General features: G+C 45.5%; 1 protein-coding gene and 1 pseudogene across 9 annotated transcripts; both read left to right on the top strand.

Moving 5' to 3' along the window:
• Positions 1-16,783: 16,783 nt before the first annotated feature.
• LOC117023232 (ferritin light chain-like) lies at positions 16,784-17,317 on the top strand (annotated as a pseudogene).
• Positions 17,318-19,460: 2,143 nt separating this feature from the next.
• On the top strand, positions 19,461-49,604 carry CELF6 (CUGBP Elav-like family member 6). 9 transcript variants are annotated; one of them, XM_033109356.1, is made up of 13 exons: positions 19,461-19,999; positions 23,688-23,770; positions 32,722-32,770; positions 44,418-44,546; positions 44,655-44,734; positions 44,907-45,050; positions 45,167-45,299; positions 45,383-45,532; positions 45,686-45,748; positions 46,010-46,090; positions 46,178-46,321; positions 46,952-47,107; positions 47,979-49,231. In XM_033109356.1, the coding sequence occupies exons 1-12, from the start codon at positions 19,738-19,740 to the stop codon at positions 47,077-47,079; spliced, it is 1,446 nt and encodes a 481-aa protein (XP_032965247.1). In that variant the 5' UTR covers positions 19,461-19,737; the 3' UTR covers positions 47,080-47,107; positions 47,979-49,231. The 9 variants fall into 9 exon arrangements, with proteins under 9 accessions (XP_032965247.1, XP_032965246.1, XP_032965253.1 ...); XM_033109358.1 differs by having other exon boundaries at positions 19,480-19,999; positions 45,386-45,532; positions 47,979-49,604; XM_033109357.1 differs by having other exon boundaries at positions 19,636-19,999; positions 46,013-46,090; positions 47,979-49,604.
• Positions 49,605-51,088: the final 1,484 nt, after the last annotated feature.

Genomic DNA, 51,088 nt, shown 5'->3' with positions numbered 1-51,088 from the left:
CTGCCCCCTGATGGTTTTGTGTTCAGAAGGAACAGTGCCGCCCAGAGGCTGGGGCAATAGCAGACAGCAACTGTTTCCCATGAGGGTTTCTCTGACCATTATTTAAGTTCTTTTACCTGGTTCTGGGGTGAAGGGACAGCGGAGAGCTTCCCAGACATTTCTTTCATAAAGTTTCCAGTATAGTGGGTACAGAACCTTGGGGAAGGCGGGCCGAGAAGGGGTCCTTAAACGTCATCCTTCAGTCCCTCGATCACGCTCCTTTGGGTACCTGGTTGAAGGTACACCAGCACTGCCTTCTTGCACTGTTTCTATAGAGACAGGGTGGGCTCCTTCTGCCTGTAGAATCCTCTTGGGATTTCACAATCCACAGGGTTTTCACAGCCCAGAGTAGCCAAGCCCAGGGCTCTACCACCTACACCCACCAGAGGAGCCCCCTCACCTCCATTACCCAGAGAAGCCTGTGGGGTGGTCCCAAGCAAGGACCCTGCAGAAATGCGGCTACACTTAGTTGATCATAACTATAACATTGCTATTGTTTGGGATAATGATAAATAAAATCCGTCACTAAGCTGTAAGTTTCAAGTCAATGAAGGAAGAGACCATGAAAACACTTGTGATAAAGCAGTAAAGTTCTATGATATTGTTGTCATAAACATTTTCTTTAATGCTATCATTTGTAAAATTGAAAAAAAAAAAAAATGTGGCCAGATCGAGACCTTCAGTGATGGGATGTGCTGTTCCCAACCTCCACTCTGCTCCTCTTAGCTCACTGGTCATCAGACCTCGAACTGCTGACCGCAGCGACCCCCCAGTCTGTTCCAATGCACAGAATCACTTCTTGCTCACGTGGGCTCCCGTCACCCCGCTGTAGATTTAGTGCCCCAGGGGCCCTTCGCCGTACTACCCTACTCTGGCCTGCCTGTGTTCTCTGGGCACCACCAGGGGGCAGGGGAGTGCCAGGCTGATTTCCTGGCTCCAGTCATCTTAGGGCACACAGTCCACCCCTGCTCTCCTCTGATTCTCCTAAAGATGCAAAACAGGCCTAAAGCAAAGGAGTGAATGGAGACTGGGAGGACATTCAGTACCACCACTACAACCCCCGCCACCCCCCCACCCCCACCTCCTTGGTAGGAGTCGAGGCCGCAGGCCAGGTATCCCCTCCCTTCTTGGAATCTGGTGTTTTCAGGTTCACCTCAACAGACTAGCACAGGAACGGATACAGAGGACTTCCCAGCACTAGAGATGGAGTCAGCAAGGGGATGATGAAAGCAGAATGATACCAGGAAAGGGTGGAAAAGGATTAGATGGGTATAGATTGAATTTAATTTATATAGCTGGCCATATCCATGACTGCTGGCAACATTAACACTCTAAAGTTTAGATTTTTATAGTTTTGTCAATGTTGTTTGTAAGAGTAATCCATACAGGCTATGACAATTGTGTATCATATACTTTTTTTCCACTAAGAAAGAAGATAAGTAGGAATTGGGTGCTTTGTCTATTAAAATCATTCTGTATTTTTTCTTTATAAACTCTGAAAGTTTGAAAATTAGTGTCCTGTTATACCAACTATTAATAAATATGTATAACATATAAATACATATTAACTAATTTCAGTGAAATGTTTACTTGTTGAATTTTTTCATTAGTATTCATTCTACATATAAATCTTCACATTCCTTACAATTAGTTTTTAAAATCCCTTTTGAAACAATCCATGTGTGTGTTTTCCTGAATTTTTCAATGAGATTTTAAAATTAAAATCTCCGTAAACCTTGCTTATTTTCACAGTAATTATTGTGCTCTAACCACATCCATGTTATATCTTCCCTTCCACAGTAAGTACTTTTATTTTGTAATGATTTCAAATATTTCAAACAAAAATGTAACCACCACCCAGCTTTATCATAGCTTAATAGTTGCATTTGCTTCAGGTGTTTTAGTTAAAACATATATGTCCCCATCCCAGTCCTAATCCCTTTCTCCCCCAAAATAACCATGTTCTAGAATTTATTTTAAATCTCATTTCCTCTTGAATATCTGACAGCTGTGATTTTTCTTCATTGTTAGTAAATTCTTTATGGCTCACTTTATAGCAAATTAGGGTGTTTTGGAAGACACTCAAAAAAGGGGAGTGTGTGTATGTGAGAGAGAGAGGAGACAGATCAGCTGGCAGGCAGACATGGGCTGGGAAATGGGGTGTGTCTGTGCTGTGCTGGTGTGCTACTGAATACAAGTAAGAGCATATTGGGGGTATCTGGATAATCTATACGAAATCATGAGAAAGTATTTGAACATAGAAATTCAGAGCAGGTGGTTTGTACAAAAAAGCCACTTGAAGAGGTTTGGGTGTGCCCGAAAGTTGGGTGGGGCTGGGTCTTAGAATCACCAGGGCATGGCCAATGAATGGTGTCAGCCAGCTTGATGGAGACTCAGATATGGTGGCTACCTACATCTGTACACTGGATGTGGGAGGGCTCAACAAAGAAACAATGGCTTCCGATAGCTCCTCAGTCTGGGAGAAAGCTGCCCCTTTAGCCTTTGTCCTAAGCCAGACAACTCAGTTCCCCCTGTATGTACCTGTCGCCTCTCCAGCTGCTGCCCCAGTGCTGGAGTTCAGAGCCAATGATTCCATTGGTAAGTCCATGCGGGTCCCTTTAAGAGGAGTTCTTGGGGCTCCAGCTGACCTCTGTCTCACTCAGCCATAATCTCTGCTGGTTTTCACAGCCAAAAATTATGGGGCCTTCTCTCCTTGGCTGAGAACCCTGGAACCCTGGGCTGAGGAACCTGGTGTGGAGCTGGGACCTCTTGCTCCTTTAGGGGGTGGGCAGACCTCTGCAGCCGAGATATCCCTCCAACGTTTAAGAGTCACAAATGAGATACAAGGGTGTGGGACTAAACTATTCTGTGTCTCTGCCCCTCCTACCTGTCTTGAGGTGGCTTCTTCTGTATGTCCTTAGTTGTAGGGCCTTGAATCAGCAAGGTTTCAAGTGGTTCTCAATGATGGTTGGTTTGTACTTTAGTTGTAATTTTGATGTGGTCGTGAGAGAAGGTGAGAACAGTGTTTACCTACTCTGCCATCTTGACCAGAACTCCTACGACTGACTTTTTTTTTTTTTAAGGAGGGCGCAGCTCACAGTGGCCATGTGGGGATTGAACTGGTAACCTTGGTGTTATTAGCACCAAGGTTATTAGCACTTGGTGCTATTAGCATGCTTTAACCAACAGAGCTAACCAGCCACCCCTCTACAACTGATTTTTTACAAAGGCAATTCAGTGGAGAAAGAATAGCCTTTCTCAACAAATGGTACTAGCATAAGCGCATATCAGTGTGCAAAAAAAGAATTTATTTTTAAATGAACTAAATTCATACCTGACACCATACAAGAAAATTAACTAAGTGCAAAACTTAACACTGTAAAACTTCTAGAAGAAAACATAGGGGAAAAATTTTGTGTTAGGCAGATTTCCTAGACCAAAAGCATAATCCATTAAATAACAAATTAATAAATCCATGTTCATAAAAATTAAATTAAAAATTGAAAACATAAGTCACAGCCTAGGAGAAAAATATTTGCAAAGCATAAATCTGACAAAAGACTTGTAACTGGAATATCTAAAGAACTCCCCAAATTTTAACAGTAAGAAAACAAACAATCCAAATTTTTTAATGTGGAAATGATTTCAATAGTTGGTAAATAAGAACATGAAAATATTCTCAACATCATTAATCATGAGGGAATTGGAAATTAAAACCATGATGAAATACCACTACACACCTATTAGAATGGCTAAAATTAAAAAGACTGACTATACGACGTGTAGACAAGAAGAATGTGGAGGAACTTGAACTCTTATACACTGCTAGTGAGAATGTAAAATATAACACCCTTTTGGAAAACAGTTTGAAAGTTTCTTTAGAAGCTAAACATACACCTATGACTTGATCCAGCCATTCCATTCTAGTATTGACCCAAGAGGAAAGGAAATATATGGCCATAAAAAGACTTGTACAGAGTGTTCATAGCAGCTTTATTGTAATAGCCAAAAACTGGAAATGACTCAAATGTCCATCAAAAGGTGAATAGATAAACAAATACTGGTATATAGTACATACAATGGAACACTACTCAGCAATGAAAAGGAAGCACACAACATGGATGAATCTAAAACTAATTTGCTCAGTGAAAAAAGCCAGAAAAAGGGTGGCCAGATGGCTCAGTTGGTTGGAGCGTGTCCTCTCCACCACAAAGTTGCTGGTTCTACTCCTGCAAGGGATGGTGGGCTGTGCCCCCTGCAACTAAGATTGAACACAGCACCTTGAGCTGAGCTGCAGCTGAGCTCCCGGATGGCTCAGTTGGTTGGAGCGGTTCGACTCCCGCCAGGGATGGTGGGCTGTGCCCCATGCAACCAGCAACGGCAACTGGACCTGGAGCTGAGCTGCGCCCTCCACAACTAAGATTGAAAAAAAAAAGGACAACAACTTGACTTGGAAAACTCCCGGAAGTACACACTGTTCCCCAGTAAAGTCCTGTTCCCCTTCCCCAATAAAAATTAAAAAAAAAAAAAAGTCAGAAAAAAAAGAGTACACACTGTATGATTCTGTTTATATAAAACGAAAGAAACTTCAAACTAATCTATAGTAGCAAAAAATATATCAGTGGTATTTTGGGGAGGAGGGAGGCAGGGAAGAGCAGGCGGGAGAAATGATTTAGGAGTACGATTAAACCTTTGAATGAAATGGATCTACTCATAAATGATTATGATGATTTCATGGGTTCATTATATGTCAAAATTTATCAAATTACTTGAAATATGTGCATTTTACTGTATTCAACCATACCTCAATAAAGCTGTTTTAAAAGAAGGTATTGCCCTTTAAACCCCAAAATACTAGCGCTTGGGGATGAATCATTAATGCCTATAAAACCAATATGCATTCAGTATCTGTCCAGGAGAAATAAAGGGAAGGCAGTGAGGGGTCCAGTATCCCTGAGAACAGGAGAATCCGGAAATCACTGACAGGAAGGAAATGGTAAGTGCAATCTGAGAATAGCACCAAAACTGGAAGTCATACAGACTTAATCTGCAAGTGAATGAAAAGGAACTGCAGTAAGTTTTGGAGATGTTCAAGTGGTCTGAGCCCTATAGTATGTTGATACTAACAAATCATACCCTTCCAGGACAAAGCCCAAACTGAAGAGAAACGATGGGAGTAGCATCCACATGAAGTTAAACAGGGACAGTAAGGACAAAAGAAAGAGAAGGCTTTGATAAAAGTGGGTGGGACAGTAGAGGATGCAGATCTCAGAAGTCAAAGGTCATATTTTTATCACTTCTTTTTAAATTAAAGTTTATTGGGGTGACAATGGTTAGTAAAATTACATAGATTTCAGGTGTACAATTCTGTAATACATCATCTATATATCACATTGTGTCTTCACCGCCCAGAGTCAGTTCTCTTTCTATCACCATGTATTTGATCTCTTTTACCCTCATCTACCAACCCTCCTTCCCCTTACCTCTATCATTTCTTTAAAGAAAAATAAAGAAAACTCTAAAGATTTGAAGCTAGAAAAGATATTTTTCCCATGGCTCCTTGTAAACAGAAAAACTAATTGCACTTAAACATGAGCAAATGAAACCTATCTCAGTTGAATCCCATACATGGTCATTATAAACAGGAAGGGAATAAGGACTACAGTAAAGTCCCAATTGGCAATGAAAGCATAATAGATTTACCCAGACATTTAAAAACAAAATGGAAAAAAAATTAGTATAAGAATTAGAAAAATTCAGAAATATAAGCATTGGAAAAAATTAAGATTCTAAAAAGTAAGGTTACAGGATTCAGAAAAGAGAATAAACTAAAAGTTATTTCTGAAATGAAAACTAAACTAGAAGGAACACAAGAAAAAATGACAATGGATAATATCTTCAGACAAAAGAAATTAAATGGAGGACTTTTTTAAAAGATAGTAGAAAGAGACAAAAAGATTTGAGAGAAATTGATAGTAAAGAAGATAGACAAAGAAGATCTAACTTATGCATGATATGATTTCCTATCATATGCATGATATAATTTACCGAAGAGGAAAACCAAAGCAATGGAAAAGAACATATACTAAAACTATATTTTAATAAATATTTTCTGAAAAACTATACGTTGAAGGGACACACATGTACCTGGAAGAACAAACCCAGATTGACCAACACCTGAAGAGACGATGACACCCATCTGCAGTGCCAGTGCTGGGGCCCTGTTCTATCAATTAGCCAAAGATGGTCTCTGTATGTTAGCCTTATGTTAGTCACTTCTTTGGATAGATGCACCCATTAGCTCAAAAGCCAGCTGGCAACATTTGTACACACTGAATTATTTTAAATATAGCCCTCATAAACAGATTTTTAGCCATTCACAACCTGCCTGCTTTGCATACCTTGTGAAACTGAACGCAACATCTGCAAGCCATGGATATGATAAATTCCAGAACTATAAAGACCCCAAGCCACTGCTGCCTTTCAGAGTTCTCTGACCCAAAGACTCCTAGCTGTGCTGCTGTGCAACATCGCCTACACATGTAAGCCCCCTCTTTGGTCTCTTCTCCCTAGGAATTCTCTTGCCCTCCTTCCCTTCTGAGTGGTGGCCCCTATGCAGTTGCCCTTAGAAGGTCTCCTTCTGTGAGAGACATCTCCCTCCCCCTTGCCCTGCAAACATGTCAAAACATCACCCAAATAAAATTCATTGTGTGCCACCAACAACTTGTGGTCATATCTTTTACATTGATCAACCCTGAAATCTTTCAAATTCACTACAGGCCAGTACTCCTGATTATTATGCTAGCTGGGTCCTACAGAAACCATACTGGGTTCCTCAGGGTTTGATTGGAGACATCACCAACAGGGTTACGAGTTCTCCCCCAGCTTCTCAGGCTCCCCTTGGACATAAACTGTCCTCACCATCGTGATACATTACCCAAGGGTGAGGTTGAGTATTACTATATTATGGCACACCGTTAATAGCACAATTACAGAAATAGATGAGGAAGTGAGGCACAAAATTCCTGGTTCAACTTGGGCCCTTGTTCCTGATCACATCCCTGTCTTTTTTTCAGGGGTTGATTCTGCCACTATTCAAAGTCACCAGGGGGACTGTCACATTGATCGATGAATAGTGAGCTCTTACTACTTTCTAGTCAACGTTGGTGGTTCATTCCTTTTTATGTCTGTCACAGGTGATAAGATAGGTCAAAGATATGTCTGCCAAGTAAAGAGAGAGTGTGGGTGGTTAAACAATACAAATTAAAATTAAATGCAAATAGCTTGAGACCTGATTGTGAGGATAATTTTATGTTGTAAGGATAAACTCTCAATTAAGATATAATCTATATAAATCTTAAAATTCAGCATAACTTATCCTCAAAACATGGAACACAAAAACTTGTAGAAAAGATAAATATATACATGTGTGGCAAAATGGAAACATATACAATTGTTAGAGTTGTTGGGAGAATGTAATCCACCTCTCTTACAATGCTACTTCATGTAAAAAAATGTGGGATATAGAGGATGTGCAAATTACAACCAAATCAATACATATCTGTAGAACTTTATACCCCAGAACCAGAGAATCAATGTTTTATCAAGTTGGCAAACTCAACACAGCTTCATTCTCATGTCCCAAATCATAGAAATATTATTACACATGCTCTGTAATTGGAATAGAGAAAAGAATTGGATAAAAATTATGAGTAATTTTCTAAATCAGAAATTAAATCAGACAGGATTAAAGATGAAGTCTTGATTCCCAAAACATTATTGAAATAAGTGAGAATGGCTTCAGTGTATCTTAAGGAGTACATATATAGGGTAAAATCAGCATAATATCAGATATACAAGTAAAATCAGAGTAATTGCTTCAGAGAAGCTCTCCCTACCTTTTGCCAAGAAGCAAGAATTATAGTAAAAGATGCAATAAAGATGAATGCAGAAATTAATGAAACAGAAAAAATGCAGTAGTTAACCAATAACACAAAAAGATGACTGTTTGGAAAATCCAAGCTGTTGTCAACCATGATCAAGAAAAGAGAAGAAAAAACTTCAAGAATGAAAAACAAGATATTGTAGTAAAAATAGAGATGAAAATTTGAGAAAAAAGTATCAGGTAAAATACTGTGTAAATACATTTAATGCTGCAACACAATTAGTTTTTTAAAGATATATACTAATTACCAAAATTGGCTCATGAATACATATGAGGATATATGTGTGGTACCAGATATTTGTGTGAAAGAGATGCACCAAATCTTCAAGGAAGGTTTCACGAACTTTTTAAAATATAAGTTTTATTTATTTCCCAGAACATGTTATATTACATTTTCCCAAAGCAATGTGGTACTACTAAATTTTGTAAAGCAATATCTTAAAATAATAATTCATAATAGAAAATAGCTAAGGAGAAAATTAGTAAGCTAATCTAAAGTGGTAGCTCTTAGAAAATTACCCAGAATGTATCGAAGAAAGTCAAGGTGATGGAAACTGAAAGAGGTAAAGAGATAGGGAGACAGAGTGAGACAACCTGATATCTAATCAGAGCTTCAGGCGTGACTAGAAAGAGTGGGATACTGCAAGTTTGGCTCCTTAGTAAGCTGTGTCTTAAATCAAGTTTAGCATGTAGGATGTTTATAAAGGAGTGCTTCTGGAATCAATCCCCGTAGAAGGGAATGAGAGGAAGTAAAAATAGATAGAGGGAAAAGACGAGCCAACAACAACTACAGCTGACCCCACAGGGAGCCCTGCTGGCTTTCAGAATTGTTCTGACTGGGGGTTGTGCGGGGCGGCCTGCAGGGTCTCTGCTCCCACTTCCCACATGAGAACGCAGGACATGATGAGGCCAAAAAAGAACACCCATAAAGCCATAGGTAGGGGAGTCATACTACTATATTCTCTCTGGCGGCTGGGTTAGAGAAACAGGAAGCGGGAGCCACACTGTTCGCAACCCTCACTGCACCGCTTGCTAGCTCAGCCACCATCTTCTTGCTAGCCCCCATTTTTTGTTAGCATAGCCACAGCAGTTATATTAGTGGCCAGTGGCTCACTGGTTACAGCTGACGGCCAACTAGCCACAGCTGATGGCCATCCAATCACAATTGATGGCCATTTACTATCTGAGCCAGCAAGTTTCTATGTGAGGCCGAGAGCCTGGAAACTGCACTCCTGGCTCTGTCCCCACACTGGGGCTGAGATAGACAGGTCTTTGTAATTGGATATTGATCAGTCATTGGATGTGACCCACCCTGGAAAGAGGCATGATCTTGAGGCAATTCCTGAAAGAGCTGACAGCTGAAGGCTTTCTGCCCCCGGCACTCCCAGTAACTATAACAACAGATCCTTCATCTAAGGGGAGAGAATGGGCCCTCAGCAGCACATCACACCACGTGGGAGAAAGACACTCACTGAGGAGATGATGACTGAGGATTCTCCAGAATTGAAGAAAAATAAGCAGATTTAGGAAGCACAAGAAATTTCAAGCAATTTAAATAAAAAGAATTATACTCTCAAACACAAGATTACAAAAAAAAGAAAGAAAGAGAAAAGAACAGCCATAGAGAAAAGAACAGCCATAGAGAAAAGCCAATTACCTGCAGAGAAATGACAAGTTGACTTCTCATAAGCAAAAACGGAAACAAAAGGATGGTGAAATAATATCTTCAGAAAGTTGAAAGAAAATAACTGTAATTAACTAAGCTAGCATTCAAGAAGTGGGCCAAAACTAAGAATTTCCAGATAAGCATAGCAGAGTTTACCACCAACAGACTCCTCACTAAAGGAACTTCTAAAGCAGTAATTCTTAATCTTGTTTGTAAGCCCACTGGAATCAACAAGGGGGCTGTGGGAACAGAGCCAGGAGTGCAGTTTCCAGGCTCTCGGCCTCACATGGAAAGGTGCTGGCTCAGGTAGTAAATGGCCATCAGTTGTGATTGGATGGCCATCCGCTGTGGCTCGTTGGCCGTCAGCTTTAACCAGTGAGCCATTGGCCACTAATATAACTGCCGTGGCTATGCTAGCAGAAATTGGGGGCTAGCAAGAAGATGGTGGCTGAGCCTGCAAGCAGTGCCGTGAGGCTTGCGAACAGTGTGGCTCCCGCTTCCTGTTTCTCTAACCCAGCCGCCAGCGAGAATATAGTACCTACCTATAGCTCCGTGGGTGTTCCTTTTTGGCCTCACTATGTCCTGCGTTCTTATGTGGGGAGCGGGAACAGAGACCCCGTAGGCCACCCCGCACGACAAATGGCACAGCGAGCAGGGTCTCCCGCATGACAGGGGCTTTAAAAACATACTTATGCTTAGGTCCTACCCCAGCGATTCCAATTCAGTTAATCTAGGCTAGTGTCTGTAACAAGGTACACCTTCTCCTCCCCAACACCAAGGTGGTGTCAGAGAAGGTCAAGTGGGAAGCTAAGACTTTCATTCCCACCCAGCATTAACAAGTTCCTTTTCTTTGGGTTCAATGGAAGCCACATGGGACTCCTCACCTTCCTTCCTGGAATTGTGTCAAAAGGACCTAGTTGGAAGTTCCCACTTCCATCCAATAGTAATGAAACCCCCTCCCCTCCCATTCAGGGTGGTTTCACCAGACCTAGCAGGAAATCTGAATTTCAACCACCACCTGTCAGTGACAAGGCAGTGTCCCTGTTTCTCAACTAGTGTGAGGTCAAGGGAGACCTGCTAAAATAGAAAATTTAAATATCCAGAGTCTTATAATAGGCACCAACACTGATATGACACTGATGTCAGGACTGTCAAAGATTGTAATGTAACCATCATAAAATGCTTCAACAAGCAATTACAAATACACCTGGAACAAATGGAAAAATAAAAAGTCTCAGCAAAGAAATAGAAGATATAAATAAAAACCAAATGAAAATTTTAGAAAATCACAACAACCAAAATGAAAAACACACCGAATGGGCTCAACATCAGAATGTAGATGACAGAGGAAAGAATCAGTAAATTTGAAGGTAGAATAGAATATGTCCAATCTGAACAACAGAGAGAAAAATAAACTTTAAAAATTTTAACAGAATCTCAGGGACCTATGGGATTATAGAAAAAAGATCTAACATTCCTGTCATCATAATCCTGGAGAAAAAGGAGAAAGAGGAATAGCTGAAAAAGTATTCAAAGAAGTAAGGGCTGAAAACCATCTAATTTAGCAAAAGATGTAAATCTACAGATTAAAGAAGCAGAGCAAACCCAAAGAGGATAAATCCAAAGAAATCCACATCAAAACACATCATAGTCAAACTTCTAAAAACTAAAGACAAAGATACAATTGTGAAAGCAGCGAGAAAGAGATGACACCTTACCTACAAAGGGAAAACAATTATCTCATCAGAAACTATGGAGGCCATAAAGAAGTGGCACATTTTCAAATGCTGAAATAAAAGAACCATCAAACCAGAATTCTATATCCAGCAAAATGGAGGGGAATGAAGGGGAAATTGACATTTTCAGTTGAAGGAAAACTTAGAGAATTTCTCACCAGCAGAACTACCTTAAAAGAATGGATAGGGAGGGAAAACCAACATGGCGCAGTAGGTAAACGCTATGTTTACCTTCTCTTACAACCACATCAAAATTACAACTAATCTACAAAATAATCATTGTTGAGAATCACCTAAAAGCAAGCTGAACTGAAGCTTTTCAACTAAGGACGTGCAGAAGAAGCCACCTCCAGACTGGTAGGAAAGTCACAGACACAACACGAGCTGGTCCCACACCCATGTGTGACCATTAAAGACCAGGAAGGCTATTTCATCTGTGGGGGTGTCCCCCCCATCCCTTAAGGAGCAAGAGATACCAGCCACACTCCAGCCTAGGGTTCCAGAGAGAAGTCCCCACAATTTTTGGTTGTGAAAAACAGTGGTGATTGTGACTGAGTGAGACAGTGCGGCTGCAGCCACAGGCGTTCCTCTTAAAGGGACTGCACAGGTACATACCAACCAGTGGAATCACTTGCTCTGAGCTCCAGAGCTGGGGCAGCAGCTGGAAAGGTGGAAGGGACAAATGGTGGGGAATTCAGTTGTCTGGTTTGGACAGGAGCTGGAGAGGCAGCTTTCTTCTGGACAGGAAAGCTGGCGGACGCCATTGTTTCTTTGTTGAGCCCACCCCCTTCCCAGTGTGCGAACACAAGGGGGAGCCATTTCTGAGTCTCCACCTTTCTTTCACCCCGCCCAACTTTCGGGCACACCTAGGCTGCTTCCAGGGCTTTTTCATGGAGATGACCTGCCTTGGCTCAAGCTGCAGACTTTCCTAGACTCTCAAACGTTAGCAGAACCCAGATAAGCAGCATCTGGCTTCAGCATGTCCTATACCTCTGGGTGAGCAGCCCTTAGCTGGCACTAGTGGCAGCTGGCCTTGGTTCATGGCTAGGCCTCTCAAGGCACTTCCAAGCACAACACAGGTGGCAGCCATCTGCAGATTTCTTTCTGGCTCCCACTAGGTGGCCCCGGGTGGGGCAGGTGCTGTGGTTGAACTTGATCTACAGCAGATTCCCTCCAAGGTGGTCCTGGGGCTGGTGCCCCCCAGTGGCCAGCTTCAAAACGAGTTGGAGCATCACCTAGCCGTCTCCAAGTCCGACACAGGCACCAAAGTCCTGCTGAGGCAGACCCTGCTCCATAGGATCAGCCTCTGCACAGCTCTTCCAACTGTAGTCAAAGCCAGCCCTCACAACCGGGAGCCCAAGGGTCAGTCCTTCATATTGATATGCAATTATCAACCAAGGCTCATCTATAAGAGGAGGGCACACACAACCCACACAAGGGATACACGTGAAGTGCGTGGCTCAGGTGACTGGAAAGACTGTGCCACTGAACCCCACAGCACACCTATTACATAAGGCCATTCTACTAAGACCAGAAGACATAGCAGCCCTACCTAATACACAGAAACCAACACAGGGAGACAGCCAAAATGTGGAGATAAAGAAACATGTCCCACAAATGGCAAATAGACATATGAAAAAATGCTCAAAATCACTAATCATCAGAGAAATGCAAATAAAAACCACAATGAGATATCACTTCACCCCAGTTAGAATGTCTATCATCAACAAGACAAATAGTAACAAGTGTTGGAGAGGCTGTGGAGAAAAAGGAACCCTCATGCACTGTTGGTGGGAACGCAGATTGGTGCAGCCGCTATGGAAAGCAGTGTGGAGGTTTCTCAAAAAATTACGAATAGAATTACCATATGACCCAGCAATCCCTCTCCTGGGTATCTACCAAAAAAATCTGAAAGCATTTATAAATAAAGACACGTGTGCTTCAATGTTCATTGCAGCTTCATTTACGGTGGCAAGACATGGAAACTACCAAAATGTGCTTTGATAGATGAATGGATAAAGAAGTTGTGGTATATATACACAATGGAATACTATTCAGTCGTAAGAAAAGATGAAATAGGACCATTTGTGACAACATGGATGGATCTTGAGATTATAATGCTAAGTGAAATAAGTCAGACAGAAAAAGCAGAGAACCATATGATTTCACTGATATGTGGTATATAAACCAAAAACAACAAAAGAACAAGACAAACAAATCAGAAACAAAAACTGATAGACACAGACAATAGTTTAGTGGTTACCAGAGGGTAAGGGGGAAGGGGGTAGTAGATGAGGGTAAAGGGGAACAAATATATGGTGATGGAAGGAGAACTGACTCTGGGTGGTGAACACACAATGGGATTTGTAGATGATGTAATACAGAATTGTACCCCTGAAATCTATGTAACTTTACTAACAATTGTCACCTCAATAAATTTTAATTAAAAAAAAAAGAAACATGTCCCAAATGAAAGAACAGAGCAAAGCGCCAGAAAAAGAACTAAGCAAAACGAAGATAAGCAAGTATCAGACACAGAGTTCCAAACACTGGTTATAAGAATGCTCAATGATCTCATAAAAATGGAGATGGAAACCTTAAAAAAGAACCAGTCAGAAGTAAAGGATACAATAATGGAAATGAAGAGTATATACAGGGAATCAACAGTAGATTAGCTGAAGCAGAGGATCCAACCAGCGATGTAGAAGATAAGGTAGAAGAAAACACCCAACCAGAACAGCAAAAACAAAAAAGAATCCAAAAAAAAAATTGAGGAGAGTTTAAGGGGCCTCTGGGACAATATCAAGCATACCAACATTTACATTATAGGGGTACCAGAAGGAGAAGAGAGAAAGCAAGGAACTGAAAACCTATTTGAAGAAACAATGACAGAAAACTTCCCTAACCTGGGGAAGGAAATAGACATACAAGCCCAGGAAGCACAGAGAGTCCCAAACAAGATAAATCCAAAGAGGCCCACACCAAGACATATCATAATTAAAATGCCAAAGGTTAAATACAAAGATAATCTTAAAAGCAGCAAGAGAAAAACAATTAGTTACCTACAAGGGAGCCCCATAAGACTGTCAGCTGATTTCTCAACAGAAACTTTGCAGGCAAGAAGGGAGTGGCAGGAAATATTCCAAGTGATGAAAAGCAACAGCATATAACCAAGATTGCTCTACCTAGCAAGGCTGTCATTTAGAATTGAAGAACATATCAGGAGCTTCCAAGAGAAGAAAAAGCTGAAGGAGTTATCACCACTAAACCAATATTACAAGGACTCTTAGAGGGACTTCTTTAAGATGGGAGGGGGGTTAAGGATGGGTGAAAGGGGAAGGGATTAAGAAGAACAAATTGGGTGTTATATGGTAGTCATGGGAATGTAGGGTATAGCATAAGGAGTATCGTCAACAATATTGTAATAACTATGTATGGTGCCAGATAGGTATTAGATCTAACAGGGTGACAGATGGGAATGGGGCTGAGGTCAGGGTGAAAAAGATGAAGGCATTTAGGAATATAAATTGATAGTTAACACAGTATGGGGAATATAATCAACATAACACAGGATGGGGAATATAATCAACAATGTTGTAAAGATCATATAAGGTGCCAGATGGGCACGGGACTTATCAGAGGGGTCACGACATAGACTATGTAGCTACCTGACCAATGTGCTATACACCTGAAGGTGAAGTAGAATAATATTGAATGTCAACTATAACTAAATGTATAGGTATATATAGTCAGGGGATGTGGAGTACAACATAGGAAAAATAGTTGATGGTATTACAACAGCTATATAAGATGTCAGAGGGGTAGTAGCTTGAGGGTGGGTTATCACTTTATGAGGGGTCTAAATGTCTAACTATTATGTTGCTTTGTACACGTGAACCTAATTTTTTTTAAAAAGGTTATAAAAAAAAGAATGGCTAAAGAAGTTCTTAAAACATAGAGGAAATGATAAAAAAAGAAATCTTGGACTATCTGGAAAGGGAAAGAACAATTAAAGAAGAAAAAGTATAGGTCAAGATTATAGGCTTTACTGCTTCTCTTGAGTTTTCCAAATTGTTTTTGAATAACACTATCTGAATTGGTTCTCAAAGTATGTAAAGGACATAGTTAAGGTAATTATATTATAAATGAGGGAAGATAAAGGGACTTAAAGGTTAGTAACTTTTCTACATTTCACTTGAACTGGTAAAATATCAATACCCGTAAACTATGTTAAGATATGTATGTTTAATGTATCTAAAATAAGAAACAAATAACTGATAGGTAGGTAGAAAAAAGAAAACAAGAGAAATGAAGAACAGAGGGAATGAAAAGAAAACAAAAAATTAAGTGGCAAAAAATTAAGCCCTGGGGCGGCCGGATGGCTCAGTTTGTTAGAGTGTGAGTTCTTAACAACAAGGTTGCCAGTTCAATTCCCACATGGGCCAGTGAACTGCACCCTCCACAACTAGATTGAAAACAATGACTTGAGCTTGGAGCTGAGTGGTTAGAGCATGGTGCTCATACATTAAGGTTGACAGTTCGATTCTCACATGGTCCAGTGAGAAGCCACTGCTTGAGCCTGGAGCTGAGCCTCTGGTGGACAGTTGGTTGGCTCAGTGATTGGACTGTGGTCCTCATAGCACCAAGGTCACCAGTTCAAGTCCCACATGGACCAGAGAGCTGCGCCTTACACAACTAGATTGAAAACAATGACTTGACTTGGAGCTGAACTGCACCCCCCACAACTAGATTAAAAAAACGACTTGACATCCTGGGAAAACACACTGTTGCCCAATAATAAATAAACAAACAAACAACAAAATGTTTGATTAAAAAAATTAAGCCCTAACATGTTGATAATTACATTAAATGTAAATGGTCAAAATACAGCAATTGAAAGGCAAAGATTAGTGGCCTGGTTTTTTAAAAATGACCCAACTATATGCTGTCTACAAGAAACTCACTTGAAATTTAGCAGTATAGGTAGGTTGAAAATAAAAGGATGGAAAAAGATATACCATGCAAACATTAATCAAAAGAAATCAGGGTTGGCTATATGATATCAGATAAAGTAGATCTCAGAGCAAGAAATTTATCAAGAACACAGAGATAAAAGAGGACAGCAATCATAAATGTGCATGCACCAACCAACAGAGCTGCAAAATATGTGAACAAAAAACTAATATAACTGGGCAGTGTCCTTGTCAGTCCCTCAGATCTGTCTCTACCTTTAGCAGTGTTTGGACAGAACAGACCCTGAGATGTCCCTCTTCCAGTCTCCAACCACCCTCCAACTTCTTTTCCAGTCACAACCTTCAGAATCATTTCAGCCATCCTCGGCCTCCAAGACCAGCCAACACCATTTTTTTTAGCTTAACCCCTAATTGCTGAGCAACCATGAGCCCCCAAGTTTGTCAAAAGTATTCCAGCAAGGTGGAGGCCACCATCAACCACTTGGTCAACTTGCATCTGCAGGCCTCCTACACATATCTCTCTCTGGGCTTCTATTTCAACCACAACACTGTGGTTCTGGAGGGCGTGGGTTACTTCTTCCCTTCTTCCACGAGCTGGCCAAGGAGAAACATGAAGGCGCCGAACGTCTCTTGAAGATGCAAAACGAGTGTGGTGGCCACACCCTCTTCCGGGACCTATAGAAGCCTTTCCAAGATGAGTGGGGTAAAACTCAGGAAGCCCTGGAAGATGCCATGGTCATGGAGAAACCTGAACCAGATCCGTTTGGATCTGCATGCCCTGTGTTTTGCCCACACAGTCCCCCATCTCTATGACTTCCTGGAGAGCCACTTCTTGGCTGAGGAGGTGAAACTCATCAAGAAGATGGGCGACCACCTGACTAACCTCCACAGGCTGTTTGGCCCCCAGGCTTTGCTAGGCAAGTATCTCTTTGAAAAGCTCACCCTCAAGTACCACTAGGACACTTTGGAGTCCAGAGGCCTTTGAGCGGCCCCTCTGCATCCCCCTGGTGTTGGGCTTCTGCCTGTGCCTCTCCCTGCAACTACTAGGCAGACTTCTAACCACCCTGGAGCCCCTCCCATGCCATGGACCAAATTGAAACAATCAAACTTTTTGCAGGAAAAAAAGAAAGTAGGGCCAGCCCGGTGGCTCAGGCGGTTGAAGCTCCATGCTCCTAACACCGAAGGCTGCTGGTTCGGCCAGTGGGCTCTCAACTACAAGGTTGCCGGTTGGACTCCTGAAGGGGATGGTGGGCTGTGCCCCTGCAGCTAGAGACGGCGGCTGGACCTGAAGCCGGACTGTGCCCGCCATGGCTACGACTGGGGGGACAGCAACTTAACTTGGAAAAAATCCTGGAAGTGTACACACGGTTCCTCAATAAAGCCCTGTTCTCCTTAAAAAGAAAAAAGAAAGTAATATAACTAAAAGGGAAAATAGATAAATTCACAATTATAGTTGGAGACTTCAACACCCCTCAACAGTTGATAAAACAACTAGACATAAAGTCAGCAAAGATATAGAAGAACTCAACAACATCATCAACTGACAGGATCTAATCAGCTTTTATAGAACACTCCACCCAACAGCAGAATATACATTCTTTTCAAATACCAACAAAACATTTACAAAGACACATCATATTCTGAGGGTCATAAACATCTATAAACAAATGCAAAAGAAGTGAAATCATACAGTGTGTGTTCTCTGACCATAATGGACTCAAACTAGAAATCAGTAACAGAAAGATAACAGGAAAATCTTCAAACATTTGAAAACTAACCAATACACTTATAAATAATCCATGGGTCAAAGGAAATTTAAAATTACATGGAATTGGACGAAAGTAAAATGTTGTAGTAACCCACTTCATAATCAGGTAATTACAAGAAGTAACTTTTGTTAAAATTTAAAAAATAATTTTTTTTAAAAAAATCACAATTTATTTCTGAATAATATTTTGTTGATTCCAATTGCTATTGCTGCTCTTGAGAGTTTCTCAGAACAGTCAGTGGACACAAGTTACTTGAAAAAAGACAACAAAAAGTTTTATAAAATAAATATATAATTTATGAATTACTTATCTTTATTGTATTACTCCTCTGTCCAAACATCACTGGCCCATCAAGAGAATACTCAGACACGAGCAAGAGTAATAAAATTCCATCAGCTCTGATATTTTGCCAACATTCAATCATATACAGCTTTACATATACTTTTATTATGGACATGTATTTGTGAAAATGAGACGCGAACATATTTTATTTAACAAATTTGAACTCATTTTACATCTTTTAAATATATAGACACACTGTTTGTCTATTTCCATTTCTTCTCTTGCAATAGGCCCTGCAGATGTTAGGGGCAGGTCTGGTCCTAACGTACTGGACCCTCACTTAGCTTCGTTTTCCAGAAAAGGTGGATAACTCTTTTGAGCTCGCGGAATTGCGATGAACTAGGTATCTGAGCAAATATGGCTAATAAGTTCTCTCACTCTCCTGAGGAGGAATGCGAGTTCAAAGAGTGTTTTGGAGTTTTTGTTTTATTATTTTTTTCTCTTTCTTTAAAACATTTTTTAAAACAGAGGGTGGGTACAAGGAAGAACCTGTTTGAGGCTCGTGGGTAAGGAAGTGGTTGAAGACACGGAAGAGAGATGTGTGGTGGGGCGGGGTAGGATGGCTCGGAGGAACTGGCTTTGGTAGTGTGAAAGGGAGAGGAATCCCCATCCGCCCCCGCAGGAAAGGCTCCTGTGATTAGAGGTGTGTGTGCTTGTGTGTGCTTGTGTGTGAGGAGGGGGGTAGCTCCGACTCCCGCAGACGCATGACGAAGCTACTTCCCCTCACGCGGTCTAAGGCGCACACGCGCGATTCACGGCCACGCCCGCACATACTCGACACACACAGGGCATCCGAAGGTCCGGTTGCCATGGCGAGCAGGCGCGCGTGAGCCCAGCCGCCCCTCCGCCCCCGGCCGAGCCCGGTCAACTCCAGCTCTGATTGGCCGCTGCTTCCTCATTATGCAAATCATTTGCGTAGACTCGGCGGCCAGCTGCCTGACGTCACCAAGCACGGGGGCTGGGGCTCAGGGCTCGGCTCCGGGAGAGCTCCGGCGGGAGCCCAGAGAGAGCGGAGCGGGCACCTGAAACCAGACCCCTGCGTCCGGCAGGCTCGGCCCGGGCCTGCCCCGCCCCCGGCCCCGCCTCTTTCCAGCCCGCCCCTCCCCTTTTACGCCCCTCCACCAGGGACCCCGCCCCCTGTGCAGCCCCCCGCCCTCGCTGCCCGGGCCCCGCCCCCTCCCTCCTGGCCCTCGCCACCGGTCCAGGGAGGGGACGGCGGGACAGGCGGGATCGGTGGGACCGGCGGGAGGGCGGGCCGGGCGGGGATATGGCCGCGGCGCCCGGAGGGTCTGCACCGCCCGCCGGCCCCGGCCCGCGCCTGGGTTTCAGCACCGCGGACAGCGGCATCGGCATGAGCGGGCTAAACCCAGGTCCTGCGGTGCCCATGAAGGACCACGACGCCATCAAGCTCTTCGTGGGGCAGATCCCGCGGGGCTTGGACGAGCAGGACCTCAAGCCGCTGTTCGAGGAGTTCGGCCGAATCTACGAGCTGACGGTGCTGAAGGACCGGCTCACCGGCCTCCACAAAGGTGCGCGGGGTCAGCCCAGTCCAGCCCAGCCCAGCCCAGCCCTGCCCAGCCCTGCCCAGCCCAGCCCTGCCCAGCCCCAATCCGATTAGAGTGCGGCCCAACCCAAACTCCAGCCTCAACCGCAGCCCCAACCCTAGCCCTACCTAGGGGCAGTCCAATATCAGCCTCACTTCAGCCCAGTATCCTCCCCAGATCACAGAACCCCTAACCCAGAATTTTCTCTGCTGTCCTTCCTCTGATCATCACTCTGGTCCTCTGACATGTTCTCAAACTTCCTACTCTTCTCCTCTCACATCCCAACAGTCCCTGCCTTTCAGTTGAACCTCCCTCCATTCTTCCCATTAGACATCCCAAAGCCTGGAATTTGGAAACTTATTCCACCTTCTAGGTCTCTAATACTTTCAGTCCTCCAAATGCTGGACCCAATCATTCCTGAACACCCCCATCTGATGCCACCCCATTTAAGCATAACCACCCACACACACATCTTGAACTTGCACCCCTCATTCTGGCCTCCAAGCCCAGCCAAACTCTAGAGTCTTCTTTTGACTCTCAGATTGCCACCTTAAAATGCCACAGATCCAAACTCTCCCCTTCTTCAGAACCCAGGCCTAGCGAACTCACAAAATCCAATTCCCTTCACAGGGGGCTCTCAGCTCCAAATTCCACCCTGATGTTTAAGAGTAACTTCCAATCTCTCCTACCCCTTGCCAGAATCCCAACACTGTCTGCCTCTTATTTGAGTCCAGAACCCTAACCTTGGCTTGGAACTCTTGCCACCTTGTGCCCCCTCGTCTCAGATTTCCTCTCAGCTGAACCTGCACTTTTTTCATCCCTAATCACCCTAATCCTGTGCCTCAACTTTGCCCTGTATGGCCTCCTCTTTTCCCTCCCTCACAGGCTGGTCCTGGACCAGAGCCTGTGGGCCAGAGACTTAGGATGAGTCAGGTTGAAAAGGCAGAAAAGGGGTCTTCTCCCTGCCCCTGCTAGAAAGACAGAAGCATCACAGTCCTGTCCAGCCACACCCCTTTCTTCCTGTAGAGAGAGGGAGGAGGCTTGTTTACATGCAGAAAAGTCTTTCCAGGCTGGGCTGGAGTAAGAGAGCCAGAGTCACATGTCATACATGGATGGGGGAAGGAAATGATTTGAGGAGAAACACTTTATCTTTCCCTACTTTCACCATGCTGTGGTTTCAGGATTTGGGGGAGGGAAAGTTCACCAACTATTCTCCATGATTTTCCTGGGAGAGAAGTGGTGGGCCCTGGATAACAGCTAAAGGCACTTCCCTAAGGGAGCTGTAATCAGGCTTCCACCTCTTTTCAATTGGGAGACCTTGGGGAGTTCCTAGTGACTTCAGGAAAATAAATGCCCATAGAAGATCTGGGACCAAGTAGGTAGCATCTCCTACCCTTTGGGGTGGGGTTATTTTAAACAGGGCATGAAAGGACAAGAGCATAACATCCAGATTCCTTCTAATGCAGTCTGGCTGCCTGGCTGTCCATCCATCCATAGCAATTTATTTTCTTATTTTCTAGACATTTATTTCAGTATGTAAATAGAAGCTAATTTGGGGGGGTCATCTTTACAAGAAGGAAAGTGTATAGAATACCTTTAATTCTCACTCAAACACCATCAGAGTCTCTGGACTGTTTCCTCGTATTCTCTCTCCATTTAGTTCTAATTTTTCCTGTTTTTTCATTCACCCCTCCCTCAAGCCATGCTTCTCTGTCATTCCATCCTTTCATTCTTCCACCCCCTATCTCAGGTAGTCCACATGGGCTCCTTTAGGCAGCAGTTGGGCCCCTGAGCCTTTCAGACAGGAGCCCAGCCCTGCCCAGTTCTGATGTCAGCTGATATGGCCTGATGGCAGAAGATGGAACAGAGAAGTAAGCGGAATCCGATGTTGGGTGATTTAGCCCCAAACCAACCTGCAACTCTCCACGGCAGGATTGCCTGGCAAGATGATCAGGGAGGGTCTCTAAGTCAGCATCTTTCCCATCCTCTCCCCAGCAACAATGACGTCCAAAAGCCAGTGACTCATTTTCCTTTTGATGGCTGGGTACTGAGGGAGGCAGACACAGTGCTTTGAAAACAACCTCAGCCTAGGAGTTAAGAGATTCTAAACCCTATCCTGCCACTGACACGCTCTCTGGGCTTCAGTTTCCCTATTGATACGATGAGAATTTGTCCCAGGAGCTCTGTAAGGTGCCATTAACTCAACAAACAGCAAATATCCACCCACCTTAAGGGGGAAGCCACATAGAAGGCATTGGAGAAAAGCTCCCATTTGCGTTTCTAGTCTGCTGAGGTCTAAGTGGAAAACTGCACCAGGCTCCTAAAAGCTGCCCACATCCACTTTCTCTTCCTTCAGCCTTTCTCCTTCCTACACCCAAAAGGCTCTTTTTGAAAATGCAGATCTTATCATGCCACAACCCTGTTTAAAACCTGTTAGTGGCTCTCCACTGCTCTTAGAAAAAAGTTGAAAATCCAGACTGAGGTGTACAAGACTATAGATGACCTGATACCTGCACACCTCACTGGCTACTCTGCCTCCATTCACCAATCTCCAACCATGCTAGACTTCCACCCATGTCTCCAACACACTGAATTCTTGACTCAGTCTTCATACGTGGCATTCCCTCTCTTGAAATAACCACCACCCTTCTTGTCACCTGGTTAAACCCTATTTGTTATTGCGGACTCAGTGGGTTCTTTGAGACATTCCTCAACCCTTTGGATTCAGTTACACGCCCCTCGTGATCCTTTATGTAATCCACACGAAGGCATAGGATGTGTCCGTCTTGTTGCCACTTCATCCCCAGCCCATCATAACGCCCCACCATAAGTAAGTATTCAGTACATATTTCCTGAATGAGAGCTCAATGACTGTTGGAAAGGAAGAGATCCCAGCCTCAGTGTTTCCTAGTAGGCCCCAGGTTCTGAGGCTGAACAAAAAGGGGTAGGACTTTTGGTTCAACCCAGACTCCTCTTCCCTATAATCTAGTAGCTCTTTTAGAGAAGTCAGATTTGGGGCACAATAACCCTTTAAGATGCCCTATCTTGAAACCTTGGGAGAGCTGACAGATCAAGCTCCTTGGATAGGATTGGAAGTCCTGGAGGCTCCCACTTACAGGAAGCCCTTAAGCCAGCCCTATCTTCTAAGCCTCAAATTACCCCATTCCTCAGCTTCAGACTTGGAGGAGGCAAGTGTTAGAAAGGAGTTGTGGGGTCCTGGACTTGGATCCCAAACTTCCTTCTCCTCGTCTCCCCCTCCCATCTGAAACTGAGTTGGGAAGGAATCAAAGCTGATTCTGGGAGACTCTGAGTATGAATCCAAAAAGGAAGGGCAGACTGGGCTTAAAGCTGAAGGCAAAGCCGCTTAGGGAGGTTTAACCCCAACAGGATTTAGGGCTGGAGTCGGGAGGAGAGATGTGGGATTGTATGAGCATGTGACTGGGTGTGGGGACGCATGTTCCCTAGGCAGGAGGTCAAGAGCAAATGAAAGGGAGCCAGAGCCTTGGACACAGGCACGTGAAACCCCTCATTTCAGAGAGGGTAGGAGGCAGAGAAGAAGCAGTGTCCTTGCTTAAAGGAGAGTGGCCTTGAGTTTGTAAACTTAATGGAATATTTCCAGGAAGAGTATTTGGGGATTTCAGGAAACCCCCTGAGCCAGCCTCTTCCTCCCCAGGCTGTGCCTTCCTCACCTACTGCGCCCGGGACTCTGCTCTCAAGGCCCAGAGTGCACTGCACGAGCAGAAGACCCTGCCAGGGGTAAGTCCACCAGGGTTGGGGGGTGGGAGTCACCTCAAGCTGGGGACATGCCCTACGTGCATGCCAAAGCAGCACGTAGGAGCTGGACTGAATCCAGGAACTAGCAGCAGAGCCGTCTTTCTAGGAGAGGCTTACCTGTGCCCTGGACTGCTGCTACTGGTTCTTCTTCTGGCTGAAAGAAATGGTTCCATCCCATCTTTGAAGAGAGGCATCAGTGTTGTAGGCTACACTGGAATTCGCCTACCTTGGCTAAAGTCATGGTTTCAGGTGTCATTTGTCACTGGTGTGAGCATGGATGCAGATACATGGCTTAGGGCTCTTCTGGGCTGGTATCCCCTTTTCTCCAGTTCTCAGGTCCTTAATGGCACGCCCCTCTGGTCATCTTTCTGTAGTGTTTTTTTGGACGGTGCCTTGACTCATCAAGACTGCCTTCCCTTCGCACCTAAAACACTTGGCTGAAGTTAAGAGAGACCTGATTCTCCAGGCAACCAGGCCATTATGTACCCTTGACACGTAGTACGGCCTTGGCTAATGGCTAATCATTGGACAAAAGGCAAAGAAGGACCTGTTGACCATGTGGCAGGAAGAAAGTGGTAATTGTTAGGAACTAGCATGAGTTCACTAAGAGCAAGTCAAACTACCCATCTTCATGTTCTCTTGTCAAAGGAGTGATGCGTCTAGAACATGAGCAGTATGCAAATGTCGTGGGCAGGCTAACCCTGGGACTATATCCAGTCCAAGGCCTCAGATTTAAGAGGGTCATTAGCCCACCAAAAAGAGACCACGAAGGGATGAGGACATAATATATACATGGGATGGCAGTTTGAAGAAATTGGAGCTAGTTAGCTGGAGAAGATAGGGTTTAGTGAGGGTTTTACTAGAGAGGCATCCTAATATAATTAATAGTCGTCGTTTTTGAGTCTCACAGACCTGGATTTGAATCCCAGCTCTTCCATTTACCAGTCCTGTGTCTCGGGATACATTACTTACCTCTTGAACTTCAATTTCCTCACCTATAAGGAGTGGGTGATACTAACGCTTAGCTGACTGGGCTATCATAAGGATTAACTGAGGCTTAGCAAGGGCCTGGCACAGAGTAAGATCGTGATAAATATTACTGTTGGAGGTGGGGGTAATCACCTGCAGATTCTGAAGAGGGATTTGGTTTTCTGTGGGTGGCCCCAGAGGAAAGGATCAGGATCAGTGGGTATACAATGTGTGACAATTAAGTTTGTGAACTTGTTGCAACGCTATTGCTAACCTTTTTTGATGTCAGAGGGATTATTCGTTATGAATTTGTACCAACTGCACAAACAGTTAACCAAGTTTACCATTTGGAAGTGCTGAAAAGCCTGCATTAAAATGTGAGACGAAAACAATCTGAACTTTTCACCGACAATTCATGACTCTTGCATCACGACCAAGCACCGCCGGCTCACTCGGCACTGTCTGTGAGGGAGTTTTTAGCCAGTAAACAAATAACCATCGGAACATCCTCCCTACTCACCTGATCTGGCCCCCAATGACATCTTTATTTACCTGAAGATAAAGGAAGTAGTAAAAGGAAGACATTTTGATGACCTTCAGGACACCAATGGCCATACGACAACAGCTGTGATGGTCATTCCAGAAAAAGAATTTCAAAATTGCTTTGAAGCGTGGACTAGACGCTGGCATCGGTGCATAGCTTGCCAAGGGTGACCGTAGTGATATTCAGCAATGAGATATGTAGCACTTTTTCTAGGATGAGTTCACGAACTTAAGTGTCCGACCTTGTAAAGAACAGAAACACTACCTTCGTCTCAAGCTAAAGAAGTCATTTCTTTGAATTGGAGCTGTCCAGCAAGGGGACAAATTTTGCCTAGAGCCGAGCAAGCTGTTAATGGGGTGTCAGATCCTAGAACCAACCCTAATAATGGAAGCCTCACTCTTGAAGATTTAGTGTCAAGTAACACCAACTTATCACTCTCACCAGTCCCCTGTGTGCAGGCTCTGGAGTCACACAGACCTGGGCGTGGATCCAGGCTTCACCACTCACTACCTCTGTGACACTGGGCAAGTCTTCACCTCTCTAAGCCTAAGCTTCCTCATCTGTCAAATTGAACTCCTAGGGCTGTTGTTATAATTAAATGAACTAAGTCATATAAAGGGCTGAACCCAATACAGGTTGGCTGGTGGTGGTAGTGGTAGTAATAGTAACAGCAGTGTTAGTAGGAGGAGGAGTAGAAGTCATTCATCCAACCATCAGAGTAAATGACTTCTGTGGCTAGAATTAGAATTAAGTGTCACTGAGACAAACCGTAACATTCCATGTGGGAAACAGCGTGGTAGAGGTGCGGAGACAGAAGGAACAGGATGTGTGTGAAACGGGGCTGGAAGTGTGGGGGAGGGCTCCCGTGAGCGTGGGCCAGGCTGGAGAGAATCCACAGAAGGATCCCCTGGTTAGAGAGGAACCTTTGGATGCCAGGCTGAGGAGTTTGGATTTTATTCTGAAAGCAACTAAAAGGCACTGAAAAAATTAAGATGAACTTTGGGAAAATAACACCCCTCCTCAACAAGCCACAGGGCCCCACAGGACAAGGGGTACCTGGAAGACTGTGAGGGTAAGAACACCTGCTATAAGGGCTGTGAAGCCCTAGACTACTGGGATAATTTATGGGGAAGAAAAGAGAAATAATAGTAAGTAACATTTATGGATTCCAGAACTTTACATATTCAAAGTCATTTAATCCTCTGTGAAGAAGGTGTTGTTAGTGGCATTCCCATTTTACAGATGAAGAAACTGAGTCATAGAAAACAAGTGACCTGCCCAAGGTTATGTAGCTACTAATGGGAAGATATAGGTTTTGAGGCCAGGTAGTCCGGCTCCAGAACTCGTTCTCTGTTATCTGAGCCAAGGTGGTGACAGAGTGGGGTCTGGGATCTTGGAGGGGTTGGTGACTGGATATAGCTGCGCCCTCCCACCCTTTCATCTACAGTCTTCCAACATGGCCTGGCCTTCTCTGGCACTGCCAGGATTGGCTTTGTTCCCCCTCCCCAGCTTAACAAAGTGAAAATTAATATTTAATTATTCTCCTAAATGAAAATTGATGGCTTCATTGGCCAGCCCCAGCAATGTCCATGCCATCAATCTTTCCTCCGGGCCTGCCAGGGGCAGCGGCAGCTTTATTCACCTGGCCTCAGGCCCACCAGAATGGAGGGAGGAGGGTGTCCAGCTTTCTCTAAGCGCTGGGTCTCGGGTACAACTGCCATCTTCTGGAGAAGAAGAAACAAAATCAATCTCGCTGCTTCTGGAGACAGGCAGGACTGTCAGTGGGACGAGGAAATGCTGGGTCAACGCCAAAGAGAAATCCTGAGCCCCTCGGGGAAATTTCATGGGAACTGCTGCACTGGGACCTCCACCTGCCCTGGGCTCATTTCTGTCACCTATCAAAGCTTGGCTCCCTACTCAGGATTTCCTTCAAACCTCAGTGGTGTGTTCCATCTTCTTCAGCTTCTTCCCTGTGAAGCCGGAGCCACTTCCTTCAACCCCACTTTAGGCCCCAGAATCCACCTGCAGAAGGTGAAGCCCAACTTCACCCCCACCTCTGGGACTGAGAAAGTGCCCCCTTACTTGTGTGTCTCCCTACTTATGACTTCCTTTACTTTGGGCATCCATCCCTTAAACACTGTGAAGGAGATGGACAGACTGAGTACATTTGCTCTTGCAGTTGTGCCCTGCACAAAACAGCTTGAGTGGAAAGAGCAAATGGGGGGCAAAATCCAGCCATGCTCTACTGACCAAGGCATGCACATTATCACAGGGCTGTGTCAGCTCAGAGGAAGGGACACAGTTTTTCTAACTCACACAACGGCACTGTATGCGCTAGCAGATGCCCAGTGAGTGAGTCAAATCTTTGCCCTCAAGGAGCTTCCAGCCCAGAAATAGCTCATTACATCTCAGTGGGGTTTACACCTGGGTACGTAAAAGACGCAGCAGGAGTAAAGAGGGAGGAGAAACTTTATAGAGGAGATGCTATCAGAGCTGAATCATGATCATAATTCATCATGTTTGAAGGTCTAGACACCTAAGAGACAAAGGCCACTTCTGGAAATCTGCGGACAGGGTGAGAACTGGTAGAGAAGGTGTCCAGCAAAGAGAGCTAAGGCTCTCCGTTGAATGGACAGTATCGTGTGCGTGGGGCAGCAGGACTCACAAGTTCTGACTGCCCGTCTCGGGATCTTGGGATTTACTGGGAGGCTTGCAATGGGGAACCATGGGTGGGTTTTAAACAGGGAAGAGTGAGGGACTGGTTTTAAAAGACCACTCTGGCTACAGGGTGAAGGTTGGCTTGGAGAGTTAGCACCACCGGAGGGAGGATGACGCTTTAGGATGGTTGTTTGAGTGCAGGTGAATGTTGATGCTGGCCTGGAGCTGGGCGTGGGGCAGGAATGCGGCGGAGAGGATGCACTTGAGAGGTATTTACCATATGCGTATAGAGTCTAGAGCCATTGGCACTTGGTTGAATTAGAGGAGGAGGTGAGTAGAAAAAATGCTGCAAGTGGTGAAGTTTGCTTTTCCTCTACTCTGCTCTGCTCTTCCCTGCACCCGTGATGCCTCTCTTAGACCCACCAGTGGTCCCTTCTCTGGGGGAGATTCTGAAAACACTCTTCCCGTGGGGGTGGGGGAAGAGGCTGAGAGCATGAGTGCAGAGTGGAGGAAGGAGTTGGCATTAGGACAGAAGCACCTGAAGAGGGCAATGCTGAGCCTGAGGGCAGGAATTTTAGGCAAGTGAAGCAGGAAGAAGGGGTGGGGTCTTGCCTTCCCTCTGCTGACGGGGGCAGAAGGATCAAGGCCCAGCACGTGTACATGCCGACTGCAGCCTTCCCCTCTTCACTTCCTGGAGTAAGTTGTTCTCTCCTCTCGCTGACATTCTGTCCTTTGATGTCCCCTCCAGGACTGGGCTCTGAAGCAGACATGAGCCTGCATGCCACCTAGGAAACTCTCAAGGGAATAGGTACAAGCCAAAAGCAAGAGCTCACCTGAGGTCCCGTGACAAGTTCTTGGCCAAGGAGGCAATGCCTTCTTTTCTTCAAAGGGGAACCATGGTTACCTCACATCCCTCCCCTGGCTGTGGCAGGAAGGAAGCAGGGTAGGGTTGCCCAGGCAGTTCATGTGGGCAGCTCTCTTTCTCCTCCAGCCACAGAGCATACCTAAATCCCTTGCCACCTCCCCGTGGGGACTGGGCCCAGAGCCCAGGGGGCACTGCTCTCCCCAGTTCTGTCCTCATCCTCTTGGCTACTCCCTTGAGGACTTGTCCTGCACCTCCAAACTCCCAAACTGCCAACCTCCCCAACACCAAAGCCGTAAACCTGAGAGTCAGCCATCATTTCCTCCTCTGCCTCAGTCCCATACCCACCAGGATTTTAGTCCAGTTAATTCTTCCTAAATGTCTCTTGAGTCTGTCCATTTCCAACTGCCCTGGCCCAGGTCACCCTTGCCCTTTTCCTGTATCACTGATTTTCCTGCCTCTAATCTTTCGCTTTCCAATATTTTCTCTGCATGGTGACAGCTTGTGAGATCTTTCATAAGACAGCAAGGACTAGATTATTTTGCTTAAAACCCTTCCCTGGATCCACATCGCCTTTGGAATACAACAAAGTCAAATTCCTTGTCGTGGTTTTCACAGCCTGCCCTGATCTGGCCCCTGCCCACCTTTCAGTTCCATACCCTTCCATTAAACAAACAAATAACCTGTATTACATCTGGTGCACCTACTAAGACGCAGCCATTGTCATTTTCACCACAACCCTGGAAGGTAGGACCATGATTCTCCTTTTTACTCATGTGTATTGAGGCTCAGAGACCTTAGAGAAGTTGCCAGTGATGGAGCCAGGATTTCAATCCATGTCTATGTGACTCAAGTGATTTGTTATACCCGGGTTGCCTCTGCGCCAGGTGCCCACCAGAACCCTTGCTCCTTCAGACTGGCAGGTCCCTCTCCATACCCCAGGCATCTGGAGTGTTCAGCCTCCAGCCCTACCTCTCCCATTATCGTCACGTGGCCCAGTGACCCCAGTCCTATAAATGACCCCCCAGGTCAAATCTGCCTCCTCCATGAAGCGTCCCCTGATCAGCCTCTCCAGCTGGAGTCAGCCCTCTCCCTGAGCTCATTACCGTGCACTTCTCCTAAGGCACTGCTCACTCTGTACCCCATTACTTGTGTTCATGTCTGAAGAATAGAGTCGAGCAGCGCAGCACAAAAATCATGGACTTCAATGTCAGACAGAACTGGGGGAGAATTCCAGCTCAATCACTTACCCACCATGTATTCTTGGACAAGTGGTTATCCTCCCTCAGCCTCAGCCTTCTCATCTATACTATGGGGACAATGGTATTACTTTGCAGAGAGGTTGGAAGGAATTTAGAAACAACGTATGTCAAGTGCCCCAGGAAGGTCCTGGCGCTTCCTAGGTTCTCAGGAAATGGTGGCATTATCTTCCCCTCTGTGAGCCTTTGAGGACAGGGTCCCCAGGGTCATCACTGTCTCCTCCGAAGGACCCATACTGAGCATGTTCACAGAGTTCAGGAAAGGCTGGCAGCATGCCCCAGGGGTGGGAAGCCTAGGTGCCCAGCCTCTGAGGTCTAGACTCTGCCAGGTCCCTGGGAAACATGTACGTACCACCTAATGCCCACTCTTCATCAGAGGGTGGTGGGGGGGGAGGAGGAAAAGGGCATTCTCCAGAGCACCGATGAGCTCCATCTTCCCAGAAACCCAGCCGGGAGGCAGCTGCCATGGAAACCACTGCTGTCACATGTGCTCATCACTCTAGGCTCCAGAGAGAAATTCTCAGGATCTATTTAAGAACTAATAAAATAATGATGGTCTCGCTCACCCTCACTGCCCCCAACCTCAGGCTTCTACCCTTCTTCCCTTCTCCCTCTCCACTCTCCTCCCTGCCTTCCTGCGTCCCCTTCCTGATCTGTTATCTTCTCGTTTCCTTCCCATCTCCACCAGTATTTCTCTTTCCTTGTCCCTTTCTAGATCTGTCTCTTACAGTCTCTCATCATTTCTGTCTTCCTGTGTCTCTTCATCTCTCCCTGAGTCTCTGTTCTCCATGGCTCTGTCTCTTGATCTCTGCTCCACAGTCACAGGTGGCCATGCCCAGGGATGGGTCCTGTCCTCTTGGTCCCTGATCCAGGCCAGCCCAGACCTGTCCAGCTTGCCCTGATATGCTTGGATCGATCTGTCATCCCATCTAGACTGCAGCCTGAGTCCTATCGGTGTCTCGACCCCCACCCACAGCCTGGTACACTGCAGGTGCTCCATCACCAGCGGGTGGGCGTGTCAGAGTGTTTAAGAACCTGAGCTTTGGGTGGGAAGGAAATTGCACAGATTCAGGCTTCGTCTGTTTTCCTTCCTTCCTTTCTTTTTTTTCCCCATAAACCCTCCCCACTCGCCCACCCCCAAATTTGATCCAAAGGAAATTGCTCAACTGTGACTGCCAGGGCGTTACCATGGTTACTGGGTAGCACTTGTGGCTATGGTAACAGGAAGCTGCCTGTTGTCTTGGCAACGAGCACATTGGTAGAGGATGGAGTGGCCCGTGATTGGTGCAGAAGCAGTGCATTTCCTGAGGGGAGGGGGTCAAATCATCACCTTCTCAGGCCAGATGGGCATCAGTACCCCTTCTCCATGACCAGGAAGGCCGCTGTTCTTTCCTTCGGGCACTCAGCTGTCTGCCCCCCAACAATAATTTCTCACATCCTACGCACCCAGCTCTTGGCAGTTTACAAAGACCTTTTGCGTCCCCATTATCTCATGTGATCCCCACAACACCCATGAGAGGAAGGTGAGATGGGGATTCAATCATGAATTCTCTTAGGGGGGTTGGGGGATGGGAATGTGTGGGGTGTATATTGACAACACCTAAGAGCTTTTACAAATTCAGTCCCCCAGTTTGAGAGTCTGATATGGTTCCCAGGTACTTCTTATCCACTCCTGATCAGGGAACCCTTGAATTAAAAGGTGAAATTGGTTGGTGGGGGAGGGTATGGGGAGGAGTCAAGCTGCTTTTCAGGTTTATATCTTGGAGGACTGGAAGGATCAAGTTCAGGCAAGACGATGAACTCTGGTTTGGGTGTGTCCCGTGGAAGGTGCCAGTGGGCCTTTCTAGTCAGGATGTCCAGCAAGCAGCTGGGCACTTGGGTCTACAGCTCAGCGGGGAGGGAGGGCTGGAGATGCAGAGCTCTGAGTCATCCCTGTGGGGACAGTAGCTGTGCTGTGGGGTGTGGGTGAGAGTATCCAGGAAGAATAGGAGGAGCCGAATGAGCAGGGCTGAGAAAGACGCCCTGGAGAACCCAACATCGCCAGGGGAAGGGGGGCCCAGGGAGGGGACTGAGGGGTAAACACAGAAGCTTGGGGAAGCTTTTCCCCATTTAACAAATCGAATCTGAGAGACGTTGGCTTATTGGAAGTCATACAACCATTAAATGGCAGAGTCGGGGATAGACAGCGCTAAGTCTGATTCTCAGATGGTTTAATCTAAATGACACATAGAATTACATTCTCAATTTGAGGCACAAAACACAAATTTGCAATATCATGTTTACGCTCCCACCCAATTCCTCTCACCCAAAGCCTTTAAGGGAGTCTAGGAGCCAGAGGCACAGGCCTCATGTGGTCCCTGCCCGGAGCCCAAGGCAAGAGAATCTCCTCAGCTTCCACAGTCCGTCTTGCTGTTGACAACGAGCTTCCTAACACCCAACCCTTCAGTTTTCAGCACCTTCTAAATTCCTGGATTTAAGGCAGAAATCCTGGAGAAAATCTGTAATCCCAGTGGGAGAGGGGTAAAGTACAGAGTTCAGAGGGGCCAGGGCTTAGATCCTGCAGAGTCCGGGGGTGGAGAAGCTGGGGGTCCCTATGGCCAGGCAGTCATGCTGACTGGAGTGTTGGTCTAATGTCTTTCAGATGAATCGTCCAATTCAAGTGAAGCCGGCTGCCAGTGAGGGCCGAGGAGGTAACTTCCCTGCCTGATGGACCTCAGCGTGTCACCTGTGTAGGGGATGATGGGCCCACTCCAGGAATCAGTCCTACCCATGGTTTATTACTAGAGACTCCCTGGGTCAGGGGGACAAATGATGTCCAGAGTTGCTCAGCACCAGAAACAGCTAAGCCATCCCAGCTCAAACTAAGAAGGGATGGGGTCCAGGATCCCTAGACCCAGAAGAGGCAGGAAGAGCTTAAACCAATGCTGCAGATAGAAGAAGGGAGCTCTTGCCACCTTGCCCCTCGAGAGAGTTCATTCCTGTTTTTCCAGGTTCTTCTTTGTTTTAAGAACAAGGCTAGAGTTACTCTCCTTTTCCAGATCCTTCTGATTGCAGAGAACCCAGTCCTCTTGAGGGTGAGGCCACTCATTCCCTCATTGCAGTTGCCTGGCTACTCATGGTCAAAGATGAGACTGGTACGACAAACTTTGTAGGCCATATTAAGGAATTTGACTCTAGGCTGAAGACCATAGAACTACTTTGAAAGTTTTTTAGCTGCATTGCTGGTGCACAAAGACCAATGCTTCTTAAGAACAGGAGGGGTTGAGAGCTTGCTCTTTCAGACAACCAGCTGCATTCTGGCCGCTTCCATGCTGGAAAATCAGTGCTGGCTCCTGGTATCAGTTTTTGGTGTCTTTCTCACTTTTGGGTCTTATATTGCTTGTCACCATCCCTGATGTCTGCTGACTCTCTCCCTTGGATAAGATTCTCCCTGCCTTACTCAAGATCAGCCATCATTTTGTTAGGTGAAAGAAGCTGCCCAATGTCACGGAGACAACGGAACCCAGTTGACAGACATTTATTAACCCTACTAACTCTGCACACCCTCTCAGACATCATGCTCAGTACGAGGGCTTCTGGTAGCTTCCTGGTTCCATTGTGGAGTTCTTTCCTCCAAAAAATCGTACTTTCATCCTTCTAGATTCTCTGACCTCTGATCTCTGATTCTTAATTTCTGGTCAAGATGTTACCACCCCTACTTTGCCTCGAAAAGGTATTTCCAAGCTTCCTCCTCCCCTCCACACACACATTCTCCTTTCCCGTCTCATTCTTTCAATTTGTAAGAAGTTTCAGGCTGCATACCAAACCTCTGGGTCACCTGTCCCAAGAATTTCTGCTCCTTGGGGAACTGTTAGGCATCAAGGCTATTGTTGGCCATCTTCTATGCCCCGCCCACAAACACTAGACGTCCCACAGCTGAGAGTCCTGTCCTGCTGAGAGTACCTGAGTGAGCTAAGAAGCAGACAGGTTGGGATGCCATTTATTCAACCATCCAACCAACAACTTACTCCACATTAGGAATACAGATGTGAGCAAGGCAGACCTGGCCGCTGGCCTCATGGAGCTCTGCACTATGAGAGGATGTAGACAAGTCAACAAGGGGTTACAATTCAGTGTGATCAGTGCTTTTCAAGTCCTGGGGGTACTGTCAAGACACAAACAAGGGGCAACCAGCTTAGTCTGGGAGGTCAAGGTGGGCTCCCAGAGGTAGAAGTATTTGAGATCTCTAGGACGAGCAAAAAGTAGTGAAACAGAAAAAAAGAGTAGGGAGGAGAAAGTGTTTCAGGCTGAGAGAATAGAATGTGCAGAGCTTAGAAGAACATCAAGCAACTTGGAGCCTGGTTTAGGAACTAATTCCACAATGCTGGGGGCACGCCTGCCGTTTGGAGTCCAACATCTTGTCCGGGTTGGGGCAGCTGCACAAAAGAAGCTTCCATGCTGACAGTGCTTCTGCTTGGCCTATGTCCTGGTCATCTGGGCCCTAACCAATGGCATCAGCCTAAGTTTTACCGTTTTTCTCTTTCTTTTTGTACAAGTGTTTCAGGTGTCACATCAATGGCAAATTCTGTGCACGTGGCATCTCACCTCATTACCTGTTTATATTCGAGCAGCTCAAGAGAGCAGGACAAGCAAATCTAGCTGAAAAGAGATCTGCCTGGGCAGTAGAATTCATAATTTTAGTAGTGATGTGTTACACAGATATTTCTTAAGGAGCATATATACCACAGATGGCTCTTAAGGAGCATATACTCCAAATGCATCCATGGATAATCCCTCTTGCAGCTTTGGATGGCAAGATCTCTCAATTCCGCCCTGCTCCCGCTCAGCGTCACCAGATGTTCCCTGCCACATATTTGGGAGAGAGGAGGCATACATGTATTAAGTCTTCTTGGAGAACAGTTGGGCCTTTATAATTTATGAGTATTTTACTACCAACTGATCTGTGTTACATAATCTTGTTACTAATCAAAATGTTTTCTTTTTCTTCCATGTTGTCATCTCTCTCTTCCAAAGTGAGTTTAGCTCTCTGCTGAATTTTAACACAAATTAATGTTTTAGAAACTTAACTTTTAAGATGGTGTTGGATTTTGCTTTTGAAATGTAACATCTGACACCAATGTGGGACATCTTGTCCCATTCAAATCTTATCTCTGTGATCCCAGACATTCTGTAAACATTCAGAATTAATGATCATACCTGTCCTGATATATTTAAGCCTGTGAGCCTGCGTGTTTTTTATTCCTGAAATTAAATCCCTTAGTTTATGATAGTTGATCAATAATGATTTCTATATCTGATAAGAATATTAGGATCAATGTAGACATGATCCAAAGATTATCAAGGCAAACATAATCTTCCAAAAGTCTGCCATTTTCTTTTGGAAGGGATTACTAGATTTTTCTTCCCATAAAATAGGGATCACCAACTCAAATTCTATAGGAGTCAGGTAAGTAAGCCTAAATGGGTGAGACAGACTATCATGATTTAATAAAAAATTTACATTTTAGTTATATTAAATGTTGGCAACTAACTCAATTTTTTAAGTAGAGCAGCATATGAGAGTCTAACCAAACCTATCAGGTTTGCTTCTTTGGCCCAAAGACTTCCATTTTTTCATCTGCCATACAGAGTTTTCTATTGTGCACACATGAGCTTTTAGACAAAAATAGTTGCTTTCCATTCTGTCTCTTGAATTTTGATTCAGGATAGTATCCCTAGTGCAACAGGATAGTATCCCTCTTATTTTTAATCAATAGACATGAGATTTGTGGTTGAAATAACCTATATTTTGAACACATTGTATATTGCATTACTTTTAGAAGTCATGGGTAACACGCACATTCAATGCTTACAGTGCAATAACAGTAGCAACACAACAGGGTCTGCCTAAGAGGAGATGCTAGGCTCCTCTTCTTCCATGGCCATGCCCTGCAGCTTTTCCAGCACTCAGAGCATCAGATGGGCATCACGTCCTCACGGACTATATTGTAGCAGCCTTTGAATGTATCTCAGCCAGTTCCCATAAATTCTGCAGCTAAATTCATACTATTCATATAGTCCATACTCCATGCCTATATTTTACGTCTGGGGGCACGGAACAATATATTCTTAAGGGAAAAATGCACCTAATTTTCCAAAATAAAATTATCTCCTATTATATTAAAGGCACTATATATGAGGTGTGATCAAACAATACGGTGAATGTTTAAATTAAAAAATTTATTACAGTAAAAGACACATTGCCATTAATCCCCCTCCAAATACTCCCTCTCACTTTGAACACACTTATCCCATCGTTCTTGCCACTTTCTGAAGCAGTTCTGGTAGTTATCTTTTGTGAGTGTCTTTAGTTGCGCTGTCATGGCTGCCTCGATGTCCTGGATCATTTTGACTTTGGGGAAGAGCCAGAAGTCTCATGGTGCCAGATCCAGTGAAAAAGGTAGATGAGGACACACGTAATGTTTTTATTTGACAGAAATTGCCGTATACCAGAAGCGCAGTGTGACACGGAGCATTGTTATGATGGAGGATGATTTATATCACACTTTAAAACCACCTTCTCAGAGCGGCCGGTTAGCTCAGTTGGTTAGAGTGTGGTCCTCTTAACAACAAGGTTGCCGGTTCGATCCCCACATGGGCCACTGTGAGCTGCGCCCTCCACAACTAGATTGAAACAACCACTTGACTTGGAGCTGATGGGTCCTGGAAAAACACACTTAAAATAAATAAAAGTTAAAAAAATTTTAAAAAATGAAAAATAAAACACACCTTCTCTCAATCGTACCTCACACCTGACTGACTGCACCAAATAAGTTGAAACTTGTCACACACTGTTACTAAGGTTTGACTCTCTGCTATCCGTTATCTGTATTGAAGAACCCCGCCTTTCTGTTGGATGGCCATTGCCAGCAGCATTCACTGTATTTGCTGATTACAACGGAAAGGCTCCATGTCACACATCACTTCTGGTACGGCAATTTCTGTGAAATAAAAACAGAAATACAGTGTGTCCTCATCCACCTTATTCCTGATCTGGCACCATGCGACTTCTGGCTCTTTTCCAAAGTCAAAATGATTCAGGATATGGAGACAGCCACGACAGCGCAACAAAGACACCCACGGAAGAGGACTTCCAGAACTGCTTCAGAAAGTGGCAAGAACAATGGGATGAGTTTGTTCCAAGCGAGCAGGAGAATTTGGAGGGGGATTAATGGCAATGTGTCTTTTGCTGTAATAAATTTTATTTTTAATTTAAACATTCACCGTAGTTTTTTTTTATCACACCTCATACTTTAAACATATGTAGTGCCAAAAACTTTTCCTTCAGCATTTAGATTTATTTGAATGTGAACACTAAAATGTTTGCCTGGACAAATATTTAAGGTTCGTGTATTTGAAAATGTTAAGCACAAATTATATGAGGCCAGAGCTAGAGATCCCCAAATCCCTCACATTATGGTAACTAAATAGGTCTATTTTATTTGCTCTTCAGCACGGAGACTGTGGTTGATATTTCCTAGCTTACATTATCTCTACTGTGGAAGCACTAAAAATAAGTTAAACTGTAAGTATCAATCTTATCGGAAAAGCATTTTTTAGTCCTAAGGCAAAATCTTCAAAATCATTGAACTCCTGTATTCTTTCCTCTGTTTCAAATTTCATGACATAAAATCAATAAATTCATAAATCACAATGGTGATTGCTCTGCTTGTTCCATTCCCCAAATTTGCTGTATTTTTTTACTCAGCAAATATTTATGTATCTAAAATGACCAAGGTACAGAAATAGGCTAAGTAATCAATCCATGCACTCTTTTCCCCTTACTTTTTAACTCTAAAATTGAAAACATTTTCTGAGGTGAGGAATCTCTTTTTTAATCTTGAAGTTTCATTTAACTTGATTCTAAAATCCAATTATCTGTTTTCATATAAACCCTCTTATCCCCATCCTATAATTGTTTAAGTAATTTCTGCCTGAATTTGCAAGGGTTTGTTAAATATTAGCCTGAGTTTTGAGTAATAGACATATACTAGTATCTGACTAGGTGAGCCATCTTTTCCAAAATTTTTCTAGGATTCTATTTGATTCAGCGTTTAACAACTAAACTTTGAGTTGAAGTTAAATTTTGAGCTAAAATTTTCAGAATTTCATAAAAGTGGGACATATCCTCTGACCAAAATCAAATAAGGACCTTAGTAACAACAATTCTGTTGGTCAGTTGACACTCATATCTATCTTCAATTAAATACTTATTTAATTCTAAACACTGTTCTTCCAACTGACTGGATATGTTTCAACAGTACTGCTTAAAATTTTACTCAAGTTAATGTTTCACTTCCTGAAATGCATTCTACCTATGAAGGTAAAGAGAGCTGCTTCCCTTCAGTATGACTCAGAGCAGGTCACCCAAAGCTGATCGTTTAGGCCGTGGGCATGGCTGAACCACTGACAAGCCCTTCAGGTACAGGTGTACAGCTTGCAAAAACATGGAAGCCCAGGCTTAGTTTCCCTTTCTTACTCATCTCCTGGCTTTCCTGGATCAGGAAAAAGATACAGTTCTTTATTCCTGATCTGGCACCATGCGACTTCTGGCTCTAATTTCGAGCCATGCGACTTTTGGTCTAATTTCATATTTTTCAACTATCCTTAAAGCTCTTTTTATTTTTTCTATATTGTGGTAAAATAGACATAACAAACTTTACCATCTTTACCTTTTTTAAGTGTATAGTTCAGTAGTGTTCAGTACATTCACATTGTTGTGCAACCAATCTCCACAACTTTTTCATCTTAAGAAACTCAAACTCTGTACCTATTAAACGGTAATTCCCCACTTACCTGTCCCTCCAGCCCCGGTAACCACCATTCTACTTTCTGTTTCTCTGGATACCTTGTACAAGGGAAATCATGCAATATTTGTCTTTGTGTTTGGCTTATTTCACTTAACATAAGGTCCTCAAGGTTCATCCATGTTGTAGCATATGTCAGAATGTCCTTCCTTTTAAAGGCAGAATAATATTTCATTGTATAGGTCACATTTGTTTATCCATTCATTGATTGATAGACATTTGGGTTGCTTCCACCTTTTGACTGTTATGGATAACACTACTGTGAACATGAATGCACAAGTATTTCTTTGAGAACTTGATTTCAATTCATTTGGATATGCACTCAGAACTGGTACTGCTGGATCACATGATAATTGTATTTTTAATTTTTTGAGTAATCACATACTGTTTTCCACCGTGGCTATACCATTTTACATTCCTACCAACAGTGTACAAGGGTTCCAATTTCTCTACATCCTTGCCAACAACATTAGTTATTTTCTGGATTTTTTTTGTTTGTTTTTTGTTTTGTTTTGTTTTTGGATAGCAATCATCCTGATGGGTGTGAGTACTACCTCTCTGTGGTTTTGATTTGCACTTTCTTAATTTGTAGTCTTGTTGAGCATCTTGTTGGCCCTTTGTATATCTTCTTTGGAGAAATGTCTATTCAAGTCTTTTGCTCATTTTTAAGTCAGCTTATTTGGTTTATTGTCATCATTGAATTGCAGGAGCACTTTATACGTATATTCTGGATACAAACTCCTTATCAGATACATGATTTGCAATTATTTTCTCCCATTCTGTAGGTTGCCTTTCCACTCTGATTGTGTCCTTTGATGCACAGAGTTTTTAATTTTGATGTAGTCCAATTTATCAATGTTTACTTTTGTTGTCTATACTTTTGGTGTCATATCCAAGAAATCATGGGCCAAATGCAAGGTCATGAAGCTTTTCCCCTATTTTACGTCCAAGGGTTTTACAGTTTTAGCACTTATGTTTAGGTCTTTGACCCATTTTCAGTTAATTTTGGTATATGATTTAAGGTATGGGCCCAACTTCATTTTTCTTGTGTTTTTTTTTTTTGCATGTAGATATCCAGTTTTCTCAGCACCGTTTCGTGAAAAGACTGGTACTCTTGTCAAAAGTCATTTGATCATATGTATGAGGGCTTATTTTGGGCTCTCTAGTCTATGTCACTGATCTGTATGTCTGCCGGTATGCCAGTACCACACTGATTACTGTAGCTTTGTACTAAGTTTTAAAGTTAGGAAGTGTGAGACCTCCAATTTTGTTCTTTTTCAAGGTTATTTTGGCTATTCAGGGTCTCTTGAGATACCATCTGAATTTTAGACTGTTTTTTTTTTCTTTTTCTGCAAAATATGCCATTGGGATTTTCATAGGGATTGCATTAAATCTATAGATTGTTTGGGGTAATATTGACACCTAATGATATCAAATCTTTCAATCCATGAACATGGGGTGTCTTCCATTTATTTATGTCTTCTTTAATTTCTTACAGCAATGTTTTGTAGTTTCCTTTTGCCTCCTTGGTTAAGTTTGTTCCTAAATATTTTATTTTACTTTGATGCTTTTCTAAGTAAAATTATTTTCTTAATTTGCTTTTCAGATTGTTCACTGCTAGTGTATAGAAACACAACTGACTTTTGTTTGTTGATTTTTTATTCTGCAACTTCACTGAATATGTTTATTAGTTCTAAAAGGTGTGTGTGTGTGTGTGTGTGTGTGTGAGATATTAAAGCTTTTCTTGAAGTTCGTCATATCTGGCCAGGAGACTGTTTGCCCTGGATATTAGCTTCATTCAAGTTTCCAGTCTTCCTTGGATCCTTATGTTTCAGTCACTAAGAACATCAGTGGAGATGTTCTGCCACCAGCAGGACCTGCTGGGTTGGTATTTGGAGGAAAGGTGGCACAGTATTTTGAGGATGTGTAAGGTGGTTGGCACCCCAGTGCTGAAACCTTGCTTCTACACTATTCCTATAATCATGACTTCCCATCAACATTGAGGTGAGTGGGTGTGAGGGACCTAGAAGCCAGAAACTTGATTACCTCAAAATTCCTCAGGGTCAACTTGAGGCAGAGACTACTTTCTTGAATAGCATCTCGGTGCCATTCCTGGGGAAGATGAAGCAGACTGATTCTGACGCTGGGCTCTCAACCCCATCATTCGCTGCGTTAGAATCCCTGAGCTGTATGACCAGCTGCACAAGGCAGCTTCATTGATATGGGCCTCTGGGGCCCAAACAACTTGGTTTGGGTTCAAAAAAAGCATTTGGTAGAAGAGCAAGGAGTACACATTAGTTGCCAACAGAAAAATGCAGTTATACCATTCAACTGTGTGTCGTTCCTACTGTGTTTTAATGGCACATTGATGTTATCTTCCAATTCCTCCCGCTTCAGGAAGGTTGAACTTCCTCTTTGATATTCTCATATTTCTAGGGACTCACTCACCACCCATGGGATGCTTTTATTTAGACATTTCTGACCTACCTCTTACAGACTTTTCTTTTTTACCAAACTGGTAGAGTTTGACCTATAGGAAATTGAATTATCTGAACTAAATCTCATCATCATTTCTCCCTGGCGACATTGATCAGCTCTCCAAATATTCAGGGCTGTGGATTTGAGGACTATTCTCAGGGGTCTGGCCTGTACTTCTCATTTACCAGGGCTCTTAAGTGTATCCCACCACTTTGGGATCACCTGAGGCTTAAGATCACTGTGACCCAGGTCATCCTCTTGTCAAACACCATTAAGGTCCATGTACAACAGCAAAGAGGATACTAGGACTCAAGGTGACACCTGGGAAATGGGCAGCACAGAGCCCAGCCTACACCCTGGCCTCATTTCAATTTCAAATTCTGTACAGCCCTGTAGCCCAGAACTATAGAGTCCATGCCTTATCTTGGAAATGGAAATTCATAACTTGGGAGACTCTCACTGCAAAAGATGGATCACAGAATTTGATCCTGACCTTGAATTTGATCCTGACCTTGAATTTGATCCTGACCAGAATTTGATATGACCTTGAACTGACAAGCATCAGCACAAAAGAGCAACAAGAAAAAGAGCAGATAAAGGATCAGACCACCGTCCACACAACCCTCTTTTCCATCCTGCGGGCTCTATCTCAACTTTGACATCTCTCTTCCTACCTAGGATGCTGGTCATGTAGCATGACATCTTATCTAGGTACCGTCAGCATCTTGTAGACCCTACCCAATGACACAACTGGGCTATAAATTAGGGCATCATGAAACCCCTTTTAAGCTTTGGAACTCTGGAGGCCCTAGGATCTTCTCCAGCCTCTCCTGGGCCTTCTGCAGCCAATGGGCATACTTTAGTGTCATAGCTCAGAATAGTGACACAGTCTTCTGGGGTTTGATTCCCTGACCAAATGAGGTCTGTCCTCCAATGTCAAGGCAAAGCTGCCAACATCATACTAGTCAAGAGATTCATGAAAAACCTTTCCTATCTTCTCAGGTTCCTGAACAGGATGATCTCAGATCCTTCTTCATACACCTTCTGGAAGTCTATTCCCTATCTTTTAGGTCAGTGGTTTTCGAAAGACTTTCCTTGGAGTCCCATCTAAGGGGTAGTAGGGGAAGATGAAGCAAGAGGAATTCCAGCACACACACATCCCACACTTCCTTCACTGACTTCAGTCAGAGAAGTTCTGCTTTTCTCTTATATTTTCAGCTTCATCCTAATATTTTTGTAAGAACAATGGGTTCAATAGCCTTTTTAAAAGGTTGGGAAACAGTGATCTGTTCCAAGGGCACTATTCTATGGCTAACACTCCAAGAAATGAAGCACACCCACTGATTGTGTTCTCACCACAGAAGGTCGACACCTCCTCTAGAATTCTGGCCACAAGACCGTTAGCCATCCTTTTCCCCTCAGGATCACTGGGCAGTAATCCTCTGGACAGATTCTGCTGAAACACACAATGCCTGTCCCATATAAACCGCAGCCCTGCACCGCCCTCCCCACACACACACACAGAAACAGCATCGACACACAGACACCTTAGTGTACCCAGAGCAGCCTACACTGAGCCTTCAGGTGCAATATGGACACTCACACATAGCTTTGTTGGAGATTCCCTCCACTGCTAACTTTGGACAGTCTGTTCTTCCTTTTCACTGTCACCCAGGCTTCAGTCTATGACCCTTACCAGCCTTGCTCCATTGCACTCACGATCCAAGAAACCCCATAGGCCTTGCCAAGCTTATAAAGGATGTAAAGGAGTTTGGGGTGGGTTTTCTTGGGCTCCAGGATCTCAAAGGTGAAGCCTGAAGCCAGATTCCCACCCACTTCTTCTCTCCCAACTTGTATCACCCAGATAAAGCCCCACACCGAATTCAGAGACTTCGCTTGGTACAGAAAGGAGCAGGGCTTTGGCAGCAGGCCCTGTGGGCTGGGCCCCTCTACCCCAGGCTCTTGGATAGTGATCCTGCAGCCTGACTTGCTGCATGTGCACCTAAGTCATGGTCTCTAGCCCCAGCTCTCTGCCTTTCTCCACAGGACACAGGCCCAGCTTGCAGCCCCTTTCCTGGAATCTCTGCCACTCCCAGAGGAAGGGTGGACACAGTGAGGGATCAGACATGTTCTCAGGTGGCCTTCCAGGTCTAGAGGCAGAACTTGTTCTCCCATAGCATGAACACCTGGAGCAGGACCAGGGCAGAGGAAGTCAGAAAGGAGGCAGCAGAGCTCAGTGAGGGCCCTGGCAGCTCAATGAGGGAAGAAGTGGTGGAGGTGGGAGGTAAGGAAAAGGGTCAGGGATTCAGCAAGTGTAGTGGGAAAAATGTTAATGCTGGAGGCTCAGGAACCCAAGCTTACTACCCTCTTTCAGCCTTTGGGGGTTGGGGGACACCCAGGTTGAGTTTGGTGCAAGGGGTGGGGAGTAATCATTCCAGAGCTCAGTGTCTGAGGATGAGGCAGTATGCTGAGACAACTGCTTCCGGTGCTGCTTTTTGACCCAGAATACTACTTGATCTGAGCAGGAAGGGGCATTGATTCTAGCCACTGCCATCAGGCTGAGCAGCAAGGGTGTACTTCTCTTCTCCAGACCCAGTCTGAATGCAAAGGCTTTCTCTGAGGACCCCCAACCTTAACAGGGCTCATATGGTCCAAAATAGCCTTTCCCAAACTCTAAGAACAGAAAGGTCAAACATATAAAAGATGTATATCAGGCTCTACCCAACCACGATAACTGAATCACTTTCCACAAAGACAGCAGTGAGTCTTTCTGGGTTTTTCCAGGATCTGGGTTTTCCTGATGGAAATCTGGGTTGAGTTGCTTTTCTCCAGATGTGTCTGTAGGTGGTCCTGCCCTGGAAGAAACCCAACCTTGTAGCGCCAGGACCTCCTCACTTCCTAAGTCTCTTCCCAAAGCTAGGCTGCGGTGCGCTACCTTCTTAAGTTCCTCCAGCTACTCTAGGGAGTCCAAGAGGACTTAGGTTCCCCAGGTCACTCCTGGATTTGTCCCCAGAGGACCGAAAGCTGTTTGTGGGGATGCTGGGGAAGCAGCAGGGTGAGGAGGACGTCAGACGTCTGTTCCAGCCCTTCGGCCACATCGAGGAGTGCACTGTCTTACGGAGCCCGGATGGCACCAGTAAAGGTGACTTGAGCTGACCCTGGGATTTCCTGGAGACCCTGCCTCACTCTGGGCTACATGACCCTTTGGCCCCTGTGGCCTGAGCCACCCAATCCCTCTATCCTGCCCCAGGCTGTGCCTTTGTGAAGTTTGGGAGTCAGGGGGAAGCTCAGGCGGCCATCCAGAGTCTGCACGGCAGCCGGACCATGGCGGTGAGGGCGGGCGCGGGGGCCGAGGGTGAGGCCAGTGGGGTGGGGACGGGCTCCTCCTCCGCACAGACGATCAGTGAGTGCCCCAGGAAAGGGCCTGATGGGCAAGGTGCTCAGCCCAGGACTTAGGGCTGAGGTCTGGACAGGTCACGGTGGCTTCCCCTGCCCTACCCAGGGCGCCTCATCCAGCCTCGTGGTCAAGCTGGCGGACACCGACCGGGAGCGCGCGCTGAGGCGGATGCAGCAGATGGCGGGCCAGTTGGGTGCCTTCCACCCGGCACCACTGCCGCTTGGGGCCTGCGGAGCCTACACCACCGCGGTAGGTGCCGGGCCTCCGCAGGCGCGACAGGAAGGCGGGGGCCAGGCAGGGGGTCGGGACCCAGAGCAGCTACCCGCCGCTGGGCCCTCCACACCCGCCCTTCTTCCCTCTCAAAGATCCTGCAGCACCAGGCGGCCCTGCTGGCGGCGGCGCAGGGTCCGGGTCTAGGCCCGGTGGCCGCAGTGGCGGCACAAATGCAGCACGTGGCGGCCTTCAGCCTCGTAGCGGCGCCGCTGCTGCCCGCGGCAGGTACTGCGCGCAGGGCCGGGCGCGGCTGGGAGGGGACCGGGAGCCGGGCTGCGTCCTGACAACGCGACCTCCTCCGCCACCAGCAGCCAACTCCCCTCAGGGCGGCGGCCCTGGCTCGCTTCCCGGCCTCCCGGCGCCCATCGGGGTCAATGGATTCGGCCCTCTGACTTCCCAAACCAACGCGCAGCCGGGCTCCGACACTCTCTACAATAGCGGGCTCTCCCCTTACCCAGGTGGGCCCCCGCTCCGCCCAAATCTCCCCGAAATGGAGTGGGGAGCGGGGGGGAAGGGGGGGTTTAGGGACTTCTCCTCGTTTCCTGCCGCCTCTCACTCCACCCTGCCCGCCAGCCTGTCTTCACTACGGCCTCACGCCCCTCTCTCCCCAGCCCAGAGCCCCGGCGTGGCTGACCCCCTGCAGCAGGCCTACGCTGGGATGCACCACTACGCAGGTTTCACTGGGCGCTACGCGGCCTGGGGCGGGGGTGGAAGGGCCCCAGAAAGGACTAGGAAAATTTGGGGGGGTGGGGGGTTTAGGCTCTCTTCTGAGGAGTTGACCGTCTCATCCCTCTACCCCTGGCCCCAGAACGACCTCTCTAGGGGTGAGGGTTACCATGAACTGGACCGAATTGGTCAAAGATGGCCAGGCAGATGGGACTCTACTTGGGAGATGGATCCTGGGGTTCACTGCCCACTCCCACCTCTGTCTCCAGCAGCCTATCCGTCGGCCTATGCCCCAGTGAGCACAGCTTTTCCCCAGCAGCCTTCAGCCCTGCCCCAGCAGCAAAGAGAAGGTGAGGGACAGGGGGCTGGAGATCAGAGCCTGGTGGGGCTGGACTCAGGGTCCCTCCCCCTGAACCAGCCCGCTACTGTTCCTGCAGGCCCGGAAGGCTGTAACCTCTTCATCTATCACCTGCCTCAGGAGTTTGGTGATGCAGAACTCATACAGACATTCCTGCCCTTTGGAGCCGTTGTCTCTGCCAAAGTCTTTGTGGATCGAGCCACCAACCAGAGCAAGTGTTTTGGTGAGCAGTGCCCCAGCCCTGGACTTTTCCCACTGCCAACTCTGAGATTCCCTACAGACCCTAAGATTGTCCCTCCATAAGTCATTGATTCCCAGAGACTGGGTATATGGCATAAAGCAGGGTCACAGACGAGTGACGAGGCTCAGCCCAGACAGCAACAAGTCTAGTTCAGGATCATCTGGAAAGGTCAGGTGTCTGGAAGATATTTAACCAGGTCAGGCTTTAGAGTCCAGCCAGGGCAGGAGGAGTCTGGATCTGGGACCAGAGAGCCCCTCCAACTCCAACTGCAGTTCAGACGACCAGAATGGGAGCTGTGGAGGGAGAGAATCAACCCATGCTACTGAAAGACAGGGGAACTCCCTGACCAATACACAAACTCAGAATTGCTTCCTGTCCTTCCAAGAATCACCCTTTTAGGAAACTCAGGCCATTTGTCCATGTAAGTATGAGCATGTGTCCGTGTGTGTGTGTGTCCGTGTGTGTGTGTGTGTGCACATGCAAACAATGGAAGGTGGAAGGATGTATGTTTGATGGAACTGGCCTGAGGGGGCAGGGAGAAGACGGGGCTGGTCAGAGAGAAAGGAGGCCCTGCTAAGCAGAGTTCCCAGCTAACCTCTGCCCACCCCTCAGGGTTTGTTAGCTTTGACAATCCAACCAGTGCCCAGACAGCTATTCAGGCCATGAATGGCTTTCAAATTGGCATGAAGAGGCTCAAGGTCCAACTAAAGAGGCCCAAGGATGCCAACCGGCCTTACTGATCTGCTCTCACTGACCAGCCACAGAAAGGTGAGTCCTTGGTGGACCCCAAGTAGATGGGGCCTGAGTGATGGAGGCCCTCTCCCTTTTGATGTTCTTTTTGGGACATTGGGGCACCCATCTCTGAAAAAGTCTGGGAGAGAAAAGCCAGCAGTTTAGGAGGAACCCCCTCAGTTGGAGATGTTTTTCCTTCCATCCAAGGACTGAGATAAATTAGGCAACATTCTTTGCCCCATCGTCTGGGAGTGACAATTAACAGCAAGATCCAACCAGTTAGTTCTGCTCCTGGGATAGCCGCAGCGGGCCATGGGAATAGAGAACTCCTGCTGAAGGAGGGCAGAGGGATGGAGAATGAGACTAGAAAAGTAGGTTTAGGCCAGCTTGTGAAGGGTCTTAAAGGCCATGAGTTTGGACTTTATCCTGAAGATGGTAGAGAACCATGAGGAGTTTAGGTGAAGAAAGGACACAGTGTAAGGACTAGGTAGTGTCAATGAACACGGAGAGGAGGAGAGAAGCAAGTATGCTGAAGAAGCAGCACCTGCGGGGCCTGGTGGGTGATGGGGAAGGAGACGCCAGGCTGTTAGGTTTCTGGCAGGGCCAGCTGCCTGCGACTTTTAGAGACTTGCTATCTCAGATGGTCCTCGTGGCCCTGCCTCACTTGAGCTAACCCTGGGAGCCCTCTGGGATGGGTGCTGGGCTGAAGTCATGTGCCGAGGACCCAGAGTCTGGCTTCAGTGAATCAGGCTGCTGCCTTGGCCCTACCATAGCTCTGCTCTTCTGGAAGAGAAGCCCAGCCACTCACTCAAGCCGTCATTGATGGGGCAAGCTGCTGTTCTTGTAACCCTCCAGAGTTATTTTTGCCTCCCTCCTCCCCCCCCTTACCAATTCATACCAACAACAGATACCTAAGAGTGAGAAGAAGGAAAGGAAAACACAGAAGCGCTTGAGCAGCCCTTCTTGAAGGAGCAGCCGCAGCCAGAGGTGGATTGGACCCAAGACCGACGCCTGGGGCTCAGGCCACTTTGAGGATTGTTTTCAACACAGGAGTTGTGCTGTGCCTGTGGCTAGAGCTCAGTCTGGCAAGGCAGCTGAGGCTGGCTGAGGACTGACTGTCTAGGGGAACCAGCAGGGGCCCTTGGGGGTGCCAAGGGCTTCTCCGCAAGGGAAGCCCAGATTTACTTCTTTCAAAATCATATCATTCCTTAGAGTTTAGGGACCAAAGGACTATTGCTTTTTTAAGAATATATATATATATATATATCTATATAAATTAAAACAAAGAAAAAAAACAAAACAAAACAAAAACTCACAAAAGACAGTATAGAGTCTCATAAAAGCTGCCTTTAACTATCCCTAGGAGACAGGGTGAAGGAGACCTTTAAAAGTCCCAGCCTAGGCAGAAGGGAGCTGTGGGAAGTTGTTCTGTGTCTCATTCTCTCTTAAACCATCTCCCCACCCACCTTTTGAAGATAATGAAGGACTGAGGTATAGGCTCAGACGCAGGTAACAAGAGCGTTACGGAAGCAGTGAACCCACAATCCCCAAACTCCTGAATAGGCCTCGGGAGGAGCTCTGGCCCCCCAGACAGGCCACCTAGCCAGCAGGAGTGGGAAACACTGCTTCCCCAGGCAGGAAGAAAGAGGGAGTGGGGGCCACCCTAGCTTTTCCCGTCCCCTTCCAGGTAGACAGAGGTCATGCCTTTGGCTGAGCCGAGATACCGCCTGTGTCCCCCTCACCTTGAGCCAGCCCCATTATCCCCTCACTCCAGGCCACCTTCTGACTCAAAGTCTAAGTTTGCCCACCTGTAAAGTAGATTCAGGATATATGTAGAGGGCTGTGACAACAGACTTGGAAGGTTTGCTACTGTATATACTGCCATTGAAAAGGGGATAATTTTCAATATGTAGAAGCTTCAGAATTTAGAGGTCCCTCTTTATACAGGACCTGGGAGGGAAGTAGATGTTTTGCCAAAATACTTCTTCATTCCTTTAAAAAGTACATCTTTCCTATGCAAGAGTGTCTCACATGTGCTTATCCAAGGTGCTTCTAGATGGTGAGCAGTGTTCAGCTTAGAAGTGGTGTGTGCTCTGTCTGTCTGTCTTTGTCTGTCTGTTGTATACAGTGGGTGCCATATAAAGCTGATCAATGGTGGTGCTTTCTGCCTGCTTCTGTGAGATGGGCAAAAGATTTCAGCTTAGAACACCATGACTCACCTTGCCTTGGTCAGCCTTTTCTGGGCCTGCAGGGCCTTGCACATATTTTTCCCCAGAGGACAATTTCTTCTCCACCCCGTAGACATGGATCAAACTAGTCCGGGGTCCCAGCTGTGTGGTGGGCACTCTGATCCCCAGGTGTTACTGAGGCTGGAGGCCTCGCATCTGATAGCACATCAGACAGTAAGGATGTGGGGTGGGGTCGGAGGGTTCCTCCTTCATGACAGTTTCTAAGAAAACTTGTTTCCACCTGTTCCTCTGTCTTTGACTCGTTTTTGGAGGGAATGGGATGAAAAACAGATCCGATAATAACATTACCAGATAAGGTGCGGTGTATATCAACTAATAATTTCCAACTGAGAAAGGAACCAGTGTCGAGGGCATCTGTACATCAGCACAGTGCTGACACATAGACTAACCACCCTGGACAAAGATGGAGCTATATAGCACCTGCACATTCAAACAGATATTCAGATGGAGGTATAGTGGCCCTTCGGTACTAGGTGCTAAGCGCTGTGCTGGGAGCTGGGGCCCAGGCATGTGCTAAGTACCCAAAGTTAGGAGGAAAAACACACCAGTCATGTCGTTATAGTGGGGGACCGCACAGGGTCTGTGATAACAAGAAGGAGAGTACTAATTCAGATTGGCAATTCAGACTTGACTGGAGATCAGAAAAGGTTTCCTGAAGGAAATGAAAGGAGGGAGGGGTCTTTGAGGTTGAACTGGGACAGCTGCATCATTTTGATACATCATCTTTATTGCCAAGAAATAATCATAGTTGCCATTTATTCAGTGCCTCTTACGTGGAAGATAATGGGTACCAAGACCCTGTTCCCATTCCCTGAGCCTTAACTCATTAAGTCATGTTAAAACCCTTGAACCAAAATGGCATTTAAAAGTATTTTGCTTTGTGGTTAGGGGCGGGCAGATTATGCCAATGCTGCAGGGGTTGGCAAGGTCAAGACCAGAAGTCAGCAAGCTATGGGCTATGGGCACATCTGGCCTGCAGTCTGTTTTTGTATGGGCTACAAACTAAGAACGGTTGTTACGTTTGTGAAGGATCGTAAAAATAACACAAAAGGGAATATGAGACCGAGACGATATGTGGCCCACAAAGCCTAACGTTTTTATCTGATCCTTTAGACAAAAAGTTTGCTGACTCCTATAAGATCAGGAAAGACTTGTAGAATGTCTAATGAGTTTGAACAACATGGTGTTTGTGTGTCTGTTGTGTGTGCATGTGTTAGTCTCAACCTCTTCCGCTGCAAGTGTCAAAAACCTAACTCAAACATGTTTAAGCCAATAGGAAATTGATTGGCTTACATAACTGGCAAATCAAAGGATGTGTCTGCCTTCAGGCATGACTGGATCTAAGGGTTCAAATGATGATGTCTCCATCTCTTGGCTCTGTTTCGTTCTTTATGTTGGCCTCACTAGCTCTAGTTCTAAAGTCCTAGGGAAGACTTTGGCCAGAGTGGACATGTGACTACCTCCAGGGTGGAAGAGTAGGCCACTTCCCCAGGACTGTGTGGAGGGGAGAAATGGATCTCCAAAGGAAGGGGTGATGGGCAGATAAGAAATATGTATCTACTATATTCCACCCTTTTATTGCTCAGCATCCACTTATACTTGTCTTGACAAACAGACTCGTGCAATCTCAAAAGTGTGCCTCCCTAATGGTGCAATAAGCCTAGCAAAAAACATACCCACTTCCCAGTGGAAGACAAAACAGAATCATGTCCAGTTGCTCTAGTCCAAAGTCCCTTTGTGATGGCAGTTCTTGATCAGGTCTGGATAT

This window comes from Rhinolophus ferrumequinum, chromosome 6 (genome assembly GCF_004115265.2).
Source record: "Rhinolophus ferrumequinum isolate MPI-CBG mRhiFer1 chromosome 6, mRhiFer1_v1.p, whole genome shotgun sequence".
NCBI lineage: Eukaryota > Metazoa > Chordata > Mammalia > Chiroptera > Rhinolophidae > Rhinolophus > Rhinolophus ferrumequinum.
This window is presented reverse-complemented; position numbering and strand designations above follow the sequence as displayed.

What these genes read in the sequence shown, in the direction of transcription:
- CELF6 (XM_033109353.1), top strand. Translation starts at nt 19,738, where the DNA reads ATGGCCGCGGCGCCCGGAGGGTCTGCACCGCCCGCCGGCCCCGGCCCG. An exon ending in GCCGCTGCTGCCCGCGGCAG is followed by an intron (nt 45,300 to 45,382) that starts GTACTGCGCGCA and finishes CTCCGCCACCAG; the next exon opens with CAGCCAACTCCCCTCAGGGC. An exon ending in CAACCAGAGCAAGTGTTTTG is followed by an intron (nt 46,322 to 46,951) that starts GTGAGCAGTGCC and finishes CCCACCCCTCAG; the next exon opens with GGTTTGTTAGCTTTGACAAT.